Source organism: Lycium barbarum, chromosome 5 (assembly GCF_019175385.1).
Source record: "Lycium barbarum isolate Lr01 chromosome 5, ASM1917538v2, whole genome shotgun sequence".
Lineage (NCBI taxonomy): Eukaryota > Viridiplantae > Streptophyta > Magnoliopsida > Solanales > Solanaceae > Lycium > Lycium barbarum.
Window position 1 is genome coordinate 121,823,457 of NC_083341.1, and position 65,450 is coordinate 121,888,906.

At 34.0% G+C, this 65,450-nt stretch overlaps 2 protein-coding genes across 4 annotated transcripts; one reads left to right on the top strand and one right to left on the bottom strand.

Annotated features, from left to right (window-relative positions):
- The first annotated feature begins 4,082 nt into the window (after positions 1-4,082).
- On the top strand, positions 4,083-12,264 carry LOC132641317 (serine/threonine-protein kinase PBS1). 2 transcript variants are annotated; one of them, XM_060358262.1, is made up of 5 exons: positions 4,083-4,592; positions 5,532-5,734; positions 8,415-8,604; positions 10,417-10,808; positions 11,351-12,264. In XM_060358262.1, the coding sequence occupies exons 1-5, from the start codon at positions 4,472-4,474 to the stop codon at positions 11,834-11,836; spliced, it is 1,392 nt and encodes a 463-aa protein (XP_060214245.1). In that variant the 5' UTR covers positions 4,083-4,471; the 3' UTR covers positions 11,837-12,264. The 2 variants fall into 2 exon arrangements, with proteins under 2 accessions (XP_060214245.1, XP_060214246.1); XM_060358263.1 differs by lacking the exon at positions 5,532-5,734.
- A 2,649-nt stretch (positions 12,265-14,913) lies between these two features.
- Positions 14,914-28,354, bottom strand: LOC132641318 (bidirectional sugar transporter N3-like). Of its 2 annotated transcripts, none has more exons than XM_060358264.1 (6): positions 28,177-28,354; positions 16,972-17,008; positions 16,652-16,862; positions 16,338-16,499; positions 16,108-16,227; positions 14,914-15,488 (listed from the first exon to the last, which is right to left on the bottom strand). In XM_060358264.1, exons 1-6 carry the CDS (start codon positions 28,337-28,339, stop codon positions 15,150-15,152), a joined length of 1,032 nt encoding a protein of 343 aa, XP_060214247.1. In that variant the 5' UTR covers positions 28,340-28,354; the 3' UTR covers positions 14,914-15,149. The 2 variants fall into 2 exon arrangements, with proteins under 2 accessions (XP_060214247.1, XP_060214248.1); XM_060358265.1 differs by lacking the exon at positions 28,177-28,354 and adding an exon at positions 17,371-17,548.
- Between the last annotated feature and the right edge of the window lie 37,096 nt (positions 28,355-65,450).

Consider the following 65,450-nt stretch of genomic DNA (forward strand, 5'->3'; position numbering starts at 1 on the left):
TTCAAAGGATAATTCAAGTCAAATGGTAGAAGCATTTGCTGACCCAAAATTAATCTCATATTTCAGCTGCAAATGCTCTTATTGACGTCCTTGAAAGACAAAGTCTATACGCATGAAGCATGGTAGACAAATCGGTTCCAAATGTAATAATCCTTGAAAAAGGAAAGTAACAAATGATCATAATATGGAGGCAGTGTGCTCTTGGAGAACCTGCGACATAACACTTCATGAAACCTTATGAGAGGTTCAGGTACCTGAAAATAATAAAGTGATGAGATCTCAGTAAGTTATGTCGAATTACGAACCATTACAAAATGATATCTCATCGACGATATCTTTGATACAATATGGTGCGCAATATTGTATAAGATTGTGAGGATCTGAGTTTTATGTTTCTTAAAACATGCCAACGTAGAAATAATTACCAAGTGATATGATGCATCTTGGTAAGCGTAAAGCTTATTGGACCTCCAGTCCAGACATCAGAAGATGTCACATCATTTAACTACTAAATGGATGTTGTCACAGTCTATATGCCTTACTTGATAAGATTAAAAAATTCCTGAATAATTCAAAATGCCTAAAGCATATACAAGTTTTGGGAAAACTTGTTCATAATCCTCATATGGATTAAATCAGGTAAGGTGAATGTATTTTCATCATCTTAGTGAATATTTATTGACGAAGGGTACAAAGATGACCATGTTTACCCTTGTCTCTTTATGATAATCAGAAAATTTCATATTACTGTGCAAGTTGATGACTTGAATATTATTGAAGCTCTTGAAGAGTTTTCAAAAGTAGTAGATTATTTGCTAAAAGAGGTTGAAATGCGAAAATTGAATCGGTCATGAAGTACCATATATTTGTGCAATTGATGCATTTATATATCTTGTTATAACTACGAGCATGATATAGTTTTACTTCTAAATGGAGATATTGAAATAGATCAATTGCATATTACAGATGAAAACCGTGACATGAATGTGTTTATCCTAACAAATATTGTCAAGTGTTTTGGATATACAGGGCATTCATATGATCTACATAAAAGTTCGATACAAATATGTTATCTATTTCCATGAAGGATTACTGTCATACTATGTTATTTTACTGACAGTCAAATCATAGGAAGATAATAGTAGTTTATAAAGCAAGTCAAGAATGTACTTGGCGTGACTGCAACAAATATTATATGACGATGATGTAACTCTATCTAAGGAATGAAGATGCAGATCATCAAGCAGTTAGTCAAATAATCATTTGACAGATGTGATCACAAATGCTCTGTCGACCTCAAGATATGATAAGTTGGTATACAAGAACGGAGTACGTCATCTTCAAGAATTAAGCGATGCTTTAATCAGGGGGAGTAAATACGCGTTGCACTCTTTTTTCCTTAACCAAGGTTTTGTCCCATTGGGTTTTCTTGATAAGATTTTTAACGAGGCAGCTGAAAATGAGTATTGCCAGATATGTGTACTCTTTTTCCTTTACTAGGGTTTTTTTCCACTGAGTTTTTCCTATTAAGGTTTTAACGAGACACATTATCTATTAATAAAACACCAAAGAGGAGTGTCATGAACTATTTACAAGTTGATATTTGGATGTATTATTAAATGTAAATTATACCACTTACACATTAAGTGATAAATACAACTTGCACTTGCAAGTTGTATCTTAGTTGTAGAAATTAGTTGTACCAAATTGTAGAGCAATTTGTACAAGTTGTATATTGTAGGTTGAGAGGCAAACTTTTTCTATAAATAAGGAGCTATCCCTTCTCATTTGGGACATCAAGAAATGTGATAATATAATCTCTCCCTTCTCTCTACAAAGTTATTGATTTGTTTCTATTATTTATTTATAATTATATATATTTTTATAATAAAAAGGAGAAAATCGCAATCTTACAGGGTAGGAATGGACCACAAAGTTTCGGCGGACAAAACCGTTTACCACATTTTAAGAGTACCTATTTTCACATCTATTGCCTAGCCTACTGCATATAAATTCCATTTAACGATTGAAACAGGTCTTACCAACTTAAAAATAGTCAAATAAATTCTGTTTACCCACACAGAGACTCTATCAAGCCTTATCTGAATGCACCTTCCCTTATTGTCCCATCACCTCTTGGCATCTCTCCCTGTCTTGTTTCTACTAGTACTAGTATAGTACTAGTTTATTTACAATTTTTTATTACTTCAAGTGCCAACTACCGTTAGTTTTAGTTAAACATTAATTCATTGTCTCTTAGATTTCATTGAAGTCCTCAACCACAAAGGCTCCTTAAAAAATTAATGACCTAAAGCTAATTTTTAATAAGTTGTCCGATACATTCATTGAAATTAAATATATTATATACTATAAATGTAAAAAGTTAGTGTTATATACTTTTTTGTTGCACATAGGGGTGATTTTGATAGTTGGTTAGGATTATGTAAGTATTAGTAATGTAGATATTAGTTATGCAGGTATTAGTAATATAATTATTAGTTATGTAGGGTTTAGTTATGCAGGTAAGTTATGTAGGATTTACTTATGCATAAACTATTTCTTTGAATGTTAGTTTGTTATATTAAAAGTTAATAAATATTATATATTTTTAAAAATTAAAATATTTGTTTACAATTAAAATTAAAATATTATATTTTTTTTTTACAAAATATTAAAATATTATAGTAAAATATTATATTGAAAATTAAACAAAAATATTTGTTTAGAAAAGGAATGTATTTAAGTGGGAAGCGATGAGGGTAATATTGTTATTTCAAGTTTTTTATTCCTGTATTAGTAATTTCATTTTCTACCCATCATAAAATAATATATAGATTCTCTCATAACTTATACATGTATTAGTTATGCAGGTTTCTAATTTGTAAACCAAACGTCGTACTAATTTTATACATGAATAACTTACTTCGTAACTAGCTAAAAAACGTGGTATAAGTATGCATAAATTAATAGATGAATAAGGTGTCTCTTTACTAGCTATCAAACACTGTATTAGTTATACAGAGAATAATACATGAATAAGTGATCTCTTCACTAGTTATGCAGAGAATAATACATAACGTCTTTTATGTTTACAACAAATATTTAACAATTATTTATGTTAGTAAGAGTTAATTCAAATTAATAAAATTTTAATCATATACTTATGATATATTACCTTGAATCTTATTATAAAAAAATAAATTTACTAATATGAAGATTTGAGTACTTTAATTCAAGTTTCTAAAACGCAATCTTTCTTCTTTTTATATAAACGTTTTTTCTTCTCTTTATATAAACGTTTTTACTTTTTACTCTACATATTTCAATGTTTTCTAATTAAGCAAAAATAAATCATTGATCTACTAATAAATTGATATTGGATTAATTAATTTTATCTGATATTTAATTCCTCATAAGGACATTCACAAAAATTTCCAAAAGTTTTTGACTACTCCAATCTTGCATTAAGGTTTTTGGTTTCAACACTTCAATTTCATTTATTGCATTAAGATTTTGGATTATATATTTGAGATTCTTGTGAAGTTGCAAATACCCATGCTGATGCTAGACATATTAAGGAAACCAGTTAATTTACCTACCTTAATTTAGTATAACAAGAAAAACAAATACTCCCTCCGAATTAAAAAAAGAGTCCACTAAGCTATTTGCACACCTTTTAAGAAAATACTAACTTTTAGATAAAAATAAATAATTTGACTAAACTATCTCTAATTAAATAAACATTGAAATTTGATCATATAACACTTAATAGGTTCAAATCTGAAAAAAAAAATTAATTCTTTTTTGATTTGATAAGTGAATATTTTTTTGATTAAAAAAAAAAGATTAAGTGCACATTTTTTTTAAATTTTTTTTTTATCTGGAGGGAGTATCTGACAAAGACGTAATTATCTTTTCCTCTGAAATGCCCTCTTTCATTAAATGTGAAAGAGAGATTACAGTTTGGTCAAAGGTGGTTTTTTTTGGAGAATTTAAAATACATACAGTTAGTGGAAAATATATATTTTTAGCATATTTGCACACTTGTACACGCACATATATATATAATATCTGTGTATGTATCTATGAAAGAGAAAAAGGCACACAAAAGCAAAAACTCTGTAATGTAATGAAAAGCAGGCTACAACTCTGTCACTAGCAATTAATATTATCTCTAAAGTTTCTATTTTTACCTAAAAAGAACCCTTTTGATAGTGTTCTTGGTTTCTGTTTTTCTGTTCTAAATCTTGTTTCTTTGCTATAGATTCTTTTTATTTTTTATTTTGTTGTAGTTCTTGCTGATCAAGTTGTGTATATTATAAAGTACTTAACTTTCTTGAAAATGAACCCATAGATTGAGTTCAAGAACATGAGAAAAATTGATTGATTGATTGATTTTGGACTTAATCTTGAAAGAAGTGGATTTGGAAAAAAGATTGGATCTTGGAAAGTTAATTAATAAAATAAATAAATGGGTTGCTTCTCCTGTTTTGATTCAAAAGAGGAGGAAAAGTTGAATCCCCAAAAAGATAGAGATGATCACAAGGAAGTTAATCACACTGCCCCTTCAAATATTTCTAGATTATCTTCAGGTTAGTCTTATCACTTTCTATTTATAGTTTTGATTTGATCTGGTTGTTGCTCACTTGGGTCCCTATTCTTTTAGCTTAGTCTTTATCAAGATTGAATTTTTTCCTCTATTAGGTTTATTAGGTATATCTGCTGAATTTGATTAGACCTCCAATATTTTCAGATGGGAATTTTTTTTTTTTTTTAAATAGAAGGGTGGAAATGAGATAGAGATATATGCTTCTAATTAATTTGATCTGGTTGATTATTAGGGAGGGTCTTTGTTAGGGTTTGCCCTGAATTTCCTACCTTATTTGGATTCTACCATAATTGTAAATAGAAAAGGTTATCTTTGTGGAAAAAGATTCTACTATATCTATCCCATTTCTCGGATGAGAAGTTTCGGACTTCTATAAATAGAAGAATTGTTCTTCTCATAGACAACACAGTAGCATCCACAATTTAGTCGTCTAGAGAGTCTTGTTTAGGGGCAGATTATTCTCTCAATAATTTTTTATGCTTTTATATTAGTTTTTCTCATATGTAGTTCAATTGGTCATGCCTCTTTTAGTATGTTTTTCTTTGTTTCTAATTTATAGTCGTTTGAGGTTTACAACTGTAAGCTTCCGCATGATGCCCTGTTATTTCGATCCCAACAGTCTTTCTGTTTCATATTGAATTGGTTGGTGTCAATCTTGAATTGGACTTAAGATCAATATTTTATGAGGTACTCCATAGTTTTCAATAATAGATTACCTAGAGAAATAAGTAAAAGAAATTCCCACCCACCCAAGATTTAATAGTTGGTCCATTCTCAGCCTCGGTAAAGTCCGTCTTGTTATAATAAGAATGAACATGGGTTAGTATCCTCTTTTGACTTGGGGATATGATTGGGACCAAAATGTCTATTTGGATAATTCCCTTTCTCTTCAAATGTCATAAGTTAGATTTTTTATTTACAGGAGCCGACAGACTCAAAACAAGAAGTACCAATGGTTCAAAGAGAGAATTTTTGGGGCCAAAGGATGCGCCCGATGTTCAGATTGCTGCACATACGTTCACTTTCCGTGAGCTTGCAGCTGCTACTAATAACTTCAGGCCAGAATCTTTTATAGGTGAAGGAGGGTTTGGTCGTGTGTATAAAGGGCAGCTATCTAGCGGTCAGGTAATTCTTTTTGAGGTTTGTACATCTAGGGGCTGTTGGTAGGAGGTATTATAGAAAATAATACTGGTATTAGTTTTGGTATTATTTAATCCCTTGTTCGGTAGTGTTTTCAACCTATGTATAACTAATTACATAACTAATTATTAGTTATACACTCTATTTAGTACAATTGTTTTCCTTATACATAGTAAACCATGATATTAACAATACCGGTAATGTATGATCTTTCTAGAAGAGATAGGAGATTTGTATTTTTGTCGTGTCAGTGGTGGTAGTCGGACTTTTGTATCCTGTACTATCTTGGTACTTTTTTAATAAAATATTAACTTATCAAAAAAAAAAAAAAAAAAGAAGAAGAAGAAGAAGAAATTATACAATGCATGTTATTTAATAACAAACCAAACAGTTGATAATGCCAACATAACTAATCCCAGCATAACTAATTTCAGCATTACTAATCCCAGCATTACTAATACACCCTATCGAGTACTATTCTTATATACTCTGCGATACGGCCCCTTAGTCTCCTAGATTATCATACAACTAGGTGACACCCTTTTTGGCCTGTGTTACCGGCCCTAGTCTGTTATTCCTTTTCCTTCTGCTAGTAATGGAAGTAGAGGGTTCTGGATAGCAGTATGAAATCTGTATTCTGGCATAGGCAGTTCTTACAGAAGCAGTTGCTACCAGGCACTTGAAAGAAGTAGGTAGAGCAGCCAATAAACTGACCTCCAGTCTTCAATTATTTAAGATTTCCTTATTCTGGTAGTTCTCATGTTGGCATAACAATGATAACATAAGAGGTAAATTAATTAGGAAATGAAGAGAGATAGGTAGAGGGAGAGAATCAAGTTGTCTACAGTGATGTTCAAATTAGCACATATTTGTATATATTTATTGATCCGTTAGCTAGTTTCTTTCATCCCACTTGGTCTTCCTTTTCTATATTCTTGTGTCAAGAAACTAAAACTTGTGGATCACTCACCTCAATAACCCTGCAAGTACACATGTTCGGCCGTATCTGGTTAAAAGTAAACCAGAAAAAGGATCTCATTCTCTTTTGTTTCTTTAAGTTGAACAGAGAAAAGAAATTGATAAAGCTGGGCATTAGTGATGCTTATTGTAGGTAGAAAATAGGAGCTTAAGATATCATCATGCCATAACGAAATCTGTTGGAGTTCCATTTCTGGTCTCCCTTTAGTCTGCTCAGTGACAGAGCCAAGATTTTCCTATGATGGGGATGAAAATTATGTTTGATATGGGTTGTGATATGCTGAAATGCTAGGTTGTCATATCCTAGATGAATCAATTTCTTTTTGAGGGATCCTAAATGGATCATTCTCGTAGGAACTATATTGTCAGATATCACCAATTTGTCTCTATAACCTGAATAATTTGGGAGGAAAATGTTAAATTGATCAAGTACGACAGAGAAGAAAGAGAGGTAAGACTGTTCACATTTTTTTACAGAGAGTTTCAAGATACTCCACAGATTATAGTCCAAGTGAAACTCATGGTACCTTCATTTTCATGCAAAGTGCATCTTGATTTCATGTCCCCTGTACCACAAATGTGGTATCATGAAATAACTCGCTTGTTTCTTAGAGTAACTCTAGTGCAGTCTCATCTTATACAGTAATATTTTGCGAAGTAAGGTTAAGCGTATTACTTATGAGAAAAAAAGGCAAAAGAGAAAATTGCATAGGTATACATGATTACTTGATTAGTAAATTGGACCCACTATGGTTCTTCGAGGCATTTTTTTTTCTACCACCTACAACCACAAAAGCAACTCATAAGTCATAAGTACTAATACCACAACAAAAGCTTCAGTTTGAGGGAGGGCTTCTGGTTATATCTTAAGGAGAAAACAATAGCTCTGAATAAAGCAAGCTCGAGTTAATGTCAATTATTAACAAACTATGATAACTTTTTCTAGATGTATTCCTTCCTATTACAATGATGTCAACTTCTTCGCCAATATTGAAGAAGAGATTTGTATCATTTGAAACTACCCTTGTAGTTAAACAACATTATTGTCACCATTTCTCCTAATGTTTTAAGGAACATCGACAATTAGACTATCTTAGTAATATAGGTAAATCAGTAACAAGGTTGAAGCAAGACTGTGTTATAGAAGTTCATAATTCTTAAAATAATTCCGCTTGTATTGTTGACATCATTTCTTCTAGAGTTGAAGAATACTGCTAATTAGAGGATGCGGAAAAGAGGTAAATTTCAGGCCTAAATGTTCAAGCATTGTATTATCATAAACTCACATTAACTATTCCCAATCCATATGATAATTTCTATGAGAAAACTCAGAAATGTGCTGCATGACAAAAATAATAACAGATCATGGTTTAGTCGTTTATGTAGGTAGACAATTGCTCTCTTACATGCCATGCCATTTCTAACACGTGCCATTATTTGTGAATTATTGAACATTCTGAGCGGATCACAAAGGAGATACTAAAAATGTTAGAAGTCCATCTTTAAGCTTCTTAAGTCCAAAATTGAACCTTGCCAGCCTCTATTTCATTTTCAAGGTTTCGTTGCCATAATTTTGAATTTATCTTATATTCTGCAGCCATTAAATGTAAAGATACTTGAACTTCCGAGGTAGTTGCTGTAAATTTTTGTTACCTATGTTTGATGAATAGTTGGTTGATCTTCCCAGGTCGTTGCAGTTAAGCAATTGGATAGGAATGGGCTTCAGGGGAATAGAGAATTTTTAGTTGAGGTTCTTATGCTTAGTCTTCTTCATCATCCTAACTTGGTGAATTTACTTGGTTACTGTGCTGACGGGGAGCAGAGGCTTCTTGTCTATGAGTTCATGCCTTTGGGATCATTGGAGGATCATCTTCATGGTAACCTATTTTGCATAGCATTCTGCTTGTCTGATTTATATTTCTTCTCCATTTATGTAACAAATGGCTTATACCCCATAACATGCCGCAAGATATTGTATATGTATTACTAACCTCTGTCCCAAAAAGAATGGGGGGATTCCTATTCTCAGTGTGACTTTTGAACTCTTCTTGAGATAGATTTACATGTTTATGAACTTTATAATATCAATAACATTTTTCTATAATTTAAAAAACATTTAGAAAAATGTTTGAGAATGAAAAAACTGTTGGACTATCCGGATAGTAGTAGTGCCATTCTTTGGGACGGAGGGTTGGAGAGAGTAATATGGTTATTTCCTTAGTGATATGTATATGTTTCTGCAAACTACAGTTTGTGTTCAGCTCTATGTTTCAAATGATTGCATGTTAGTGGTGGCAACTCAACTACAAACACGTGGTTCAGTTTGAAGTTCCTAATGCCCTAGTGATTTATTAAGCACACAGCTTAAACTTGTCTATCTTTGACAAGATGGAATCAAGGAGGAAACCACTAAATGTAAACAACAACAATAACATACCTAGTGTAATCCCACCAGTGGGGTGACCACTACTTGTAAATATAAATAAATTGAAAAACAAAGAAAGGAACTATATCCCTAGCAACAGGATAAGTAAAAGCAAAGGAACTTTTGGTAAATATTAAGGTGCGTTATATAAAAAGTCTTCAAACCTTGGTGGACAGAGTTACCCTGTATCTGTGTTTGTGGGAGGCAGGTATCCCGTGTAATTAGTCGAGGTGCGCACAAGCTATCCCAGACACCACTGTTAAACAAAACTATATAACAAGTTCAGTAAAAAATAATGATAACTTTCACCAAAGAAACCGTATTCCGCAGTCATTCAAGCAGCCAGTAGCTGAGTTTTCATTAGAGGAATCTATTGCATGAGATCACACAAAGCATCCAGTTGATTTCATCCGGATGGCTAGGACTGTTTTTGGCCTCGTTGTTTTTGTATATTATCTGCCTACATATACATGTAGTATTGTGCAATCCACAGTAACCAATAGCTCACTGTCTGAAGTTATGTATGACTCCAGCATATGGTTCTTTGCATGTGGACCTAGATATGAACCTCTATGACCGCTACTGATATACCGTTTCCTATCCCACCAGGATTTGACTTATACTTCCATGACACCATTCATCCGAGGGAAATGTCACAGATTCAAAATCAGTGGTTTTGGTGTTAATTCATCTCAGCTGTGATTTTCCTTTTGTTTGTACACTTGATTGTCTCAGTGCTGTATGTCCGTAAGAGTCCGAACCCCAGTTATGTAGTAAGTACGCCTGCAGAGTTCTATATCTTGTAATCTCACTGGAAGTACGCCTGCAGGGTTCTTTAACTTTCCATATTAATGCTGCCTTGTTGTTTCCGTGCCAGTACTCATTTGCTTGAAATCCTTGCATTCTTTCCCTTTTTTATGTGACATGCCCGGGACTATATCAGAAGCATCGACCAGCATTGTAGAGATACTTACGTACAGGCACAGATAATTTAGGACAAGGGGAAAGAAGAATAGAAACTTAGTATCCCATAGGTCCCTAATATGATGGTGGTTCAAAGATCTGTTATGGCTTTATGATGGTATATGTATCTGCTAAGACATTCCTCTCTAACGCATACTTTTGATTGCAAGTTTTCAACTTAGAATTTTTTTGTGTTACCTTTTTGATTAGATTTTCCTTATGAAAAATAAATATACTGCAGAATTTTGTGTCTCTAGGCTTAGTATTCTTTAGTGATCTAATGTAAATAAGCGCTGTGCAGATCTCCCTCCTGATAAAGAGCCACTAGATTGGAACACGAGAATGAAGATTGCAGCTGGTGCAGCAAAAGGTTTGGAGTACCTTCATGATAAGGCGAACCCTCCTGTTATTTATAGGGATTTCAAGTCATCCAACATATTACTTGAAGAAAACTTTTTCCCGAAGCTTTCTGATTTTGGGCTAGCAAAACTTGGTCCTACTGGAGACAAGTCACATGTGTCCACAAGGGTCATGGGAACTTATGGTTACTGTGCACCTGAGTATGCCATGACTGGACAATTGACTGTCAAATCTGATGTCTATAGTTTTGGAGTTGTATTCTTGGAGCTTATCACTGGACGTAAGGCTATTGACAGCACCAAACCTCAGGGAGAACAAAACCTTGTCGCATGGGTAATCTACTTATGTCTTTACTTTAGTTTACCAATTTGTTGATCTCTTTTATTCATGATCATGTCCAAGAGTGGAGGCACCTATTGGAAAGGGGATTCAAGTGAAAATTACTTTAAGGGTGTTTGGTATGGTGTGTTCCAAATTTTCTATGTTTTGTTGGTCAAAATATTTTGGAAAACATTTTCTCAAGCAAAACAAGTTCCTTAAAAATGAGGGAAATGACTTCCCTAATGGAAGTAGGGAAACATAAGTGGCATTCCAAGTTTATTGTCTCCTTTCTAGAAGTGACATTCCAAGTTCATTGTCTCCTCCCCACCCACCCAACGCTCCCAACCCCCTTGTGCCAAGAAAGCATTTTCCTTCATACCAAACACACCCTAAGTCACAGGTTCAAATCCCAAGTGTGTCATGCTTGTATCTTTTGAATCCCCTTATCAGAGTTTCTGGCTCTGCCACTGATCACGTCTTTGAAGTGATAATAACAGGCTCAGCTCTGTCAAATTGTTGATTGTTTATCCTTTGTATTCTGAATGTACATGCAGGCTAGGCCAATGTTTAATGATCGTCGGAAGTTTGCAAAATTAGCTGATCCAAGTCTGCAAGGACAATTTCCAATGAGAGGTCTGTACCAGGCTTTAGCTGTGGCTTCCATGTGTATCCAAGAACAGGCTGCTGCTCGTCCGTTAATTGGGGATGTGGTTACTGCCCTTTCTTATCTAGCAAACCAGGCACATGATCCTGGACAAGGTCATAGATTTGGAGCAGACAGTAACGATAGGAGAAATAAAGATGATAGAGGTGGAAGAATATCTAGGAATGAAGATGGGGCAGGAGGAGGATCAGGGCGGAAATGGGATCACTTGGACGGAGGATCTGAGAAGGACGATTCCCCAAGGGAAACAGCAAGGATGTTAAACAGGGATTTGGACCGAGAAAGAGCGGTGGCGGAGGCTAAAATGTGGGGCGAGAATTGGAGAGACAAGAGAAGACAAAATGCTCAAGGCAGTTTTGATGGCACTAATGGATAGTCATTACATGTCGGATTCCAGGATCCCTGACTCATAAAAGGTAGTCTTGATCTGAGCTTGTAGTGCGTTTCACTCGATGCTTGTAAAAATTGAAATCTACCATTTAGTTAAAGAGTGTGATGGAGCTAAAAGGGAACTGATTGAGCCACCTCTCTTAGATTTTCCCTGAAAGATGTACTTTATTTTTCATTGACCCCTTTTTCCAATTGTTTTCTGAAACATAAGTTAAGTGGACAAATGGGAAAAGATCAAATAGAGGACATATTTCAAATTTGGGAGTAAAGAAATCTCTCAAGTTAAAGTTGTGAAATGCTTAGCTCCGTCTTTTTAGGGACCAAAAAGGATCATTTACTGTCTGTAATCTTGGCTGTAACATGTTATACACTAATCTTGATCTTTTATATGGCAGAAACGATCGGTATGTCTCAGTTTCTGGTCACCATGAATACTTGAAAAACACATCACTCTCTTCTGGCCATTGCAATTGATTGTATCTTTCGTTTCAAGGCTTTGTACTTAGTCCGCGTGGTTGGAGTCCTGTGTGCTTCTTTTCATATCTTATTTTCACACCTTTCGATTCTTAAACAGACAAGTATTATCACAACATCCAAGTCCAGCTAACAAAGATTAGGAAGAGAGATATACACTCCATACGCTGTAACGTGAATGCACTATTGAGTATTGATTGCTAGAAGCCAAAATTCCGTATGTACTGTCCATTTAACTCTCATCATATATGGGGTAGTGAAAGAAGGCCAAACACTAAAATTATGATTTATATTGGCCGAAGACGTGCCACCTCTTTACTCTGACATGCTGAAACAGACCTACAATACTTGTCTTTTAAGCAAGAGATTCATTTTTCATTTTCTTTAGTGTGACTAATATCCTAGGCTAGATGAAAGTTGAAACTATAGCTAAAATACGTGGCTACTTCTCTTTTCACTCTTTCGTTTTTATTTCTTATTTGGGGTCAGGTCCTGGGACCATGGTGTTATAGTGTGAAGACAATATTACGATCTGGAACATTAATTTACAAATTTAGAGTTGTCTTTGTTTGGGTCTACTATTATTGAGGCCCTTATCATCGCTATAATCCTTGTACTTCATCATGTGTGTAGTTTTATTGCTTGTTTATCCCTTAGGTGTGCATACAATGAGTTTTTAAGTTTTTATAAACAGTCAATGTAAGTAACTTTCTATACCATCGGGTTATTTAAAGAATATTTATCAGTAAGCCTCCTTAAAATATGAGATTTGAAATTTTGAAAATAAGATATGTTACCAGTTGCTTCTAGTGGTAGTGTCAGAAATTTAAATAAGAGGATTCAATTTTTTTAATGGGATTCAACAATTTATATATTCACAAAAAAAAAAAGCATTTTTAGTCCCTGTGTTATTGCATTATTCCTATTTTAGCCTTTGTGATATGGAACTAAGCATATTTAGTGATTTTAGTCCTTATACTAACAAAACTCAAGTAAATTAACGGACTGTTAACGATTAGAAGGGCAAATTTGGGTTTCTAATCTTGGTTGTGTTGTACTCTTATGAATTCCCAACCTGCATCTAGAGAACCACCAGACACAGCCTGAAAATAGATACCAACAACCTTCTTCTTTTTCTACCATCTCTCTCCCTTAATCACTCTCCCCTGCTAAGAAATAATTATGTTTCTAATTATTATCTCTTGAAAGATACTTAACAATCGTAAACCAAAAACAGAATCTTCATTTCGTTCAGCATCCCAGCAGAAAAAACGGCACAGAAGAAAACGGAGACTAGTCTTTTGAAATGAAAGCTACGTTGAAGATGCGTCTTTTTGACGTCAATTCCTGTATTTGGTTAATACCAAAATATATAAAACCAAGAAAAATAAAAAGTAAATCATGAATGCTTAATTCTCTACGTACTACCTACAAAAATATATTGAATCACCCCAACCTAATTGGAAGAAGCAAAGTGCTAACTGCCAGTGAGCAACGTAACTCAAAGCAATGGATAAATATTTACAAGAGAAGTTTTAGAACTATGGAAATGGAAAAAGAAAATGAGGCTATGTATTAATTTCAAAAAGGAAACTCAGAGAGGAGGGGGAAGAGGCTTTTGGCAGAGAGAGGACATGGAGGAATTGTGTTGCAGAGGTTGACCCGTTTGAAGGGAGACGATGACAAAAGTTTGGGGTTCACTTTACCGAATTGCCCTTTTTAGAGTTAACAATCTATTTATTTAATTTATGTTAGTATAAGGACTAAAATCACACACATTACCTAATTGAAGGTTAAATGTGTTTAGTTACATATCACAAGGATTAAAATAGGAAAAATGCAATAACACAAGAACTAAAAAATGTTATTTTCCCCAACAAAAAAAAAGTACTTTTACCCTATATACATAGTATAATTTTCAAATAAGGGGTTCAATTGGCCCCCTTGCACATGCCTGGGCCCTGGTTGCTTCAAGTAAATATGACATGACAGTGACGGTATATACTATTAACTCGCATATAATTAATCTCTTTTTACATAGAAAAGAATGAAGTGACTAAAAAATGCTGACATTAATGCTCAAAAGTATTATAGTAAAATATGTCAGCACCGGCCTAAAATCTTAAATGTGGAGCTAGCCTTCATATGTTATTAAGCCTTTGAAAAGACAACCAATGAGTATGAAGTATATTCTCTAACAGTGTCTTGCACTGCACATGTCGATCACTCGATTCTACGATTTACACGAGTTATATAACTATGGAGAGAGTTAGTGGCATAGAGGGTCTGAATTGAGTGAGAAATCCCAAAAAAATAATAGAGAGAAATGATGAGCTTAATAATAAATTTTGATTCTCATATCGTGTGACATGTTTATAATATCTAACCTAAAAACCTTGGGGAAATGAGTAGACCATTGGAGTAAGTAACATTATAAAGTTATTTGGAAATAATAGAACGGCCATTCACACAATAATAGAGAGAAATGATGGTGAAACGAGCTTATAATAAAAGTTTGATTTTCATATCGTGCGAAATAATTTTAACGTCTAACCTAAAAACCTTATGGAAATGAGTAGACTATTGGAGTAACCTAACATTGTAAATTTATTTGTAAATAATAGAACGGCCTTTCGATTCATACAATTTCTCTTTTCCTCTTTATACAGAGAGAAATGGAAATGGTAAGTAGGGAGAAATATATATAAATAATTACAAAGAAATTAAAAACAAAAAGAAAAAAAGAAACGAAACATACAAGCAGAGGCAGTAAGCCAGTAATTAAAACGGTTAAATAATTTGAAAGATTAATTAAAGACTTCAGCTTATGCAGCACACACCACAAGCACTGGTGTCTCAAATGGCTGCAAGTTCACTTGTGCCACCTCGCCACCGTTACGTTCTTCATTCTCATAGTCGTTAGCCAACGGTGGGATTACGGTATTCTCTTCATCGGATGGCTGATCAGATTCCACGTCATCAAGTTTCTTGATCATGTCCTCACTTTTAACAGGATGTATCTGTTCTGAGTTTACTACAGGAACCATGTTTATTACATGTTCTGGCACCTTTTTCTCTAAATCATCTGATGGTTTTACGTTTCGGTAAAGTCCGTATAGCAACATTTGAATCATTCCAAGGAAGAAACCCAATACATTTGGTAGCTGTACAAAGTAAGACAAATCAATAACCGAGTTAAAAAATGAAAGGGCACAAGTAAACTCATCTAATGAAGAAAATTAGTAATTTATGTTAGACACCCCTAAAATTAGGACCAGGAGGGAGGGGGTAATTTAAACAAGTTTTTTTTAATTCTATGGAAAAATTACTAGTAAATGTTTTGTGGAGAAAATTCAAAGTTAGTTTTATGAGAATTAAATTAGTACAGTACAAATTAAGAAAAAGCTTGTTTTTAAAAATAAAAATTACTAGTACATGTACTACGAACAATAAATTTTCGCAATCTGTAAATAGAAGACGATTAAAGAGAAAATATCACAAAATGGAATATAATGTTAAGAAAAGTTTCTAGAAAACCAATATTTTAGTTTGGTTGAATTCTGCGATAACCAATTAATGTCGAACAATAAATGTAAGAATATTGAGTTGTTAGTAAACAATAAAGACACAGCATGTTCGTGTTCAAAATTTGTGGTTCATTTTTGTTGCCTTTGTAAGTAGGTTGGTTTTAGTTGTCTAACAAGCACGGAACCAAAATTTATTCAATGTATCAAAGAACATGTATGTAGTAGTACTATAGTAGCAAGTGGTACAAATACTTACTGCAATACACAGGTCCTTTTGAAGGAGACCATAGCCAAACCACATGATAGCACTCAACGTAAGAAAGAAAGATAGGGTGAAGGGCATGAATTCCACACTCTTTGTCCTAACCACTTGAAACTGCATAAAAAAACGTAAAGAGTTAGAACTTCTTTCCAATTAATTAATTATTATTGAAAAAACCTTGAAATGACGTTATTAATTAATTTGTTGGTCATATCTCAACTTACCACAATGCTAAGTGGTGCTGCAAACACAAGTACTGCAATGGTCACACAAATCCAACCCACAACTTGTACTCGAAGGACTCCGTTCAAAGGGAACAAAGTCACTAGAAATATCAGTGTGTACAATACTCCAATTAATCCTACCAAAAGCTGCACTGTTTGTCTCTGTTTAATTTGCATAATTAAAACATCAAACTAGTTAGTGGTCTATATATGTAACGCTTCCTTACTTACCTAGTACTACTACTTAACAAAGATTTTGAAATAATAATAATAATAATAATAATACGGCCTATTAATTGACAGTGCTTACGTACCCTAGCCTCCTTGGATGCGTAGAGAATGAAAATGGTGATGTAAATGGTCTCGACAACGCAACCAAAGGAGTTGATGGAGACGAGAAGAATGGCATTTTTCTTGATAAATGCATAATACATCCACAGCATGGACGAAAATAGTGCTACCACGTATGGCAGCGATTGATAACCCATGGTTGATTTTTCTTTACAGATTCGTCGAAATGCTGGCCTGCAACATCAATAATAACAGCTATTTTTACTAAGGAAATTCAAAATAAATGACTGTCTAAAACAAATAAAATTCTGTTTGTTAGAACTAAAGAAAGTCAATTACTTACACTGGAGCTAAGAAGACGAATATGGAGATAATGTTTCCTGAATCAGATGAAATAAAAAGGGGTTAGTTCTTTCATATATTTGTGTGTGGAGTTGATGCTACTGCCCATGAATTATATAATTATTGTAACAACTTTGTTGAAGTAAATTAAAGTGTATCCGTTGGCGACCAAGACTGACGAAAATCGAATACCGGGAAGGTTTGTCACGCAATACATTCATGAGAATATGCAACGTACAATGTGAATATACTATACTAGGAGCAACTAAAGTTTGGTTACAAGAAAAGTGAGTAAGGCGTTTGCACCAACTTTTTGAGCAGGCAAGAAACGAAAGAGAACGATTAGGAATAAAACATGAAAAAAGACTAGAAATGAACGAAACTTAATTAGTAAGCTTACCTAAGACTCCGAACACAAAGAGCCATGGATGGTGGAGATCAAATATGGCCATGTCGATTGTTAGGTTATTAAATGATACAAAAATATATATGCACAAGGCTTTAGGGTCACTTGAGAACCCTTTTGCTTCTTTCTCTCCTCTCTCTCAGATAGATAGAACAAAAAGCCCACAATTTCATGCAAAAGGAAGAGACAGGTATTTATAATGAGGAGAGTAGAAGAAAGGTGTGGTTTGCGCATACAACTCAATCATCTTGGTTGCATGACAAGTGGAGTCTTAGTAGGTGGCGTACGATAAAATCACTCACCCCAAAATAATGGATTCTAAGCCTCACGTGCTCTCCCAATGCGTGCTAATCATAATTATATTCCTATCATACCAATTAATTAGTAATACTACTCAAATTAACAAATTTAATTTTGGCTTCTAAGTTCTAATTAACCTATTGCTGTCCAACAGGATTATCATGAACACGTTATGCTTAGGCAGGCAGCTCACTCCTTTTAGCTAGGAGCTATTATTGTACTCTAAGAGAAATTGTTAAACCCCACTTTCTCTTCTTTATTCTATTATTAGGCTTTTGATTCACAACTCAATCAATTGATTAATCGAATTTAGGGCTTTTCATTGACACTCAATCAATTGATTAATCAATTACGTCTCGCTTCCAAACTAATTGAGGATGACTATGTATAAAATCCGTATGTTTGTATTCTAATGGAGACTATGTATAAAATCCGTATGTTTGTATTGATATCGTACGTAATCGTTATATTTTTCTACTTTTATGCTAGCCATCCGTCTAATGCAATCTTCTTCTTTCATTCACATTGGATCTGACAACAATTTAGGTACAAGTTCACATTTTTGAAAAGTGGCTTTTGAACAGTAACAAAAAGAAAATTGTCCCCATTTTGGCTGATATTTTTTCATCACGTATGAGAGAGGTGAAAAGAAGAAAAAGGGCAAGATAAAAATCTTCCAGATTGTTCTAGTTCAACTACCCAGTAATAAATTGTGTTGTCCATTGTAGACCCTACAAGTGAGGGAACTCTATGGCTAGAATTTTGCGTGTTTTTTAAGTAGGTTAGTATAGACAGATATATATTGTACAATTATTGCGTACTAGTGTTTTCTCGACTCGTTGTTTATATCTATTTGCCCATGAAAAAATATGAGTTCCCAACTAGCGTGATTTTTGTTGATACTTCTGGCGATGCATATAACGACTTTTTTACGTTTTCCCCTTGACAAAAGCCTTATTTCCCGTAACGTCTTAGTACCTTTTTTCTTTTTTAATGATGCTTTTTTTGTACATAACAAATACCAACTCATTGTTCTTGCTGTTAGTCTGTTTCTTTAAGGATGAAGAGAGGTGATGGAGCACGATTTGGAACCTTGTTTTCTTGCGTTAAAGGTGTTTTAAACTCTTTAGGTTTCCTCTATCTTTTTAGCTGAAATTTGAACGGTTTATGCATGAAAATAGGACCAGTACAAACTCTTAATGACGTAATATTTACATATTGATAGCCATCTTTCATTCCCATTTCTGCTTTGGTTGTATATATGATGATTGGAAGAATGCTAGCTGGTCGCCATACACATTGACACCTGTCTTCCTTTACGTAACCTTCTATCTTTTTACCAAACCAATCATTGAAAAAAAATGAGAAAAAGAGAGTAAGTAATTGATCGGCGAAGGCGACCGATCATAATTTACTTTCCATTGGAGAGATAAGTTTATTCATACTTTTGACTGAAGGTAAAGTTAAAAAAATACTATGTATTTACTTTCCCTCGAGGAATAGTACATAGTGTCATTTCTATCATCTGGTTAGTTGGAATGAGTGACTAAGAAAAAGTGCTCGATAAGTCAGGGAAAGTGGGAAAAGTTGTACAACTCCAATACTGAAAGATAGTTTTGCTCCTGCTTCAATTTATGTTGCCATTGTTTAATGAGAAATTAACAATTTGACATGCATAGTGGCCCATCAAAATAATAGTTGTATAATATACAAAAAGAAAATATTTTTGATACATAATAGTGAATATTTTTTGTATAATTAGCTAGCGAATATAATTATTTTTTACTAACCGGTCAAATATATAACTTGCCCTTGTTTAATTAATTGGGTACGGGAATTACGAAACGAAAAAAGATCTTTGAAAGTTATGACTTTAAACCTATCATGACATTTGTATTATTATAAAAACATGACATTAAAGGTAAAATAAGAAATTTACAGTTTAAATTATTTTTAAATATATAAAAGGATTTTTTTTCATGAACAAACTAATAAGGAAATAGTGTCATCAGTTCATGATAGAGAAAGGTACATCAGTTCATAAACACAAACGTAACATATGCAATCAATGAAAATTGCTTTGACACTTTCTATTGCTTAAGCTCTTTTTTTTTGTTTTGTTTTTCCACATGCTACGCCCAATTAGTCATTTTCTAGTTGAAGTCCTACTTCCACATAATAGAGTGGGAAACATATCAGGTACTTAAAATTTAGGCCAAGACCATGTTGTGCATCCAGTTTTGTGATGTGTTTTTCTAATAAATATATAAATGAGTTCATTTAATCTTCCGCGTTGCAATCATACATGAAGTATCAAAATCAAGTTTGCTTCTCCACTTCCTTCCAATTATCATAATTAAAACCTTCATAGTTTTTGTTCATTTTGAGCCTAGTTCTTCTTTGATATTTCAATTTTTAGCAAACAAGGGGGGTAAAACTGTAGAGATCAGATGACGATGGCACAATTAATCAATGTCAACCAAATAATTGAGTTTATTATGATGATAAGTTTTTATTGCCCTGCATGATTGGGAAGATGTCAACCCAATCCATGCAAACTAAGCAAAATTTGATATGTCGCAGCCAAAAGGCTATCATATCAGTGCCCTGTGGTTGTTGATATTTCCCTTATTTTATGTGGTGATCTATTAAATTCATAAGCCTTGTGGAGCCCTAAATAATCTGATGGCTTGAAAAGTTTTAACAGGTGGCTTCTTTTGCCATAGCTGATCTGGTACTCATTTCATCCTCACAAAATAAAAATATTATTATTTCCTGATTCTGCGTAAAAATGCGAAAAATATGTCTATGAAGATGCGTGTATTTTAGGGGTTGTATTTGTACGTAAATAAAACTACTACTGTTTGACTTGAATGCTCTCCCATATTGCCAAGAACATACGGCAAAAAGTTGAGCTATGAAGAGACAAATAATGAGGATTTTGAGGGAACTGGGAATTATCACGTACGTTAACTTTGTTAGTCCAAGTACACTGACAAAATAAAAACCGCATTTTTACATTTATTCTCCAACTCATTAGATTTGTTATACTAATAATTGGATGGTATAACTTGTATCTTACGAGTCTAATCTATGAATTAATATGTAGTACCAGGGGCGGATCTATGTAGGAGCGGGGGAGTGCCACATCACCTGGACGCCTCGGTGGAAACTCTGTGCATGTATAAGAAATGTTATAGATATTACTTGTGCCACCCAAAGACCAAAGGGTGTCCATGGTGCCAGTGACTTAATGCTAGGTTAACCACCCCAGGGACCCAAGTTCGATTCCTGCTGTGTTACAATTTTAAAAACAGTTTTAGTATACTGGATTTGTACCACTTTTCTACATTTTTATTTTATTTTAAGTATACTGGATTTGTACCACTTTTCTACATTTTTATTTTATTTTAAGCATAAAATATCAGTAAATAGTTTTCTTCTTCCAACAAATCATTTCTCTTCTCCCAAATTTTCTCTTTCTCTTTGTCAAAATTTTGATTATCTTTCCCTGCCCCTGCTTCTCTTCCGTTGTTGTTTCTTATTAGTTTTACATTTTGTTTTATTTTATATTCAATTATTTAACAAAATACAAAAGAAAAGGGTATGTCTAGCCTTGGTTCACGCTGGCTTAGAAAAGAAATCTTCTTTATGTTAGAGGAGTAGTAATTATGCTTATAAACTTGAGTTAGTTTTACATAATATTTGAAATAATATTTGCCTATGTAAATTTAAAGGACAAACAAATCGAACTACAAGCCATAGTTGATCCAAACAATCAAATGTTTATTCTATTTAGACCTCTTTTGTTTCTCTAAGGCAAGATTAGCAAATCATTTTCTAGTTCTCCGTTTGGCTTCCTTCTACGTACTTCCTAACTCTGTTCCTTTTTATTTGTTTCTTATACTAAAAATATTTTATTCTTTTTACTTGTTCTTTTTAGCAAATCAAGAAAACTATTATTTTCTTTTGACAAATGACTGCTTAAAGTACTAGTAGTCAAACTTAGATTTTCAAAAAATAATTAATAAAGTTAATTTAGTAAAATAGACCCCTAATAAATATTTTGTACTGAGAATGTCAAATCAACATGAGCCAAGTAAAAAGGGAATGGAGGAAATACTTTGGTCCAATTAAGTATAACGCAAAATGGTTCGTGTACCCTCTCAACTTACTCAACGAAAGTAACAGATTCTTTTTAATTAATTTAATAAATTGGTACGGAGATTTGATATTTACATAATGTAAGGAATTGGGGCAGAATTCTAATATTGTGGCTGAGGCAAGCGTAATGATGGAGGGTCTGAGATAATGTGTGAATCACGAGCTTCATCCATCGATTTTGGAAACTGACTCATTACCGATAAAGAAAGTGGTTGATGGGGAGTAAATACCATGGTGTATCACAGAGGTGGATAGAATCAGGATGATGAAGGCTGAATTTAATGATATATATATATACATTGGTTAATTTTTTAACTAACATAGCTTTCGAATTTGCAGGTACATCAAGCTTTAATTCCTTTTCTGAGTTACCCAGTGCAGGGAGGAGGATTCTAAACTTAGACAAACATCAAGTCCCTAACCTCATGAGTCTTGATTATAAATGCTAAGAATCCTGGAAATAATGATGTACATACATGACTCTGTGACCTAATTATTGATAGAAGTTCTAATGGTGATATTAGCCTTGGCTCATCCCATTGAAGTTTGGTCAATAGATGGGAAGCAAAGTCACATGTACATTCAATTTTGGAGCAGAACTCTGGTTAAGAAATCCTCATGAGGTATTTAACTCTTTGATTTACTGGAGTATTTGTGCATTACATAGCTATTACTTTAAATATGATGATTAGCCATCTATGTGTCTTATCAGAGGAGCCTAAGTTGTAGATTTTGGACAAAAAACATACTAGTGTTATAAAATGAAGCTAAAAGAGTGACAATATTAAAGGATGAAAACCATAGAAATAGAATGACAAAAGAGGAGAGATTTTTACTATTCTTCCAAAATGTGTTTCAAGTGTCTTTCATATGAAAACTTATGCCTCTATTTATAGTGCTACATATGCATTCAATATATGAGAAAATGGAGGAACCATTAAGATGGTGGAGGAAATGGAGGAACCATTAAGATGGTGGAGGAGAAGCATTATATTTGTGTATTGGACATCCATAATATATTTCATAACACTCCCCCTTGGATGTCCATAGATGATGTGCATCGTTAAAAACCTTATTGGGAAAAACCCTGTGCGAAAAAGAGTACACATATCTAGTAATACGCTTTGAGAGTTACCTCATTAAAAACCTTACCAAGAAAACTCAATGGGACAAAACTTGGTTAAGGAAATAAGAGTACAACACGTATTTCACTCCCCCTGACGAAGACCAATATTCAGATGTCAGAGTCTTCGCATTCCAATCTTGAATATCATTTGCTCAAGAGTTGAAGTTGGCAAAGATTTGGTGAACAAATCTGCAGGATTGTCACTTGAACGAATTTGTTGCACATCAAGATCACCATTCTTCTGGAGATCATGAGTGAAAAATAACTTTGGTGAAATGTGCTTCGTTCTATCTCCTTTTATAAATCCTCCTTTTAATTGAGCTATGCAAGCAGCATTATCTTCATATAATACTGTGGGTATTTTTGTATCACACTTCAAGCCACATCTTTCTCTGATGAAATGTATCACTGATCTCAACCACACACATTCTCTACTTGCTTCATGAATAGTTATTATCTCAGCATGATTCGAAGAAGTAGCAACAATGGACTGCTTTGTGGATCGCCATGATATAGCAGTACCTCCGCATGTAAACAGATAGCCTTTGTTAGTATAAAAGAGACCCATATCGCTAGTTCCCTTCAGATATCGCAATATATGCTTAACTCCGTTCCAATGTCTTCGTGTAGGAGAAGAGCTATATCTTGCTAGCAAATTAATAGAGAACGCTATGTCAGGTCTTGTAGCGTTAGCAAGATACATAAGTGCATCAATTGCACTAGGATATGGTACTTCAGGACCAAGAAGCTCTTCATTTTCTTCTTGAGGTCGGAACGGATCTTTACTCACTTCAAATGAGCGAACAACCATTGGAGTACTTAAAGGATGCGCATTGTCCATGTAAAATCGTTTTAAAACCTTTTCGGTATAAGCAGATTGATGGATAAAGATCCCATCTGTCAAATGTTCAATCTGCAAACCAAGACAGTTTTGTTTTTCCTAGATCTTTCATCTCAAATTCTTTCTTTAAATATTCAATCGCCTTTTAGAGCTCTTCTGGAGTTCCAATTAGGTTTATGTCAACAACATAAACAACAATTATAACAAACTCTGATTTTGTTTTCTTAATAAAAACACATGGACAAATGACATCATTTATATAACCTTCATTTACCAAGTACTCACTGAGGCGATTGTACCACATGCGCCCTGATTGTTTTAGACCATACAACGATCTTTTTAATCTGATTGAATACATCTCTCGAGACTTTGAGCTAATTGCTTCAGGCATTTTAAATCCTTCAGGAATTTTCATATAAATTTTGTCAAGTAAGCCATATAGGCTGTGATAACTTCCATCATTATAAATAATGTGACATTTTCTGATGTTTGGACTGCTGGCCCAATAAACATTACGTTTACCAAGATGCATCATTTTACTTGGTAATTATTTCTACATCAACATGCTTTAAGAGACGTAGAAATCAAATCCTCACAACCTTATACAATATTGCGCGCTATATTGTATCAAAATATTGTCGACAAGATATCATGTTGTATCGATTCGCAATTCGACATAACTTACTGAGATCTCATCATTCATTATTTTCAGGTACCTGAACCTCGCATAAGGTTTCATGAAGTGTTATGTCGTAGGCTCTTCAAGAGCACTTTGTTTCCTTATTATGATCATTTGCTCCTCCCTTTTTTCAAGGATTATTATATTTGGAACCGATTGGTCTACCATGCTCCATGCATGTTGTAGACTCTGTCCTTCAGGGACATTAGGAGCATTTTGCAGATGAAATATGAAATAGTTGGGTCAGCAAATGCTTCCAGCATTTGACTTGAATTATCTGAGGATCATACTAATTCTAATTCACAACATATTTCTTAGCTGCTTATTCTCTCCCCCTTATTTTAGTGACATATGTCTCCATTTTCTTTGGGAAAATCCATCTGTGTGCATCATGGTATATCCATTAATCATGTACCGCACATCAAATGCTAAAAGATGGAAATATCTAGTTCCTGACCCTGAACCAAATTTGAGAGGAGAATTTATCAAAATTTATTGATCTGAAGCATACAAGTGTTGTTGTATGCAATATATCATATCTCAGACCAACATCTGAAACTTTGTTCTCATAAGCAATGGTTTAGCTGTATTATGGAGTCATCTAATGCCAAACCAACTTAGATATAAACCAGCATTATCAAGATGATTGTCTTGATTACATATTCTGAAAATTGTGCTTCCAACTCAATCATTTTGAGCAAGCAACTTCGTAAATGTCAAACTGCCAGTTGACAATAAACATACATGTGACCGTCTCATAGATGCATCTATTTAAGACATCTCATTGCAGGTGAAGGGGGCCCACATTCACCTTTTATATTTTTTAGAATTTTTGGGATTCAGTCCCAACATTAGCTGGTGTAATCAATTTATCATGAGAACAAGCAACACAGATAAATTCTTGAAGAATCTTCTAGTTCTTCAATATGTTTTTAATATTCAATTATCACATCAGATTTAAATCAGGACGATCAAAATGGTCTTGTCAACTGATAAAATTATCTGTACCCGTAAACTTCAAGTTTACCATGACGAGTGCTATTTCTTTTAATAAAATTCTGGTTTACTATAGCATGAAATTGTATATCAATAAACTTCTGGTTTATCGTGGTATGTGATCTCATCATGCTCGGGTAACATTTCACTTGTTTATTTCTTACCCATAGTAACTTGAAGATATTTAATATTCCGATCATTTGTAGTCTCAATATGATAACCATTTTTATTGTTAGTAATTTTCAGGCCTACTACAGTGTTCCGATCGTACCAATTACGGTCTACGATAAATGGTATTATCATATATAACATCTTCAAGAGACTTCAATTTATTTATCATAATCAGATATTATTTAGACATTACTAGTTTCATGATACCTGTAAATAAACAATTATCTCTTCTGGAGTTCTTGATTTTTGTATCACCAAATATTGCTTAGATACTGCTAGTATCATGAGAGAAAATTTGGTTAGACACTACTGGTGTCATGAAAGAAACAGTAATTAAATGGACATTATAAATTGTAAATTACGAAAAGTAAATGTTAAGTTTTAACTTCAGTATTTCAAATATCTCCTTCAAGGAGACTAGCCATTAACATCTGAATATTTTGTATCAAAGCAGCAACCACATAGTAATCACACCCTTCAGGAAAGGGATACACCAATGTTTATTTCCTTCAAGGAAATCAATAACAACTAACCATAATTTATCAATGTGGTTATAGTACAAAACACTTTACTCTGCTTCCTTTTTCTTTAAAATGATACTTTAATAAAATTATTCAAGATGTTTCTATATACGACAGGTACGTGTTGCAATGCCTTAATTTCATATCACACAAATAAAATGTATATTCCTTGTATTTTATCTCTCTAAGAGATAGGTTGTGGTATTTCTTCATTCACTTCGGGAAATGAATCCTGATTATTCAAATGTGCTTGTTGTACGACATTTATCAATAACTCATAATTTTCCTCAAGCACAAGAAGATATTGCTTCAAAATATTTCTCAAATATTTTACCGATTCTTTCTGCTTCATGAGTAAAGTTTAAAGTTTTACCACTTCGGGAGTAAAGTTTAAATGTTTACTACTTTGAGAGTATATTTTAAGGTCTTACTACTTCAGGAGTAGATCTCGGAGTTATTTACTACTTCAAGAGTAAATTTCAGAATTCTACTACTTGAGGAGTATAGCTCGGAGGTTACAACATTCGGAGTAGAGTTCAAAGTTTGCTCTTTCGGGAGCAGATTTATGAGTTTACTACTTCGGGAGTAAAGCATAGAATATTCGAAATATTTCTTCTCAATTATTCTACCTCTTCTGGAGTTGAGTCATGATTTCTTCACAACCAAGAGCACGTCTGTATTGATAAGCTTTACTAAATATTATCACAGTCACTTCAGGGAATGAATCTGTATTTTGAGCTTTTATCAAAAATTCTCATTCTTCAGGAATAGAACACAATCATTTGAACGTGTCTTAAGTATATCAAACCGTAATAGGTTAGAGCTTCTTTCAAAATATTGCTACTTCAGGAGTAAATCGAGGTATATATATGATGTAGAAACTTTTCTCTAACACATCTTCAACTGTAGCCATAGTAATGCATAGAAAATATTGTCCCTTCTGGTTATCATAAACTTAACAAGGTAATACTAAATGGATAAAAAAAATTACCTTTGAAAGTGACGAATTCTGCTGATACTCGAAGGCAACCAAAGAACCATAAAATTAATGTCCAACAACTATGGAGATTATGGCAACAAAATTTTCAATGAACATCAAACGAGGAGTAATATCCAAGAATTCTATGTCTGTAGCTTATTAATATTTCCAAGGTATCAATACCTTTTCTTTCAATACCACTGAGATCTACTTATTGTTAACACCACTAGAATCAACAAAATAAGTAACACATAGATTATCACCATCAACTAATGGGTGATGATATATATCCCACCTGTTTTGATATATCATTCATCATTCAGCTTAAAGACACGAATTCAAATTCGACCATAATTACTTACCTGGAAATTGGTTTGAGAATGGTACTCTCACTGCTCTACGAATCTTTAAACCAATGTTCTTTGATCGTTTCAAAATATTTGTTCAAGGTAGAGTCTCGTGCTGATAACGTGTTATAAAATGAAGCTAAAAGAGTCACAATATTAAAGGATGAAAACGATAGAAATAGAATGATAAAAGAGGAGAGATTTTTACTATATTTCCAAAATGTGTTTCAAGTGTCTTTCATATGAAAACTTATGCCTCTATTTATAGTGCTACATATGCATTCAATATATGAGAAAATGGAGGAACCATTAAGATGGTGGAGGAAAATGGAGGAACCATTAAGATGGTGGAGGAGAAGCATTATATTTGTGTATTGGACATCCATAATATATTTCATAACAACTAGTTAATTATAGAGTTAAATTGTTAAATTATCCTCAGCTTTGTTTACATCAACCGCAATTTTGGACTGCAGGCATTCTAGCTAATTCATGTGAAAAGATTATCTATAAAAGATTTTAGATCAACATTCAGATATGCATAGCGGATTCACAAACTTGTAGAACACATCAACTCATATCTCTTTAGATCAGTGAAGACAATAGTAGAAGATCGACGTAGCTTGCTTTCTCTCATTCATAAGGAAGGAAATCGAAGATTGGAAGAATATCTTACCTGAAAGGAAGATCTGGTTTATCTGAGGATAAACTCCTTGGATATGGGTTTGCAGTACTGGTGAGAGCTTAAGGGTGCAGAGATGGTACAAATCCTTACCGGAAAACCAAATGTTTGAACCATGGAGGATGTGCGCCGGCTTTGCTCTGGTGAAGTCAAACATTCGAGAACTTTCCTAATTGTTTTGTGATGATGGATTGGTTGTCAGTTGATTGTTTGTTTTATTGTTTTTATTTGGACCGGATCATTTTAACCCGAGTCCTTTTGATTTCCTTTCCTTTTTTGTTTCATTGAACTATTTAATATTATTAATAAATATCCCTCCGCTAAGTATCACTTAGTGGTTTCTAAAAAAATCATGTGTTTAGTACGACTGAAGTAATTTTTCATAGAAAAAGCTTTCTAGTGTTTGGTTGGTGAGTAAAAAGATAGTTTTTACATATAATAATAATAATAATAATAATAATAATAATAATAATAATAATAATAATAATAATAATAATAATAATAATATTGTGATAAAACTTTTGACTACTAACGACTAGAAATAATGGCTAAACATAATTGTTGAAACAAATAATATGAAGTTAATTTTAAGTTTAAAATGGGTTTCATCAATATTTCCTTAAATTTTCTTTATAACACTAATTTTCCTTGTAATTTATGATATTGTAATTTGATTTTTTTTGTAACAATCATTTAACCAATTATTATTAATGTAAAAAATCATAATGTGATTAATTTACCCGTATCAAGAGAACAAGTGAAAATCCTTCTTATATAAGGTGAATATGGCTCTTCTCTCAAATGATCTCGGCGCAAGTTAGCAAGTGACTGCTATAGTGCACCGGTGGACGAGAAATGGGGAAAGGGAAACCTAGAAAGCAAGCTAACAAAACTCCAATTAACATGATGAAATTAGCAGAAATCCGAGCGCAGATTACAACCACAATACCAGCAGAGGGGAGCTCGGAAACAGGTGAAGCGAGTAAGAAAGCTAAAAAAAAAGAACGCAAAGAAGAGAAAATGGAAGACGTGCCGAAGGAGGTGGGACGTACTACACTGTAATAGGGGAAGGTACAGGAAGTGGTCAACATGCCACCAGCAAACCCTAATACACAGGAAAGCCCATTAGAAACACTAAAAGAACAAGCAGAGAAAACAAAGTGTGGGAGCGTCCTACCAAGCAACACAGGGATGGTGGTGCCGGTGGCAGAAACGAGGAACATCAACAAGGAGGACCCACTAACTCAGAAGGATCCGCATACTTGGGCTAATGTGGTGGTTGGAAACAAACTGGTAGGAAAGGGCATGTGTCTAGAGTACTATGCACCTACAATTCAGGAAAGACACAAAATTGTAACATTGGAGGAAGAAGACACAGTGGAGGCATACGAGAAGTGGCAATGTGCAATCATTCTATATGTGGTGGGAATTCCCCAACAATAGGTGTAGTTGAGCGTTTCTTGGCAACACAAGTGTAATATGAAGAAAAAAAAACTCTCATATTCTACCACAATTAAGACTACTTCATCATTCGACTCCACACGATGGAGGACAGAGATAAGGTGTTACTAGCAGGGCCTACGACAATCAATAATAGGCCTGTAATTGTGAAGGCTTGGGCATAGAATTTCAGCTTTGAGGAATAAGTATTGCGCACAGTACTGATTTGGGTAAGATTCCCTAACCTTCCTCTAGTCTGTTGGGGCAAAAAAACATTGGGGAAAATTTGTAGTGGGCTAGGAACACTGGCATATGCTGATGATTGTACAAACTAGTAGTGCTCATGTCTCCTATGCAAGGGTGTTTGTAGATATGGACATCATTAAACCACTTCCCAAAGGGGTTAAGGTCTAGGTGCATAAAGAAGGACTCATTGATCAAGTTGTTGAGTATGATTGGGAGCCCGAATACTGTGAAAAATGTCTAGCCCACTACTCAAAGTATTGTCTATGCCAGGGTACAGCCAGTCCGCACAGGGGCTCGCCCCATTATCCCTCTTCACGCTGCAGCGCTACGGGGTATCGAACCCGGAACCTCTGGCTCCTTTACATTCCCCAAAGGGAATCGCCTCTTACCAATTGAGCTGCAGCTCAATTGGTAAAAGGCGATTCCCTCTGGGGAATGTAAAGGAGCCAGAGGTTCCGGGTTCGATACCCCGTAGCGCTGCAGCGTGAAGAGGGATAATGGGGCGAGCCCCTGTGCGGACTGGCTGTACCCTGGCATAGACAATACCTTGAGTAGTGGGACCCAAAGGGGATCGTCACAACCAGGCTAACAAGCAAACTCACTAATTCAAACCAAACCAATATAGAGATAAGGGGAAACAATATGAAAAACGAAGCTAGGGTATGGAAATAATAGAAGGCAAGGAAATCAGCCAGGTGATTGGATACCAGTAAAGGGAAAATCACAATTCCCAAGTAGGGTAAGGCCACCAGAGAACAATGTGAGTACAAGCAACACTTTCAATGCATTGACAAAAACCAACGAGACACCTAATCATAGTCATCCTTTGCCTGATAAAAATAGCATGCCTGAGCAGTGTAGTACAAGTAGGAAGGACTATAATGCAGAATTCCCCCATCTCCAAATGAAGATAGTCACTTGCAATGTAAGGGGTATGAATAAAGTTTATAAACAAAAAGAGTTGAAGGAGTACATTAGGATAAATAAAATATGTGTCCTGTCCATCTTAGAGCATAGGACTTAGGATAATAAAGCTAGGAAAACCATTAATAAAATAGCACTTGGATAGGAATGGCTTTCAAATGCCACTTCTAGAACCAGAGGAAGAATATGGGTGGTATGGGACCCTAGACATGTGACAATTACTGCATTACAAACACGCATCCAGTTCCTCATGGTGCAGATTAATGAACCAAATGGGCCACAAGTGGTATTAGCAGCTATATATGGGCTACATACAGTGCAGGATAGGAAAGCATTATGGGAGGAACTGAGGGAAAATGATAGCAAAATCCAGCAGCCATGGCTTCTAATGGGGATTATAATACAATATTGAATGTTGGAGATAGGATACAAGGCACTGCAGTCCAAGATGGTGAGATAAAGGATTTTAGATACTTTCTAAATGATAATGGAATGACAGAACTCCACACAGTTGAGAGAGAATTTACTTGGACTAATAATTATGTTGTCAGAAGAATAGACAGAGCTCTAGTCAACACCCAATGGATGCAAACTATGCCCCCTGTAGTGGTGAATATACTTGACCCTTTCTTTTCTGACCACTCCCCACTTAGCTTGAAAGTGGGGAATGCTAGTAGACAAGTAACAAATCCTTTCAGATTTTTTAATTGCATTGCTGATCATCCAAGGTTTATAGAAGTGGTTCAGGAAAGATAGGGCAATAAAGATATAGCAGGTTCCCTAAAACAAGTGTGGCATAAACTAAAAGAGGTTAAGAAGAGCATCAAATCATTAAATATCAAGGAATTCATTAGGACCACTAAAAAGATACAAGAGGCTACACTTGAGTTTCAACAACTACAAGAACAAATGAGGGATCCAAATCACCCAGAGAATATGTTTGGAACTGAAAAGGAGCTGAGATTGAAACTGGATAAATGGAACACCATAGAAGAGAGTATTTATAGGCAGAAATCAAGTGTTCAGTGGCTAAAGGGGGGCGAGTCAAACACAACCTACTTCTTTGCTAATGTGAAAAGTAGGAAAGCACAGAATCAAATTCTTGCACTAATGACTGAAAATGGCACAACTGTACACAATGAAGCAGACATAGAAAATAAATACTGGGGTTCTATAAGTCCCTGCTGGGAGCTGCTAGCCCTTCCTTACCTGCAATTCAGCCAGATGTACTTGAGAATAGGCTAAAATTGAATAGAGAACAACAGTAACACCTGATTAGACCATTCACTGAGGATGATGTGTACAAGGCCCGGAAAGACATAGGTGGCATGAAAGCTTCAGAAGTAGATGGCTTCAATTTTTGTCTCTTCAAAAAATCCTGGGCAATCATTGGACAAGAGGTAACCCAATCTATCTTGAAGTTTTTTTTATTCAAATGACATGTTTAAGGCCATGAATTAAACCTCAATCACTCTTATACCAAAAGTCAACAATCGCACTTCTGTTAGCCAGTATAAGCCAATTTCTTGTTGTACAACCATTTACAAAATCATAACCAAAATGATAACATCTAGATTACAAGGGGTGGTGGATAGCATTATTGATATAGGGCAAACAACTTTTGTACTTGGCAGAGTCATTCATGCTAACATAATCCGCATTCATGATAACATAATCCTTAGTCATGAACTAGTGAAGGGGTATGAGAGAAAGGGAATATCACCTAGATGCAAGCTCAAAATCGACAAGCAAAAAGAATATGACTCAATTGAATGGGTATGTCTAGAACAAGTGCTTAATGGACTGCACTTCCCAAGCATCTTTGTCAAGTGGATTATGAAATGTGTCAAAACTGTTTCTTGCTCAATAGTGATGAATGAAAACCCCTCCCCACCCTTTGAAACCAAAAGAGGGGTGAGGCAGGGGGATCCATTGCCACCATTCTTATTTGCGATTGCCATGGAATATTTGAGTAGGATCCTGAAAAAGATCAAAAGTAACCCTGACTTCAATTTTCACCCTAGGTGTGAAAAAATGCACCTATTGTAACTAGGTTTTGCAGATATATATTATTGTTTTGTAGAGGTGATCTAGGGTCTGTTAAGCTACTATTTTAAGCTTTCAAACTCTTTTTCGTATCATCTGGGTTAATTGCAAACCAAGGTAAAAGTTGCATTTATTTTGGGGGTGTAGAGCAAGAGGAACAACAGAGAATTATCCAAGCATTGGGATTTACCACTAGTACGCTACCCTTTAGATACCTAGGAGTGCCACTGAGCTCCAAAAGGTTATCCATAGAGCAGTGTCAACCCTTACTTGAAAAAATTATTAGGAAGATCACTACTTGGACTGCAAAATTTCTATCATATTTAGGTAGGCTTCAGCTGATAAAGAGTGTGCTACTGGCCATACAAAACTTCTGGTCTAAAATTTTTATATTGCCCAAGAAAATATGCTAGCAAATTGAAACTGTTTGTAGAAAATTTTTGTGGACTGGAAGTGTAGAATCCAGTAAAAGAGCACTGGTTGCATGGGATACTCTGTGTTTACCAATGATAATTGGTGGCCTAAACATCACAAATATCTACATGTGGCATAGAGCAGCCATCCTCAAACACTTGTGGAATCTATGCAAGAAGAAAGACAAACTATGGATACAGTGGGTACATTCTTACTACATTAAAGAAAATGAAGTGTGGGACACAGTAGCAAGTCAAGCTTTATGGGTAATAAGGAAAATACTCAAAGCACGGAAGTACTTAGAGGAGGCTGATATCACAAGATAGGAATTCATTCAAATACCAGAGTTCAAATGTATAACAATCTAAGAGGAAAATTCTCAAAGGTACAGTGGTATACGCTGATGTGCAATAATCAGGGGTGTCCTAGGTGGATGTTCATTCATTACTTGGAAATACATAGAAGACTTGCAACAAAGGATAGGTTGATTAAGTGGAAGATTAACTGCAATCGTACCTGCTCCTTGTGTGAGACCAACCTAGAAAGCAACCAACACATACTTTTTCAGTGTCCAGTGTCAGCTAAGGTATGGGAAACAATGCTCAAATAGCAGAATATACAGAGGAAAGCTCTAAGCTGGGAACAGGAAAAAGGTGGGCAAGATAGCATGCTAATGGCAGTAGTGCCCAGGCTGAGATCTATAGAATGACATTATCAGGATGTATCTACTACTTATGGCAAGAGAGTATTTCAGAACAAGAAGAGGACTGAGACCATGCTGGAGAAATTACTAATTCAGGACATACATTGCATAGGAAGAAAGATGCCAAGGCTAGCTACGCAGCTGCACAGACTGAATTAGTACCCTTAGAATGTAGCTCTTTGTTATATGATGTTATGCAATTTGGTAGGTAGTAGTGATGTACTAGAAGTTGGGGCTCTTGTCTAACATAGTAGTGATGTACTAGAAGTTGGGGCTCTTGTCTAACTCTAGAGGGGTTATGATCATGAACTGTGTAAATACTTATCCCTGGTAATAAAATAGTTAGTTACCAAAAAAATAAATATTAAGTAGTAATTAGCTCATGTTATGCACAGGTCTAGTACAAAAGATTAAATTTATTATTGTTCTTAATTTTTCTAGAGTTTTATTCTATACTTTTAAAAATCAAGTTAATTTTTTTTTTAAAATGATTTGACATTTGGTGATGTCACGACCCAAAATCCCCAAATAAGGGTAAGTCGCGAAACATAAACAAATTGTGGAATTAAATAAAGGAAATCATAACAAGTCTGATAGATACAAGGCCATAAGTAGTGTAAGTCAATACATCTCTTCAAAACCTAAAAGTCACAGTACATGAGCAACTAAATCCGAATACGATCTAGAAATACTACATAAACTATCTGAAGGGAAGAAAGACAGAAAATAATGATAGAGTGAAGTCCAGTGTTGTGGGACCCTCCTAAGCATACCCTGAACTTTAAGAAAGCGCTCCAGCAGTTACTGAACCAAGATGCTCAACTTGTACCCGGATCTGTACCTGCACACAAAAGGTGCCGGAAGTGTAGAGTGAGTATGGGAAGCACATGTACCCAGCAACATCGTTGACCAACCTTAGACGATAGTGATGATAAGGGTTGGTATTTCGATACTTCTCTTCTGGCTTTGAAAATTTAAAATCCACAGTTCATAAGTATTCAACAAGTATAAAAGATGCGTACACTACATCAATTCATACAATCTATTTCCCTTAAATCTTAGCCGTAAAGGTTCAGTATTTCCTTAGTTAATACAAATTTAAGAGTAAAGATCCCATCTTTATATTAGTTATGACAAGTGCGAGCATAAAGATTCCATCTCTATATACTTTAGGCACACATGGCATGAAAACAAGGCAAACATCATAAGTGGTATGCAATGTAAAAGAATGCGTGCAATGCAAATGAATAGCATGAATAACACGCAATGCAATGGCCATATGCACCGGTATACACATACTCATGCAATAGGTTTCACGTGACCCATGAGGAACTCATGAGGTCCATATACCCTAGCCATTGGCTAAAAGATCATCGTCACTCCAAATCATGTACCATACTAATATCCGGCCTCTAAGGCCCCTATCTCTTAATTTACTAGTCACATGCTAATAATATCATTAAAGTATGAATGGATATGCATACACCATGCAAATGCATAATATCAAGTCAATATCAAGAGTATAAGCCCTTTTTTTCATAGTTTAGACGAGGTGTGGAGTGATAAATACAACTCATGTCAATAATCGTAAGTATTCAGTCAATCATGACTCTCATGGCCTAGTTAAACAGCAATCATACCGACCTAAATGGATTTATCCACAATTCCTCATGGCCCGAAGGCTAAATATATAACCCCCATCACATATCATAATTACTTCATGTTTTAGTTACCCATACTGATACATCAGTACCCGCAAAAGTTCTTGTCACTACCTAACTCATAGTTCACACGGGCACCGACACTATCCCTCCTGATGGACAAACCCTTCCCTTAAAGCTAAATCATTTCACTTAACATTTAACATGCGAAAGTAAACAAAGATAAATAATAGCCTGAACTCATATGTAAATAGTGCGAAAATACTAAATACACATAACCCCAAGAATGGTCTGAAATTGTACAATAGCAACTACATAGTCTGATAGGGGAAGTACGGTCTCTTAAACTAGATAATGTTGTTTCAGAATAAGAAGGAAGACGTGTAAGCAAAAGGAGCCTCTGGGCTCCAAATCAGGCAAGTACCTCACCCTGAAAGTCTCTGGTCAAGGGCCTCAAATCACTCACTAGGACGGGATGCCGAACCAACAACAAACTTTGCACTCAAGAAAAGTGTAACAAGTGTAGTATGAGTACAATCACACGTACTCGTAGGAATCATATGCCGACAAAGATTATTTCACATATGTAAATAGAGAGAAATAGACAAGTAGAACAGACAAGCAGTCAAGAACATGTCATAAACATGTCAAATATAAGACCAGATGATAAGTATAAGCTTCCAAGTTAAGAGTCAAGAATAGATGAATGGATGTGAATGTAATGCGATGCAATGCAATGTAACTTCAGCGAGCTGCCACACAGGCCCTTCTTTATGCAAGAAGCTGCCACACAGGCCCTTCTTTATGCAAGAAGCTGCCACACAAGCTCTTCTCCACCGTACACACATGCTAAGGGCAATGCCTCAATAGCCATGGCCCATAGGGGACCCATGAAGTCCATGTATGCACTCTCTCTCGCTCCGGTATATGACTTCGGATCACGAGCACTCATTCTGCTCAGGTAAAAGCCCTCGGATCACGGGCCCCATCTCTCTTTTACGCTCTCCGAAGAAAACCTAGGAGGCTACACTCTCTCATTTATCATCTTTCAGAACCACAGTCATATCATATCAGTGATAAATAGGATGCAATGCCATGCATGATATCAACCTCAATAACAACACATATCATTAAATTAAAAGATACATGCCATAGAACGTGTATAAATTCAATCCAACAATATTATCCTTCCTTTTTGCAGATGATAAGAGAGATATCAAGAGACAGAGAGAAATACGGTCCAATTCACCTAATATCAAGCATAGCGACAAGCCCACATAATAGAAATCATACCAAATCAGTGGATTTAACACCACAACCAAGCCCGAAGGCCTATCATGCATTTCCCGTCAATAACTAACATCTACATATGTTTTGCTAATCGGAGTCTAACCAAGGGTAAGCCGTAACCTACCTCAACAGCAGAGCAGGAAGTTTCCACGAACTACTCCACTCGAGCTTTTCCCTTTCGGATTGCCTCGGAACGGTCAAAGTCTATCAAATTAGTACTTTATATTAGTAGACGAGTCTAAGGACACCCATCTCGAAATACTTCTAAGACGACTCCGAAAACGAGCTCATGCCCGCAAGGGAAAAATAGGAATTTTAGCAAAAAATTAGGTTACCCAAAGTCTAAGTAGTCAATACCTCAAAGTTTCATGGAATTTTAACCCAAATTGTGCCTTAATTTCATCAATAATTAAAAAAAAAAAACTAATTTGGAGAAAAATCCTCAATCCATAACAAGATTCTTGAATAAAAAGGGAGATTTAAGCTTAGGGACTAATTATCCATTGATTAAATGATTAGAGACTAAGAAACTTCCCACCAAAACTCAATTTAGAAGAAAAATAGATCAACGGCCAATTTAGGGTTCATCACCCAAACCCCAACTTATAGCATGGTTTCTAACATGATTTTCCAAAATTAAAGGTAACATAACAATAAAATGAAGATTGCAAACTTACCCAAAGAAAGAGTTTCACCAACCTCCTCAAAATCGCCTTACAAAACCCTCCAAATCTCAAATTTAGTGAATGGAAGAAAATGGCTTCGAATTTGGGAATCTAAGATTCTCATTTTTCTAGCGATTTTGCACATGCGGACCCCTTTCGGCAGGTGCAGCTACACTTAACACCTCACTCATCGCATCTGCGAGCCAAGTCCCGTAGAGGCGAGCCCGAAGATGCAAACCCAAGTCCACAGATGCGGCACACCAGAAACTAGAAAAATCTGGTTTTCACCAAGTTCCACCAGAAACTCACCCGAGAATTCTCAATGACAAACCAAATATGCAATCCACTATAAAAACATGCTAAGAAACCTATTCGTGCCCTCGAAATTCCCAACATAGGTTATCTTGACTCGATCAACCCCGAAACTCCAAAACGAGGTTTCCAACCCAAAGACCAAAACGCCATTAAGTGCCTCGGAGACCGAACCAAATGTCCTACCAAGTTATAATCAACCTTTAGGACTTAATGAAACAGATGAAAATCCCAAAAAGACTCATTTACTAAAACGGATCGTTTACAGTGCTCGTCACCTGACGAGTATGGGACCCCCAATTCCCAATTACGCCCCTTATTATATTAACCAACACATACACTACATAAACGGTCTGGTAAGTCTCAACTTTCCTAAATTCAAAGTCGAAAAGTCAGTCCACGTCCTTTCCGTTTCTCTCAGCCTCTACACAAGCCCACTCTGTTGTAACATCTCGTAAATCAGGGTTGGGTGTGAATGTATAAAAACTAGTATTAAGATGATATTTTAGCTATATGAATCCTTTTGAGATGAATTTGGGTGAAAGATAGTCATTATAGAATCAAACCAAATAGTAAAGTTCGTAAGAGTTCTTAAACTCGTCTAAGTTTTTGTTGATCTAGTTTGTAGAAACATTTCGTGAAAATACGTTGAGAATTTGGGAAAATTCCTCTAATAGAAGTTTTAAATATTTAAAATACCTTTCCAATGATATATGGTGGAGCTCAAATGGACATGTGAGTAAAAGGTTATGACTGTTTTACTATCCTGTCACAATCTGTAGTTAAATCTTGCGTTTCTCGGGATGAACACCAAAAATCATGCCCCTCTGTCAAGTCGTGTGGTAGGGATGCATTTCATAGGTCAAACGTGCAATTCGCGGGATGTTTCACGCGCCTTGTTCGGCTATAAAATCCCCCAGAACGTGAAATTTTCTTTAACCTTCATTCTACTTTATCTTTGGCCTGCTTTTTGAGAAGAAATAACCCTAGGGATTCCCCCAAAACATATAAGGTAATTAATTGATCAATTACTATCACTACTACATCAATTTAACATCAAATTAGTACTTTTAAACACTAGTTCATCTTCTCAAATCCTAGATTCTTGACAACTCAAGAAGAATGAGATAAGGGTGTGTGGAGTTTGTCTAAGAGGTAAGACATCTGATTTTTAAGAGATTATTATTGATGTTTGAACTAGTATAAAATAAATCAAGAGGTTAGAATCCACCAATGATTTTCATAAGATTCAAGAACAAGATTTAAGACTTACGAAAAACCCTAGTTTTCGAACTTCCAAGAAAACTTCAAGAAACGATTCAAGTTCTAATCTTTATCATCTAAAATCATTGTGGTGTGATTATTGAATCTCTGGAAGTACGTTTGAGCAGGATTTGAGGTATGTCTATATTTCCGAAAATCTTTCTTTTTGAAGTTACGTTTGAGCAGCATTTGAGGTATGTCTAGATTTCAAAAAATCGTTGTTTTTGAAGTATATTATCTTGTTTGAAACGTGTGGATGATTGTTTATGACTTGAAATCTTCCTCTGGAATATGAACATGATTATAACTTTTGTTTGGAGGAAGTTCTTGTGGAATTAAAGATAATTTCTTTTAGACAAGGTCATGCGTGTATAGGGTCAAGCTCGCATCTAACCTTATACGAACTCTACTACTTTGTGAAACTCGTTTTTCCCATTATTGGATGATTGAACTCAGCTTTCTAAAGGTTGGACCTTAAAATTGTTTTGTTGTTAAATGGTTTTCTTGAACTTGAAATTGAATAAGAGATTTGAATAAGATTTCTAAATCGGTTGTGATTTGAAATGCCTCTATCTTGAGATGATGACTTAAGAAGTAAAATTTGGCTCTAAGCCATGATTGCTGATTCGGTTAATATGCCATGATCTGTATTTTGTTTGTGTTTAGGCCCATATGGGCAAGATGTGCTAGTCCAAAGGACGATTAGTCTTTATGGATCCTAACGTATCGATACGAGTATGGCTGTGTCAGTCCAGAGGATGATTGACCTCCGTTGCTTCCTAGCACGGAGTATCTATTATTGTGTCAGTCCAGAGGATGATTGAGCTCCGAGGCATGTCTCTCGGTGCATCTGTTGCAGTGCTAGTCCAGAGGAAGATTAGCCTCCGTGTCTTCTTAGTTGGAGTATTGAATGATTGATATGTTGTTGCCTGTGAGTGGCTTGTGGTGATATTGAATTCGTAAGTGAAATACTTGGCTTGGTAAATGGTGAGTTAAGTTAATGTGTTCTTCGTTGTTTCATTCTCTGATGACTCTTTAATGTTGTTGACTTACTTTATTCCGGGGTTTGAACTGTATTTTTCAATTATATCAATTTATTGATTTTATTCATTGTATCTTGTTTTGTTAACTATTGCCCGTTAGACATTCACTGACTACCCAGTACTTAGGCATACCATTATTATTTTTTATGGTATGTTAGGAAATGAAGAAGAGCGGGTTCGTGATATGCGTACGGAGTAGGAGAACTTACTGCTTTCCAGACTTATTGGTAAGCCCACACTCTTGTTCGTGGGACACCCCATCTATCTAGTTTTATGGTTTAATGGTTTAAGTTTCAAGGCTGTGTCCCGAAGTTAGAATATTATTTATGTCTCTTAGAAGCTCCATAGACAAGTGCCATACTGTGGGTAGATGTTGAAGTCTCCTATGACTTTTTGAGGCGTTTGCCACATTCATAAATATTCATTTATATTAGACTCCCACTGATTTTGTTTCATAATTGTGATCTTAAATTTTATTTAGTTATTTATCACTTGTTCAATTAAATAATGAAAGATTATCGAAAAAGGGCTTGACGTTATTGATTTATAAGGTTCTTCCGATGTTGTTCATAACGTCGGATGCCGATCACGTCTAGGGTGCGTTTTGGGTCGTGACATCTGTTCAAATATGGTATTTACATGAGAATGCCAGTCTATCAATACCCATAAAGCCATGTAAAGAATTCAGGTAAAAAAATCAACCTAAAACCCCATCCCAAACCCCGAAGGTTAAAACAATAATTTATCGCGAATCCGGGTCCAATGTGGTCAATTTAGAAATCTACCTGATCATATGAATCCAACAACAACCATATTGCTATGATTAAATCTGAAACCCAAAAAGTTAACCTCAATCCCACAAGACAAAACCGGAATTTAAGTCTAAAATCACCTTACCCATAGTCTAGATAGTCCATATCCTAAAAATCGTCAAGTTCTGATCATAATTGAACCTTCAATTTAATGAATCCATGAAACCCATTTCTATGGCAAATCCCTCATTTTTTACTTTAGAAATCATGGATTAAAGCTTAAACTAAAGGAAGAAATCAATGTAAATTGCTTAGATTAAGGTTTAGATCTTACCCCAATTAAGAAACTTGATCTTTGCACATGGAAACTCTCAATTTCAAGCTCTCTAGCTTCTAAAAGGGGTATGTGAAGAATGAACTTGAAATCGAGTTTTATTTTCTGCCCAGTCACGTTACCCTTCGCAAATGCAAGCTAGACTCACGAACACATCCTCTGACATGACCCAACTCATTGCGAATGCGATGAGTTAGCCAACACGGCCCAGCCCCAACTCCTCTTATGCAAACGCGAGCCAAGCCTCTCGAAGACAACCTTACCTGGTCCCCATTCCTCGCAAACGCGAGACCTTCTTCACGAACGCGAATAAGGAAATTTGATACCTGAACACTAGATTTTCTGGTTTCTTCCAAAACCCGAACCAACACCCGAAACTCATTCGGAATCCTGCAGACACAAACCAAATAAGCATTTCTATCATAAAACACGCTACGAACTCGCTATCGCACTCAGATTTCCCAAAAAAGGTCCTCTTGACCCGGGGTTGACCAAGGTCAACTCAAAACTTCCAAAACTAAACTTTCCAACCAAGGACCCAAATTACACACGAATGTTTCGGGTCCCCCGATGTTGACTTTGGTCAAACTTCTCCATTTCTCTAACTCTAAAACTCCTAAACTTACCACAGCCGATTCAAAACTCACTCAATTTCCTCGGGAACCGTACCACTCATCCTGCATGTCATAAATACATAAAACCACCTCGGGAAGGATATTTTGAAAAATTCTAGATGAAAGGCTCAAAACGATTTAGCGAGTCGTTACAGCTGAGAAAAACTTGTTAAATAAAATCTCACAAATTAAAAGTATCTGAAAGGTAAAGCAATGACTTTTTTTTACTCGGGACTTAACTTTTTTTTTCTCAAACAAATACACAAACAATAGTAGTAAAACTTTATTTAGAATATAAATTTGATAAGTTCCCGAAACACGATCGGAAATTGGCATGTAATTGACATAATTCCTTCGAATCAAATATTGCCTAGCCCTATTTGTTTAAAGACCAAAAAAAAAAAGGAAGAAAATTGTTTCAAGAAATGATATTATATGCATAAAATTTGCATGATAGGTCATAACTAGTAATTTAGGATTTGCAAATAGTAAAGTTTCAGTATTAAAAAGTATATATAAATACTAAACGTAAGTATTTGTTTTTAATGGCAAAATAGAATTTTGTTTGAGGAGTATTTTAAATGAAATAGTTTTAATTATTTAAAGTGAAATTCATGTAAAAGCTAACTTGGACATTAAAGTGCTATTTTTCTATCCTTTAAATTTATATTTTATTCAAATTAGTTGAATATTGTCTGGGCGCTAAAGAGGAATGTAGCCTTTTGGCGACGGGTTCATTTGAAATAATTTTGGACACATAGTGTGTGTGTCTATGTTTATATATATATATATAAATCTGGGAGATAGACAGAAAATTAATTATAACTACATGATAAGAAAAAATATAGGAGTGAGGAAGTACCGAGTAGGATTGTTAAAAATTTATTTGAAAACAATATAAATTTCCTGCTTTGTCCTTTGAACTTTTCTTATTGAAAATTTTTCTACCCCCCTTTATATTGATATCAGAGCGAGGAGATTTTTGGACCTATACCTGTTTAAAAACAAGATTATATGAGACAACATATTTTACTCAATATATAAGTTATAATTATCGTATGATATATTTCACCCAAAGAAGACTTGCAAATCTTAGACAAACAAGAAAGTTTTTAACTGAATACAGTAGATACATAGACATAGTCCATCGCCGAGACTTACATAATAATATAACAATACTAAGTTTAAGAACTAATCTTAATTGGGAATTATTTTTCATCAACGACGAGATCGTTAGAGCTGAAGATCGTATTAGACGTCTAGAACAAAACGTAAACTTTATACCTTTCGGTTAATAAATGCAAGATAATTATTTAAAAGTCAAGCGAGAGTTAAATAACCTATACCCAGAATATATTAAATTAAGTAGTACCAAAGCAAACCAGTTAAGACTACAAGAATTAATAGATATAATATCAGGATTAGAATATAAGTTACTAGGATATATAAAATCTAGAAAGATCTCAAAGAATCAAAAGCGATTTAGACCATATTAATTGTATGAGAACACTACCCTTTGTTAGACAAATAGCTATTAATCATTGGTATTTATATAGAGATATAAAGAAAAGACGAGAATATAGACAAGTAGAAAAAGCCTTAAGTGCGTATTTAGAGATAATAAATTCAGAAACATTATCATCACTAATAAACAACAAACTCTTACAAAGTCAGATTAACGAAGAGACAATCCCTGCTACAACGTGGGAATTACACGGTATAAGAGAAGATATAGCAAGACTTACAACTATTATAGAGCACCATAAAGAAGTGTGTAAAATAAAAATTCCGATAGGGTAATAAATAAACCTAGAAAAATAGATACATTAAAAAACCTAGAATACTTAGACTTAAGAATATACCCAGAAAAGAAGTATAGAGCATTAAAAGACCATAGTATTATAAAGTGCAATTTCAGTAACGGAGAACATATACTACATATTGAAGACAAATAGTTGAATACATTAGTAGATTTACTCATAAATTTTAGTGAAAAAATATAAGAAAATAATAAAGATATCACTAGAATATTAGAGGTGGTAGAAGCATCTCAAACTAAGCAAAAGAAAACATTCGAAAAATTAGAACAAAATCTAGATTACTTAAAAACACAAAAATTAGAATTAGAAAAGAAAATTCAGACTCTAGTTAATAAATTTAATCTAGAAAAATTACCTACAAAGACATAAATAGAAAAATTAGTTAAAGTTGTTACAGAAAAACCAAAAGAAATAGAACAAAAAATAACCCACATAGTCTGTAAAATAACGCAACAAGTAAAAGTTTTAACCAGTGACATTAGAGAATTAAAAAAGACAGTAGCAGAACTAAAAGAAATCACTCTTTCATGAGTAGACCAACATTAGCTCAAGAAGAAGCCTCAAAATTAATAGAAAAGTCTATACCTTTACCAGCAGACTATAAAGATTATATACCTAACGCTAAATCGGACCAAATAATACTACAACAAAATATTACTATAATTTCATTAATATTAGAAATAATAAAGAAAATAGAAATAATAGTACCAAGGTTAGAATTAATAGGTGAACGCGTTCGGTGGTTAAGTGAACAACAAAAGGAGAAAAATAAAGAGACCCCTAAAAATAAAGAAGTTGAAGAATTAATAGATCAATTGAAGAAGGTTGAGATAACACCTCAGTAAGAAAAAGTTAAAGTAATCAGAAAACCACAAAGATGGACCTTCTTTCAACTAGACCAAGAAACGAAGGAGGATCAGAAAGGAAAGAAAGACCAAGAGTAAGTTTTTCAGAAAATAGAATAGGTAATAATTTCTTATCAAGAATTTTAAGTAGAAGAACACCAGAAGAAAACAATCAACAGCTAAGTGAGGTAATAAACGTAGATAGAGATATACAAATTTTCCAACAAAACCAATTAAAACTATTAAATCTAAAAACCTTATATAATATAGAACAGTTCTCAAGTACAGCACAATTATATAGACATTATAGAGAAGAACAATTATCAGCCATAGGGACTAAAGTTACTACAATAAGTTTAATAGACCCAGCGGCTGTAAGACAAATAAAAAATACTGGAAGAAGTTTAATGCATATGGGATTAATAGTAGTAGGATTAAAAGGCTTAACTAGAAAGAACTTAGGAACTAAAGTTTTAATAGTGATTTACGACGATAGATGGTCAGACATGAAAAAATCAATAATAGGACTAACGGAGGTAGACATGAAAAATAATGGAGGAATCTTTTATATTAGCCCAGATTTTATAATGAATTTAGCAGAATTTGAAAACCACATAAAAATAGGAATACAGACCAAGGGTTATGAAGATATGTATAACGGTAATAATTTATTAATATGCGTAGGATTTCTAGGAAAAATGACTAATAATAGTAATACAAAATTTAAAATTAAGGTAGAAGATGTAGTAGAAGTGATGGGAAATAGAGGAATAAGACTAATAAAACCCATAAAGATAAATCCTGAAGAATATGCAGGGATGGAATGGAATCTAGAAGATTTTAATAGAAAAAAGATTCTACAGCCAGAATCTCACCTAATGTACATTAATTCTAAGGGAGAAACATCTATACGTTTTACAAATTATAATTATACGTCACAAAAAGACATAGAAGAAGAAAGTACTCCAGATGAAAATGAAACTACTGAGTCAACCCTTATGAACATAGAATTAATACAAAAAGATTTTGAAGTGGACATAGCTATAGAAGAAGCAAAAAGACTTCAAAAAGAAAACAAAAATATGCTTTTTAGATGTAAAGGGTGTAAGTTACGAGAACTAACAATAGAAGAAACCATAAGTCATTTTAAATTATGTGACACTCGAATTGATAATTGAGGATATAGAGTAGAACATATATACCAAAAGAAATCAGACGAATTCGATAAAATATTAGAAGATATGCAATATAGTGATGACGAAATAGAGATAGACTCAATAATAAGGCAAAAAGAATTAATGGAATCTAGTGCATCTAGTTCTAGTCCATTTCAAAGAACAACAGGAGAACAATACACAGTGGACACAAGCACAAGAAATGTACCTAGAAGAAGAGTTTTTAGAACAACAAGAGAACCTATAGACAATGTTAAACCATCATGAAAAAGAATGCGTATAGAAGAACCTATTATTCTTCAAGAAGGAGGTAATAAAGGTAAAATATTAAATATAGCAGCACATGATCCACAAAGATGGAATTCAGTAATAGATCTTTGGAAAGGAATAGTAGTAGTAGACTATATAAAAACATATAGTGATACAGACACAGAAACATTGTATAAATATTTAGAAACTTTTTTAGGAGAATCGGCCAAAGCTCTATAGGAAGCTTATAAGGAAAATTTTCCAATGGAATTCCAACACTTAGTACCTATGGGAGCAAATCCATATAACTTTACTAATAAAATACATACTTTAATTACAGGGGAAGACCCAAATAGTGGATTATTGGTACTATAGAGAAATGCGGTAATAAAGTTAGAACAACTAAGCATAAGTAGTTGGTTTCATATTAAGAAATTTTTAAACGATTATTTTTACTACTGTACTATTAGTGGAAATGCGTTTGATCAAGAATTAGGTAAAAAATTATTTAACAAACTACCAGGAGCCTTAGGAAGAGAAATAGAAGATAGATGGAATAAGAGAGACGGAGTAGTGCAAAATCGTAATCTCAAATGGTCTATAGGACATAGAATACAACATATAATGGATATACTATAAGAGAAATGCACCCATATACAAATACAAAAACAGCTAAAACAAAATGAAATGAACTTTTGTAAAACCGTAGTTTATACTACACAAAGCTATGATAAAGACAATTACAAAAAGAAAAAGCATAAAAAATACATAACACATTATTATAGAAATTATCGTAAATATAATAGAAAGAAATATTATCTTAGAAAATCAGCAGCCAGAAAACTTTATTTAGACAGAAATAGGCATGTAAGAAAATATTCAACAGAAAGGAATTATAAAAATAAACTAGAATGTTATACTTGTGGAAGTGTAGAACACTTAGCAAATACATGTCCAAAAAGAATAAATAATAAGACAAGAAATTCTCAGTTAATTGCAGATTTTCAAGAAACGTTAATAAATGTAGACGAATATATGTCAGACACAGAGAGTATATATTCTATAGTAAGTGTAGACACTGAAGAAAAAATCAAAACAGACTCATCAGACTCAGAAGCAGAAGAATTAATCAATGAAATTGGATTAGAAAATCTAGACTTAGAAGCAATAGATAATTTAGCAAATATAGCGGAAGACTGTAACCATGAGTTCGAACGAAATAAGGGATTGGATAGTAATGCATGTTTCTTTTGTAAATGGTATCCTAGTAGAGACAAAAGAGCTAAATGTAAAAATTGAGATATAGAAGGATGTACAATGTGTATAGAAAAAGAATTTAAGACAAAAATAAATAGAGAGAAAACTCATAAGAAAATTGAAGACCCTACTCTTAATCTAAGAATAATAACATTAGAAACAAGAATAAATGAATTAGAAACTAGATTATGTAACCTAGAAAAAAGAAAACAAAAAGAAGTAGATAGTGAAGACGAAGAAATAAGATTATCAAATATACAACCAATAATGAAACCATTAAGAATAATACCAGAAGATTCTCAAGCAGAATTAATGAGTATAGAAGATCATGAAACATTAGTATGTAATGAAGATAAAAAATTAGGAACAATAAAAATACTTGCCAGGATTAAAATAGATGATTATGAGATAGAAACATTAGCATTAGTAGATTCAGGGTGCACAAAGTGCATAATAAATAAAAGAATAGTTCCACCTAATTTAATAAAATTTTTAGAAAAACCAGTTGCAGCCATGCAAATGGATGGAACACATAACATATATAGACATTATGTTCATAAGGCCTATATTAGCTTTATAAATCAATGTTCAGAATTTTACAAACCAAGCTATAAAATGGATAAGATATGGGTAAGAGACCTTAATATAAATGTAGATTTTGTCATAGGATTAGACTTTATGTTACATAATAATGGCAGCTGTATGATTACAAGAGATGGAGTAGTTTTCTTAAAAAATATTACTCATACACCGGTACAAGTTCTTAAGACTGAAACTAGAATCCGTCATAAGAAGATCCCTACACCAGATGAACGCAACCTGCAAAAGAAAGAAGATAGTTGTTGTAAAGAGTGTCAAGAAAATAATACATGTTATAAAGATAAGCCAGAAATAAAAAATTTAACTCTAGAAGAAGAAGAAATTCTAGGAGCAGAGGATTCGTTAGAAAAAAATTATACTTTAATAGACATAGAGACAGAGTTATATAATTTTAAAACAGGAATAGAAAGAATAGGAATAATAAAAAATCAAAAAGACCTAGATAATATAATAAAAATACTAGATGAAATAGAAATTATAGGAGAAAAACCATTAAAACATTGGAAAAATAATAAGATTGTATGTAAATTAGATATAATAAATCCAGACTATATAATTAAAATAGCTTCGATTGAAGCAACAAATCAAGATGTAGAAGATTTTAAAGTACAAATAAAAGAACTATTGGACTTAGGAGTAATACGGAGATCCACTTCTAAACATAGATCTGCAGCATTTATGGTAAGAAATCATAGCGAAATAGTAAGAGGAAAGGCGAGAATGGTAATAAACTATAAAAGACGTAATGATAATACTAGAACAGATGGATATAAGTTACCAGACAAAACAGAATTAATAAATAGAATCCAAGGAAAGAAAATATTTAGCAAATTTGATTGTAAATCAGGATATTGGCAGGTACGAATGCATGAAGAAAGTATAGAGCGGACTGTATTCACCTGTCCTGAAGGACATTTCGAATGGTTAGTAATGTCATTTGGATTAAAGACAGCTCCGCCAATTTTCCAAAGAAAAATGGATAGTATATTTGGAGAATACAAAAAGTTTGTATTAGTATATGTAGATGATATACTAGTGTTTAGTAGAGATATTAAAGAACATTTAGAACACCTACAAACAGTATTTAGACTATTTGTAAAAAATTGAATAATAATTAGTAAGAAAAAAATGAAATTATGTAAAAATTATATAAATTTTTTAGGAGTAGTACTAGGAGAAGGTAAGATAAAGTTACAACCTCATATAGCTAAAAAAGCTTTAGAAATGCCAGATAAGTTAGACAATGTTAAGGAATTACAAAATTTTAGGAATAGTCAATTATGCTAGAAATTTCATAAAGGATTTAGGAAAAATAGCAGGACCATTGTATTCAAAGACTGGATCTAATGGTCAAAAACACTTTAATACTGAAGACATTAAATTAGTAAAGAAAATAAAAGAAAAAATAAAGAACATTCCCGATTTAAATATGCCTCTAGAAACAGACTACTTAATTATAGAAACAGATGGCAATTTTGAAGGATGGGGAGCAGTACTAAAAGCAAAACCTAATAAATATAGTAATAAAAATGAAGAAAAGATATGTGCTTATCAAAGTGGTAAGTATAAAGAAAAAGGAAACATGAGTAGTATAGATGCAGAAATTTTGGCTATAATATATGGATTAAATAGTTTTAGATTATATATCCTAAATAAATCAGAAATACTAGTTAGAACAGACTGCGAGGCTATAGTTAAATTTTATCAAAAGATAAATGATAAAAATAGTAGCAGAAGACGATGGCTAAATTTTTTAGATACCATTTCAATTTATAATTTAAAATTTGAACATATAAAAGGAAAAGATAATAATTTAGCAGACCAATTAAGTAGATTAAAGATTACTGCTAACTAATTTTTTATTTGAACAGCATGAGACCTTCCAGTTCTCAGACAGCAGATAAGGGGAAAGGCATAGCCTCAACCCAAGACACATACAGACAGACAGTATTAGATAACCTTCATTTTAGACCTACATCTTTATTAGAGAGAAATACTATGGAAAGAATACAATTCGGAGACAATAACTTAGTAGCTTTCCAGCCATCAAATTGGACTTTTAAAGTATTACCAGAACACGTAATAGACAGACAACAAAGATTCTTAGTGGATAATTTATGGATTTCGCATAATGGAAAAGACGCTAAACATTTTGTAGCTACTATAAATTCTCTCTGTCAGTATTTTACTGACCGAAATTTAGACAAAAAATTTAAATTTTATGTTGTAGTTCACGGTAAAACTAATGGTAATTTTCAAACTTGGATAGAAGTTGTAGACTCTATTAAAGACATAATAAAACCTCTTTTTAAAGGATTTAATGATTTCACTGAAGCACTAGACTATGCTAGAGGAGTACTAAGTCCAAACTACTATATTTCTCCAGCTCTCAGACAAAATCACTCAGTACAATGTACAAAAAGACACAGACAAGATAAATTTTTGTGATCAGTGCTCTACTATGACTGACGTGGTCAAACGATTAAACCAGCAGAAAGAGACATTGATTCAAGAAAAAATGAAACTCTTGGATCAAGTGAAGACATTAGAACAAAAACTACAAGTTGTTAAGTTCGAATTGATGCAATCTCAGAGTTCTCCATCTCAGAGAAAAATGGATGAGACGGGTGTGCATTCCCCAATGAATGCAGTCAGACCTACTTTATCGAGTAAGGATACAGCTAGTCCGGTTCAAACGGTAGCCGGTAAATACTTATCAAATTCGTTGATGGCTGTCACTTTGCCAAAAAGTGAAGATGAGGGATGTTCAAGACGAAGATTACCAAAGACACTTACGCAAGGAGCAACTTCTACAAAGAAAAGCACACTTGCAAAAAAGAAAAAGAATGAAAAAATAGAAGTATAGTAAAAGAGACACTAGAAAAAAAATTCCAGACAAAGGAACAAGATAAACATATAGTTAAAAATCCTAGCCCGGAATTATCTCCAAGTCAAGGGATGTCACCAGTCCATAGTTCAGATTTCGAAGGATATGATATTAATTTCCAAGACAATGCATTTCAAGACTCTCAAGATCCAAATAATGTAGACTCAGGCATGAGTTTTGATTCTATTGCACTACATAATTTAGACACATAAAAAAAATTATATATATATATATATATATGTGTGTGTATGTGTGTGTGTGTGTGTGTGTGTGTGTGTGTGTGTGTATAATCAGACAGACGTAGTGGAGGAAATAGTTATGATGAGACAAAAGGCTGAAAGATTCACTGAAAAAAGCAATGGCTAGCAGACATTTGCAGAAAAAGAAGGCTTTATTAAAAGCAACTTTAATAAAGCAGCCACAGTAAATGGACAGATCAGCTAAAAGACAAGTAAATAAAGTTTCTTTTGAAAAAGTTCACGTGACGATGGGGCCCAAAGAGCACCCAGCTGAACTAAAGAGATTCTTTAGCATTTGAAATCCGAAGTTGAAGTCCGCCAGACACCTATAAATAGCAGCATTTGTGAAGAAGCAAAGGCATCACCAACAAGAGCATCAGCCACCTCTCTTTAGAAAATTTTCATATTCCCCTTCTATTTCATAAAATGCTCTAATCCCTTGCCCAGTCAAAAACCTGTGTAATATAAACCCTATTGTAAATCAGTATTAAGCTTTTAATAACTACCCCTTAGTGTGAAGTAGTTTTTGGGGTTCCCCGAAAGGGAAACCTCTCTCCTTCTTCAAACCATGTAAGTTTATTTACTATGTTTTCTGTACTAATCTCCTTATTATGTAAATTATTTTGTGATTATTATGTTTAAGTAATTACTTCCTTATCATCATGAATTTGTTATTCTTAGTATATGGTTATTCTCTTAACTTCTTAATAACCTCGATGGATTAACCTGTAAATTCCTAGGTTTTAAAGAGGCCATTTTAATGTCTAAATAATAAAGGACGATGTTGGCCGTGGTTACCGAGGTGTGGTTAAAGAAGACTGTTATTAAAAACGAAGGTTAAGAGAAAGAGATGAACAGTATAACAAGATTCGTGATTGCACAAAGTTCAGATTAAAAACAAAATAGGAGTGAGGAAGTACCGAGTAGGATTGTTATATATAATAATAATCTGAGAGATAGACAGAAAATTAATTATAACTACATGATAAGAAGAAATATAGGAGTGAGGAAGTACCGAGTAGGATTGTTATATATATATATATAAATCCATAATTTTAACATCCATAATTTTAACATTACAATGAAAATTTTACTTATTAAATTTAAATTTTAAGTCTACCTTTGCATCCATCTATTAAAATGTTGAACCCAGATCTTATTAGACCTATTAAAGTTGTTTGGTATTTCCATGCCCAATGGAAACAAAATATTTACGCACCTCTACCCATTTAGATATATTTACCCCTCATACCCCCCTTTCCCATTTGCCTTTTCGGATGACATCATCATGATGTCAGCACTGCGGTAGTCACGTGACTACTTTCCTCTGAGGTGCAACAGGTACAATGTTTTGCTTTATGTTTGTTGTCTTCTTCTTCTTCTTTTTCTTTTCTTTTTTGTTTTAGTTTCTTTATACCTTTTTTTTTTTGTACTTTATCTTTTAGTTAATTTAGTCTTTTCTTTTTCGTTTTTTTTTTAATTTTAAAAATAAAAATAAAAAACAATATACTAACTAACAATTTTTAGATTAATTAAAATATAAAAAATTAAATAATTAGATTATAACAAGAAGTAATTAAGAAAAATACTAAAATTACTAGCTTATTTATTAAAACCTGAATTAATAAAAAATATATTTTTTAAAGATCAATTTTTTCTTATCCCTCCTTTTCAAATTTCATTTATTTTTTATAAATTATTTTTTTGTGTATTTTTTATTTTTTTATAATCTTATTCAACACACCTTTTGGTTCTTTTTTTCATATAAATAATAAAGATAACTGATAGAGTACTCAACCCTCTATGATACTCAAATTATATATATCATATATTGACAGAGTATAAATATGCTATGTGGGGTATCACAGGGGACATATTTTAGCATATAGTATATCAAATCAGTAGCAGTTGAAGTATACTATTGCAATATACTATGATGCCCACATGGTATATATCCTATACTGATATGGTATCATAGAATGTTAGATCATTTTTTCAAAAAATATTACTCAGCTCTCTATGATACTCAAATGGTATATCATATATTGACAAGGTATCATGGAAGATTAGATCATTCCTTTAAATTATACTACTACATGATACCATCTCAATATATTTATAATGCTTACATTATCGAGATAAAATGCTTACGATATCGAAATAAAATGGTTACAATATCAAAATAAAATGCATCTTTACATATAATTAATATAAAAGCTTAGTTTTGTCAAATGCAACAAAAAGGAAGGGCAGTTCTCAGTCCTCCATGCTACCATTATGGTATGTCTTGTATACCATTATGGTACCACATAGGACAGTTGAAGTCCTTGAATGAAACAATATTCAATCCTCCCTGGTATCATCATGATATATAGCATATGCTGAGATGGTATCAGGAAGGACTATTGCATTCCTTCAATGAGACATTCTTTAACAGTCCTACGTGATACCATCTCAATATATTTTTATACCATGATGATATCATGGAGGATTGGGGATTGTTTCATTCAAGGACTTCAACAATCCTTCATGATACCATATAAATATATAATATATAATATAGCATAGAGGAATAGGGCGTAGACATGTAACCAAGTACGATAATCTTAACCACTAAAAGATGTGGTGCAGCGGATGAGATTGCTCCCTTAATCAGAGGTCTCGAGTTCGAGTCCTAGCTATGAAAAAATCTTTGCCAAAGAGCGTTTCCCCCAAATAGGTCTTACGCGGCATAAATCCAAATATAGTCGGACTCCAATATAATTACTCAACACTGAGTGAAAAGCCAAAAGAAAAAATGATAATATGAAGGATTGGAAATTCCAAAATATCCAAAATGGCCCCATTTCAATAAGCATGTTGACGGGCACCTCTGTGCTATAACTATTCCGTCTTATAATTAGTACTAGATGATGAAAGCCCGTGCAACCCAACATAAAAAATAGTATCACATTTTTCTTTTTAGTCTATCTAAAAAGAATGATATATTTTTATGTTTAGAAATCATTTAACTTGAAACTTCCCCTTTTACCTTTAATGACATGATTTAAATCCACACAAATATCCATGGCTTGTTTTAGATCATAAGTTTCAAAGATCTTTCATTTTATAACCAGCTATTTTTTATATCAGGTGGACATATGTCATAATACTGAATATCTATCTCTTCTCATGTATACATATATGCATTTTAATTTTAATTCTCCGAGACATTTATTTCCTCCGTGTACTTATACTTGTTAATTTTTTTACTTTTCAAGTTCTTTAAGAATTAATAAATGAAATACTCCCCCATCCCATATTACTTGACCACATTACTAAACTACTTTTTTATCCCAGGTGGACATGTGTCATAGTACTGAATATTTATTCTCTCCTCATGTATACACGTATGCACTTCAATTTTAATTCTCCGATACATATTTATTTCCTCCGTGCATTTTTACTTGTTACTTTTGACTTTTCACTATGTCACATAAATTAGGACAGAGAAAGTACCTTTTAGTAATATAATTATGAAATTTTTATTATAGAAAGTATTATAATTCAATTAATTGAAAATATCAATAAATTATTTTATTTAGTCCGCTTCTCCCATATATGACTTTCCTGGTTTGGTTCTCCAATTGAAAGATTTTAAATACACCTTCTCCTACCGAGTTTCATACCATCATCTCTTTCTACTCAATAACATTGAAAAACGCTTTCATATGTTAGCATCTATTATAGTCTTAAATTTTTAAGTATAGACTAACTTCATCATTTTAAGAAAATATGTGTATACGTTTCTTGACCGTTTATATTTCGTCTTCTTGATGTTATTACTCATTATTTGTGTGAGATGTATGTGCCTAAAATTAGTGCATTTTTATCCTTACCCAAAGGTATAAGTTTTAAATCTTTTGATTTTATGACTTCTTTAGTGATTTTTGTGTTCAATTTTTTTTTTTTACATGAGTAGGAGGTGGACCCACCTTAATTGTTTTTTCAATTTTTTTTTCCGACACATTTAATTCTTCCATGTACTTGTACTTGTTAATTTTTTACTTTTCAAGTTCTTTAAGAATTAATAAATGAAGTACTCCCCCCGTCCCATATTACTTGGTCACATCACTAAACTACTTTTTTATCTCATGTGGACATATGTCATAGTACATAATATTTATTCTCTCCTCATGTATACACGTATGTACTTCAATTTTAATTCTCCGACACATTTATTTCCTCCGTGCACTTTTACTTGTTACTTTTGACTTTTCACTATGTCACATAAATTAGGACAGGGAGAGTACATTTTAGTAATATAATTATGAAATTTTTATTATAGAAAGTATTATAATTCAATTAATTGAAAATATCAATAAATTATTTTACTCTTCATAAAATGATTTATAGCCTGATTAGTATTTATGATTTGTTTTAGATTACAAATTTCAACAGACATTCTTTACTCTTAAACTTTATCGCCCAGGTAACACCATCATATAAATTGGAATGGAAGAAATAGTAGTTTTTTTGTTTAATTAATTTCGTAAATATATTTTTAAAGATTTGAATGAAAAGGAAATGGGTTTTAAGTACAATAAACTTCTAGTTCTTCTCCATTTCAAATATTTTCAAAAAGATTGTTGAGGACAGTAATCGTAAAGCTACTTGATTTTACTTCTTATGATATCGTGTAGTTGCTTTCATACAATATATGGAATTTTGTTACTTGTATAAAAAGATGTTTTATGAGTAAGAACAGACAACTCTGAAATGTTTGTCACTTATTTAATTTGGATTAGCTACTTGAATTTTTGTGTTGGGTTTCATAAATTGAAGGGAGAAAGATTTTTATTTCCATCTCTAATTAACTCTAAGGTTTTGTGTATCTATTTTATCATTAACATAATGCTCTTAGACAAGCTGCCACGCGCAGCGTTTTCCATTCACACAGAGTATAACAATTATCAGAATTAAAGAAGAATTTGGCACGAAAATGGCTATTCCAATTCCAACTTCTCGAATAATTTAACTAACAATCCCTTAATATAATGAGTTTAAATTTTTTTGCACTGTCAGTGTACAAAATTCTTTATACCATCAGGTAAATTAAAGAATAATCACGGTAATTTTTATAATTAAGATTTAGGAAAAGATATTAAAAAGAAAAAGAGTCCTGATTGTATTTTAATCAAATTCGTTATTTCCTTTTCTGGTGTAAATCAAATCAGTATCCCTTAATAAGAGCGTTAATCAAAATTTATGTTTCTATGTTTTTTCGTCCAACAAGATCGTCATTATCAGTGAAGTACGTAATCCTTCAATGCATTAGATCTTGTGAATAATTTTTCAACGTTTCAGTCATAGGTTGATCTCGATATGTTTCTTTTGCTTTAAGGGTTCACTAGTACACATACTTTATTTTTTTCTTGTGAGTGTTATATAAACAAATTTTAATTTTCTTGTTTCCGTTTAGTTGAGATTTGAGAAGCATCTATATTATTGATATCATATAACAATTTGCATCAGGATTTGAAAGTGCATTAAGTGCTTGCATTAAAGAGATCAAAGGCATACGGATTGGAAAGAAAGTTAAAGAAATAAAACATGGAAGGAAGGGAAGAAAGACAGGCGTTTAAAGGAGGATTTGGAGGAGAGAGAAAGTAATTGTAGTTAGTAAAAGAAAAAGTAATTAGAGACGTTGAAGAATTAAATTATTCACAATATCTAACGCATTGAAGGATTACTTCACTGATGTGACGATCTAGTTGGAAAAAAAAAAAGGATGGAAATAAAATTCTTGATTAACGCTATTATTAAGGGATACGCATTTGATTTACCAGAAAATACTCCCTCCGTACCAAATATATATTATAGTGTTATTAGGCACGAAATTTAAGAAAAAATGATTTTTTTAAAATTTGTGTTCTAAAATAAGTTATAAATGTTTGTATGGCTACAAATCATTTTATTAAGCGTAAAAAGAAAATTTTAAATTAAATTATTTCTATATATATATGATTTACCAGAAAATACTCCCTCTGTCCCAAATATATATTATAGCGTTATTAGAACGAAATTTAAGAAAAAATGATTTTTTTTTTAAATTTGTGTTCTAAAATAAGTTATAAATGTTTGTATGGCTACAAATCATTTTATTAAGCATAAAAAGAAAAAATTTAAATTAAATTATTTCTATATATATATATATATATATTGGATAAACTTAAAAGAAAAGTGTATATCACTTTAATTGGCAAAGAGGAAGTAATAGCCTATTTGGACAAGCTTATTTTTCGCCAAAAAGTACTTATTTTTTCAATAAGTGCTTATTTAAAAAAAATGAAGTGTTTGGCCAAGCTTTTGGGAGAAAATAAGTGCTTTTGGAGAGTAGCAGAAGCAGTTTTTCAGAAGCTAAAAAATAATTTTTGCCCAAAAGCACTTTTTTGAAAAGTATTTTTGAGAAAAATACACATAGAAGCACTTTTTAAAAACTTGACCAAACATTAATTGCTGCTCAAAAGTACTTTTTAAATTAATTGGTCAAACACAAATTGCTTTTAGTCAAAAATATTTTTTAAAATAAATTATTTTTAAAAACTTGATCAAACAGGCTATAAAAAAAAAAAGGTAAAGTCTTTCATTTTCTTTCTTCTTGAATTCGTTTTCCTTTCCTTTTTGGCTGATTTCAAAACATTAAAGAATGAGATATTTATAAAAAGCTGCAGCACTTTTGCAATAATACGATCATGAAAAATGTGAGCCATCAGTTGTCAGCAGTGCTGCATAAATAATCCACGTACGATCCTGAAAATGTGGGGAAAGAATAGGTTTAGTGATGACACATAGATACTCTGATGAGATATTTATAAAAAGCTGCAGCACTTTTGCAATAATACGATCATGAAAAATGTGAGCCATCAGTTGTCAGCAGTGTTGCATAAATAATCCACGTACGATCCTGAAAATGTAGGAAAAGAACAGGTTTAGTGATGACACATAGATACTCTTTGCTGCAATGCAACAGCTCGATGAATATAAGGAAAAAGTTCCATCAGCGTAAGCAACGTATACACGAAAAAGAAATACCGCCGTTGAACATATTTAATTACGTAATTATAACACCTATACAGCTGGAAAAGTAATCCTTCATTTAATTCGAAAATGATATTGGTATATTTGTTTGTTTTTCGTGCTTTACAATTTTTCACTGTCCGGTTGTCTGATTCCTTTCTTTCTCTATTCATTTCAAAATTATTTCCAATGTTAGGTATAAGACCAGAAGACAAGATGGTTGTTCACCTGAAATGCAAGATCCAGCTATATGTTGCTGATACTTTTTGAAATATCATGAGGCGCTGTCTTAGATATTTTTGTACTGTAACACGCTAATCTAAATCAAACAAGTCGTATATAGTATGATATTTCAGGGATAGAACCCTCCATAGATCCAGCTATATGTTGCTGATACTTTTTGAAATATCATGAGGCGCTGTCTTAGATATTTTTGTACTGTAACACGCTAATCTAAATCAAAAAAGCCATATATAGTATGATATTTCAGGGATAGTACCCTCCATAGATCCAGCTATATGTTGCTGATACTTTTTGAAATATCATGAGGCGCTGTCTTAGATATTTTTGTACTGTAACACGCTAATCTAAATCAAACAAGTCATATATAGTATGATATTTCAGGGATAGTACCCTCCATCTAAAACATTCATAATATTTTTTACTTTATTTGAAATTTATGAAAATGTAATTGGAGTAGAGATGAAGTGATGTTTAGTTTGAAAGGAGAGAAGAAAATACTTTATCTGAAATTTATGAACATGAAGTTGAAACATAGGTTTGGAACACTTTTTCCAAATTTGAAATTCATCTCCAAGTCGGATTTTAGAAATTTCATAACCAAACATTGATTTTAAAATAAAATAAAAATTTATTTCTGGAAAAAAATTGAATAATTCTCATGGCCAAACGGATCCTTTTATTTTATATGTCAAGTTGAGTTATATGGTATGTTTTCTAAACGGCAACCTTATATCGTTGAACACTACATTATAGATTGCAACTTGTTTAATTAATGCTCTATGTGCACCTTTACTTTTTGGACAGATTTTGCAAAACGAAATGGGGGGAGAACCAGGGGCACAACTGATATTTATAATATTTTTTAAAAAATTTACTAAGCTACGAATTTTAAAATTTAGAATTCATAAATTTAAAATCTGAACTCCTTATCGGAGGAGCACTTTTTACTCGAGAAGGGTAGACAAACATTATTTATACTCCCATTTGCTTTTAATTAAAGTTTTTTTTTTCTTTAAAGTAATTAAGTTTCCATTTACATTTATATTTCACATATAACATTGTCCCAATACTTTGGCTGAGTCCGTATTGCAGATGTCAAACGTAAAATTATAAACTTCGGAGTAATGTGATGCGGCTAATTGAATAAGCCCTTGTTTTCTCTTTTGGGTGAAACAACTCATGATTCTGAATTTTATTTAACTTTTAAAAAGAAAAGATTCTAACACATGAAAAGCTGGTGTACACTCACATCATATGTGAGAGTTACTGTATAATTCGGTAGTCCTATTCCTTCTACTCCCTAGGAAAAAATAAAAAATAATGTTGATACTGCGGTTATATTGTTTTGGTATTTTCATGCTGGGGGACTTGGAGACCTGTAATTTTCTTAAAATCATTAATATAACATGATTCTCATACTTAATTTCCCAATGATTACGAGTTTCCCTTTGTTACAGAAAAAAGTTAGAAAATTATGAATTTATTCATTTGACTTAACGTAACTAAGCTGATAGAGTTCCAAGATCTGAATATAAACATATACGATTTCTTATCTTTGCTCAATTTTTAGTAGATCATAAGAACTAGCGTTAATGTTTTACATCGTTCAAAATAAAATTAAACTTGGTGGACTTAAAATAAGTTGAGGATTTACGTTTATTCACTGAAAAAGGATCCCCTCCAGTAAATGTGTGTCCAGTAATGCTCAATGGCATTCTAGATTCATGCCACGTGTCCCTTAAGTACTCTGTGGCTGAGATCATTCATAATTTTCATAATTTGTTATTTGTTAAAAGGAGTAAATATATGATAACAGAATTTTAAGCAAAGGTAACGGAGCCGTCACCCCCACTAGTGTTGTTCAAAACCGAATCGCTATCAATAACCCAACCGTAAAATTGACTTATTAGCTTATTGGTATTGGGTTATCGGATTAATGGCTGGTGAAAAGATTAAAATATTATAGTTAACGGCTTATTGGTGCGGGGGCGGATTATTCAATTTTCTTATTGGATAAACCGTTAACCCGTTAAGAATTATCATATTTATATTTTTACCCCTAGGTAACAGGTATATATAATATGTATTGTAAACCAATAACGAGTCTTCTCAATCTTTTCTTCAGATAGGCGCTGCTAAGATTTCTCTTAACCTCTGAAATTAGTTTGGAACGGAGAAAAATATTTGCAAAAGTGTATGTGCTCATAATCATAAGTTTGTTATGTTTCGGAAATTCAGACTTACTTTTGCTTAGTTAAAGAGTAGCTTGATGAATAGGAAAGTGCTCTTCAGCAGGAAATTCTTGTTAATTCCTCAGTTTATTAATTACAACATTTGTAGATCTTGAATTCTTAGAACACCGGAATACAAAATCACCGTGGAAGTTGGACTTCATGTGGTCTTAAATTTCATTTTATCTTATTTTTAGCCGATACACTGCTCGATAACCACCCGGTAATTGTTAATCCGATACCGAACCAACCGATATCTTATCGGTTGGCTAGCAGATTAGTACATTTAAAAATCGATAACCGATAAGCTGAACCGTTAAGCATAATTATCCACCCGATCCGCCCGATTAGCAGCCCTAACCCCCACCTTTCTTACTTTTTCCTTTCGAGTTCACTTTTCTTATTTGAAGTCTCGGTTAAAAGTACAGGAAAATCAAGATGGCGGAAATTTTAGAAAAGATAATAAATTATCCTTAAAAAATATGTATTCATCTTTTTAATTAATCTTATTTTCATTTAATTTATGTAATGTATATGTTTTATTTGTCTAGAAAAGATTACACTTCTTTATTTAGAGCCTGTTTGGATAGGCTTAAAAAAAGCAGCTTAAAAACAACTTATAAGTTGCTTTAGATAAGCTAAGCCAAACAAGCCAATTATTTTTTTGGACTTATTTTAAGCACAAAATGACTTATAAGTAAACACTCAAAAAAACTGAAAACAGCTTATAAGCCACTTATAAGCCAATCCAAACAGGCTCTTATAATTGTTTTTTAAAATTTGTCTTTTTCTTAATGAGATATTTTATAGTCACACAAGTATTTATGACATATTTACATCATAAATTTCAAACTTTTTAATTTTCTTTTAAATAGTGCCTTGTCAAACATGGCTACAGAAATTTAAACGAGGAAGTATATATTCTAAAATTCTAAAAGTATCTTTGTATATGGTAAAAATCGGACACGCACTAAACCGGTGAGCCCGGAACCGGAGGAACGCTTGGACTGGAGCCAAGGAAGGACATCATTTGATCCGGTTTCCTCATGGCCGAGTTAGCCGTTGCCGTGGTCCGTTTGGTCGTGGCCGTTAGTCCATTTATTCGTGGCCGTTGGTCCGGGAGATCCGTTGCGCGATTGCCACGCGTCGATAACGTCCTGCCATGCTCAACTACCAATCGTACGGGTGTCAGACCGTACGGCCAACCTAATCCAAGTCAGAGTTTTTCTTTATTTTTAGTTTTCTCTTATTGTATGGAGCCCATGAGGTAACGCTATAAATAAGGGTCATTGCCCACTTTTAAGGGGTTGGCTCCCTCATATCAAGAACTCTTGTAATAGCAAAATTTATATAAACTCTCTCTCAAATAGCTGATTTCGGTCCACTCTTGTGTTCATCTCTTAAATTTATTCAATCAAGTAACACTCATATATTAGCAAACGCACAAATCTATAGCAAACCACCGAGTATCAATTGCTTCTTCATAGTATATTCATATATTTCTTTTCTGTATCAACTAGATTCAAGGCATAACCACATATCCTATACCTCACTCACAAATTTAATTGATTATCCAAATTCAGGGTAAACAATTTTTTTTTTTAAAACGAGCTCCGTACTTATATTTAAATCATGTTAATGAGTTATGTTTTGTTTTTTCTTCGAGTTTGATTCATTGTTCAAACACAGTGATATTTGTTGGTTTTATCCGTAAATGAGGTATTTACATTGATTGAAGGAAAATATTTTAGTAAAAATATGCATTAAGAGTCAAGAAATAATTATTGCAGTGGGCCCCATCTTCTGGGTTTTGTTCCTTCTTAATAAAACGGAAAATGTACATAAATATCCCTAACCTATTGAAAAAAAATTCATAAATACCCTTCTTCTACTTTTTGGTCTAACAATACCCTTCCATCCACCTTTTAGGTTTAAAAATACTCTTTAAGGTTTGTTCTTGGCTCAAACATACCCCACAAACAAACATGTCAAATTTAACTCTTTTAAAAAGCCACATTACATTTACGGAAAAGGGTCAAATATACCCCTGTACTATCAGAAAAGGTCTAAATATACCCCTCGTTATACTTTGGGTCCCAATACTGTTATACTTTGGGCACAAATATACCCCTGCACTATTAAAGTTGACCAATATGGACATTCAATCCTATGTGGCATTGACATTTGATGAGGTGGATGCCACGTGGCATGCCACCTCAACATCCCTAACCTCTATTTGTTCTTCCACCTCTAAAATTTCCTTTTCCTCCACCGGAGCGCTACCATGTTAAAAAAAGAAAATTCACTTAACTAGTTTAATCCGCACAATGATACATTGGTAATATTTGTACTTATCTTTAAAACTCAGGTTAAACGTATTTTGATTGACCCAGGTAGCTCGGCCAACATCATCCGGTTGAGAGTGGTCGAACAGCTAGGGCTGCTCGATCAGATCGTACCGGGAGCCCGGGTACTCAGCGGGTTCAACATGACGAGCGAAACCACAAAGGGGGAGATCTCGTTGCCGGTGAAAATCGATGGCACTATCCAGCAAACGGTGTTCTATGTAATCGAAGGGAACATGAAGAATAATGCATTGCTGGGTAGACCTTGGATACATAGCATGAGGGTCGTGCCCTCAAAATTGCATCAGCTGCTGAAATTCCCAACCCCGGAAGGGATAAAAATAATCCGAGGTGAACAACCCGTTGCAAGGGAGATGTTCGCGGTCGAGGAAGCCAACCCCAAAAAATCGGTTCACGAGAAAGCGGATCTAACCGGAGGAGCGAACACCAAATAGCAATCAAAGCACACGGGTTTGGACCCGGGGTATGAAGAGGACGATTTCGATGTACCCAGATCATTCGTCATGCCGGATCACTCAGATGCAACCAGGTCAATAGTAGAGAAGCTGGAGCAGATCATCTTGTTCGAATACCTACCGGACAGAAAGGTATACCTGGGCACGGGGTTAACCCCGTAGCTCAGGAACAAGTTAATTGAATTTCTTCGAGCTAACGCAGATTGCTTTGCATGGTCCCATATAGATATGACAGGTATATCACCGAAAGTAGCAACTCACAAGCTCAGCTTAGACGGGAAGTTTCCTCCGGTGAAGCAGAATAGAAGGCCCATGGCGGAGGCAAAACGCGCTTTCGTAAAAGACGAGGTAACAAAGCTTTTAAAAATAGGTTCTATCCGGGAGGTAAAGTACCCGGACTGGCTAGCTAACGTGGTAGTGGTGCCCGAGAAAGGTAATAAATTTCGAATGTGTGTTGATTACAAGGATTTAAATAAAGCATGCCCGAAGGATTCATTCCCGTTGCCTCAGTTCGATAGAATGATCGATGCGACGGCCGGGCATGAGATGTTAAGTTTTCTCGATGCCTACTCCGGGTATAACAAGATTCGGATGCACCCGGAGGATCAAGAGAAAACATCCTTCATCACCCGATATGAGACTTACTGTTATAATGTCATGCCTTTTGGACTAAAAAATACCGGTGCAACTTACCAATGCCTAGTTAATGAGATGTTCGAAGAAAAAATAGGGAAAATAATAGAAGTTTATATTGACGACATGGTGGTCAAGTCCCTGGAAACAGAAGACCATTTAAAACATTTGCAGGAAACTTTCGACGTGCTCCGCAAGTATAACATGAAGCTCAACCCAGAAAAATGTGCCTTCGGGGTAAGGTCCGGCAAATTTCTGGGTTTCATGGTGTCAAACCGAGGGATCGAAATCAACCCGGACAAGATCAAGGCCATCGAGGATATCGAGGTGGTGAATAACGTCAAAGGAGTACAGAGGATCACCGGAAGGATAGCGGCGTTGAGTCGTTTCATATCGAGGTCCTTGGACAAGAGTCATCGTTTCTTCTCCTTACTAAGGAAGAAGAACGGCTTCGTTTGGACACCGGAGTGCCAAAGAGCTTTACAAGAATTAAAGAGATACTTTTCTAGCCCTCCGCTGTTGCACACACCAAAGGCAAACGAGCCGATTTTTCTCTACCTTGCTGTCTCCGAGGTGACGGTAAGTGGCGTTCTTGTCCGAGAAGAATCAGGTACGCAATTCCCTATCTATTACGTAAGTAGAACTTTGGGGGATGTGGAGACCCGTTATCCCCACTTGGAAAAATTGGCATTGGCTCTAGTAAGTGCTTCTAAAAAGCTCAAGCCCTACTTTCAATGCCATCCAATATGTGTAGTAACTACTTACCCCCTGAAAAATATCATGCATAAACCGGAATTATCGGGTAGACTAATTAAGTGGGCCGTCGAAATTAGCGGATATGATATCGAGTACAAACCTTGAACGACCATCAAGTCCCAGATCTTGGCCGATTTTGTAGCAGATTTCACCCCGGCTATGGTCCCCGAAGTTGAGAAAGAGCTTCTGCTAACCTCGGGGAAAGCCTCGGGTATTTGGTCGCTACATACGGACGGAGCCTGGAACCTCAAAGGTTCCGGGCTAGGAATCGTCCTTAGAACCCTGGCTGGGGACGTCGTTCGACAGTCTATTAGAACTGCTAAATTGACTAACAATGAAGCCGAGTATGAGGCTATGATTGCAGGTTTGGAATTGGCCCGAAGTATGGGGGCCGAAATAATCGAGGCAAAGTGCGATTCGCTCTTGGTCGTAAACCAGGTGAACGGCGTCTTCGAGGTCAAGGACGAACGGATGCAAAGGTATCTTGAAAAAATCCAAGTGATACTACATCGGTTTAAAAAATGGACCATGCAGCATATACCGAGGGAGCATAACAGCGAAGCCGATGCATTGACAAATTTGGGATCCTCGATCGAAGGGGAAGAAATCACCCCCGAGACTACGGTGCACTTGTTGAACACGACAATAGAAAACGGACATGCCGAAATAAATACTATGTGTTTGACTTAGGATTGGCGCAACAAGTACATTGACTACTTGCGTGATGAAAAGCTCCCGAATGACCC

What these genes read in the sequence shown, in the direction of transcription:
- LOC132641317 (XM_060358262.1), top strand. Translation starts at nt 4,472, where the DNA reads ATGGGTTGCTTCTCCTGTTTTGATTCAAAAGAGGAGGAAAAGTTGAAT. An exon ending in GGCAGCTATCTAGCGGTCAG is followed by an intron (nt 5,735 to 8,414) that starts GTAATTCTTTTT and finishes TGATCTTCCCAG; the next exon opens with GTCGTTGCAGTTAAGCAATT. An exon ending in ATTGGAGGATCATCTTCATG is followed by an intron (nt 8,605 to 10,416) that starts GTAACCTATTTT and finishes AGCGCTGTGCAG; the next exon opens with ATCTCCCTCCTGATAAAGAG.
- LOC132641318 (XM_060358264.1), bottom strand. Translation starts at nt 28,339, where the DNA reads ATGTTTGACTTCACCAGAGCAAAGCCGGCGCACATCCTCCATGGTTCA. An exon ending in CAGCACCACTTAGCATTGTG is followed by an intron (nt 16,228 to 16,337) that starts GTAAGTTGAGAT and finishes TTTTTTATGCAG; the next exon opens with TTTCAAGTGGTTAGGACAAA. An exon ending in AAAAGGACCTGTGTATTGCA is followed by an intron (nt 15,489 to 16,107) that starts GTAAGTATTTGT and finishes TACTTTGTACAG; the next exon opens with CTACCAAATGTATTGGGTTT.